The following is a 65612-nucleotide window of genomic DNA, read 5'->3' as shown; positions in this document are numbered from 1 at the left end:
GTAGAGTGCCTTTTTTCCTTTTTTTGTCTCCTTCTCTCTCTCCGCCCCCTTCTATCCTGTCTCTCTCCTCTATCTCCTCCCGTCCCTGCTAATTTGTTCTCTCTCTCCCCCCCCTATTCTGTCTCTCTCTCTTCCCCCCCTCTATCTGTCTCTCTCTCCCCCCTCTCTCTCCTCTCTCTCCCCCCTCTATCTGTCTCTTCTTCTCCCCCCTCTATCTGTCTCTCTCTCCCCCCTCTCTCTGTCTCTCTCTCTCTCTCCCCCCTCTATCTGTCTCTCTCTCTCTCCCCCCTCTATCTGTCTCTCTCTCCCCCCTCTATCTGTCTCTCTCTCTCCCCCTCTATCTGTCCTCTCTCTCTCCCCCCTCTATCTGTCTCTCTCTCTCCCCCTCTATCTCTCTCTCTCTCCCCCCCTCTATCTGTCTCTCTCTCCCCCTCTATCTCTCTCTCTCTCCCCCCCTCTATCTGTCTCTCTCTCTCTCTCCCCCCCTCTATCTGTCTCTCTCTCCCCCTCTATCTGTCTCTCTTCCCCCCTCTATCTGTCTCTCTCTCCCCCCTCTATCTTGTCTCTCTCTCTCCCCCTCTATCTCTCTCTCCCCCCTCTATCTGCTCTCTCCCCCCTCTATCTGTCTCTATCTCTCCCCCCCTATCTGTCTCTCTCTCCCCCCCTATCTGTCTCTCTCTCTCCCCTCTATCTGCCTCTCTCTCTCCCCATCTAACTCTCTCTCTCTCCCCCCTCTGTCTCCTCTCTCCCCTCTATCTGTCCCTCTCTTCCCTCCTCTCGTTCTCTCTCTCTCCTTCCCCTCTCATGCTCTCTCTCTCTCCCCCCTCTATCTGTCTCTCTCTCTCCCCCCTCTATCTGTCTCTCTCTCTCCCCCCTCTATCTGTCTCTCTCTCTCTCTACCCCCCTCTATCTGTCTCTCTCTCTCTCTCCCCCTCTATCTGTCTCTCTCTCTCTCCCCCCTCTATCTGTCTCCTCTCTCTCCCCCTCTATCTGTCTCTCTCCTCTCTCCCCCCCTCTATCTGTCTTCTCTCTCTCCCCCCCTCTACTGTGTTTCTCCCTCCTCTATCTGTCTCTCTCTCCCCCCTACTGTTTTTCCCCCTCAATCTGTCTCTCTCTCCCCCTCTATCTGTCTCTCTCTCTCCCCCTCTAGCTCCCCCCCTCTCTCTCCCCCTCTACATGTCTCTCTCCCCTCTACATGTCTCTCTCCTCTCTATTTGTTTCTCTCCCTCTATTTGTTTCGCTCCCATCTGTCTCTCTCCCCCTCTCCCATCTGTCTCTCCCCCCCTCCCATCGTCTCTCTCCCCCCATCTGTCTTTCTCCCCCCTCCCATCTGTCTCTCTCCCATCTGTCTCGCTCCCTCTCTCCCATCTGTCTCCCCCCCATCCGTCTCCCCCCATCTATCTGTGTCTCTCCCCCTCTAGCTGTCTCTCTCTCCCCCCTCTATCTGTCTCTCTCTCTCCCCCTCTATCTGTCTCTCTCTCTCCCCCTCTCTCTGTCTCTCTCTCTCTCCCCCTCTATCTGTGTCTCTCTCCCCCCTCTATCTGTCTCCCTCGCTCCCCCCTCTCTCTCCCCCCACCTGTCTCTCTCCCCCTCTCTCCCCCCACCTGTCTCTCTCCCCCTCTATTTGTCTCTCTCCCCCTCTATTTGTCTCTCTCCCCCTCTATCTGTCTCTCTCCCCTCTATTTGTTTCACTCCCATCTCTCTCTCCCATCTGTCTCTCTCCCTCTCTCCCAACTGTCTCTATCCCCCCCTCCCATCTCTCTCTCCCTCCCATTTGTCTCTCTCCCATCTGTCTCGCTCCCTCTCTCCCATCTGTCTCCCCCCCATCCGTCTCCCCCCATCTATCTGTGTCTCTCCCCCTCTAGCTGTCTCTCTCTCCCCCTCTATCTGTCTCTCTCTCTCCCCCTCTATCTGTCTCTCTCTCTCTCCCCCCTCTCTCTGTCTCTCTCTCTCTCCCCCTCTATCTGTGTCTCTCTCCCCCCTCTATCTGTCTCCCTCGCTCCCCCCCCCTCTCTCTCTCTCCCCCTCTCTCTCCCCCCACCCGTCTCTCTCCCCCTCTCTCCCCCCACCTGTCTCTCTCCCCCTCTATTTGTCTCTCTCCCCCCTCTATCTGTCTCCCTCGCTCCCCCTCTCTCTCCCCCTCTCTCTCCCCCACCTGTCTCTCTCCCCCTCTCTCCCCCCACCTGTCTCTCTCCCCCTCTATTTGTCTCTCTCCCCCTCTATTTGTCTCTCTCCCCCTCTATTTGTCTCTCTCCCCCTCTATCTGTCTCTCTCCCCTCTATTTGTTTCGCTCCCATCTGTCTCTCTCCCAACTGTCTCTCTCCCTCTCTCCCAACTGTCTCTATCCCCCCCTCCCATCTCTCTCTCCCCCTCCCATTTGTCTCTCTCCCATCTGTCTCGCTCCCTCTCTCCCATCTGTCTCCCCCCCATCCGTCTCCCCCCATCTATCTGTGTCTCTCCCCCTCTAGCTGTCTCTCTCTCCCCCTCTATCTGTCTCTCTCTCTCCCCCTCTATCTGTCTCTCTCTCTGTCTCTCTCTCTCTCCCCCTCTATCTGTGTCTCTCTCCCCCCTCTATCTGTCTCCCTCGCTCCCCCCACCTCTCTCTCTCTCCCCATCTCTCCCCCCACATGTCTCTCTCCCCCTCTCTCCCCCCACCTGTCTCTCTCCCCCCACCTGTCTCTCTCCCCCTCTATTTGTCTCTCTCCCCCTCTATCTGACTCTCTCCCCCTCTATCTGACTCTCTCCCCTCTTTGTTTCGCTCCCATCTGTCTCTCTCCCATCTGTCTCTCTCCCAACTGTCTCTATCCCCCCCTCCCATCTCTCTCTCCCTCCCATTTGTCTCTCTCCCATCTGTCTCGCTCCCTCTCTCCCATCTGTCTCCCCCCCATCCGTCTCCCCCCATCTATCTGTGTCTCTCCCCCTCTAGCTGTCTCTCTCTCTCCCCCTCTATCTGTCTCTCTCTCTCCCCCTCTATCTGTCTCTCTCTCTCCCCCTCTCTCTGTCTCTCTCTCTCCCCCTCTATCTGTGTCTCTCTCCCCCCTCTATCTGTCTCCCTCGCTCCCCCCACCTCTCTCTCTCTCCCCCTCTCTCTCCCCCCACCTGTCTCTCTCCCCCTCTCTCCCCCCACCTGTCTCTCTCCCCCCACCTGTCTCTCTCCCCCTCTACATGTCTCTCTCCCTCTCTATTTGTCTCTCTCCCCTCTATTTGTTTCGCTCCCATCTGTCTCTCTCCCATCTGTCTCTCTCCCTCTCTCCCAACTGTCTCTCTCCCTCTATCCCATCTCTCTCTCCCCCTCCCATTTGTCTCTCTCCCATCTGCCCCCCTCCCATCTGTCTCTCTCCCCCCCTTTATCAGTCTCTCTCTCCCCCCCCTTTATCAGTCTCTCTCTCCCCCTCTCTGTCTCTCTCTCTCTCCCCCTCTATCTGTCTATCTCTCTCTCCCCCTACCTGTCTCTCTCCCCCTCTATCTGTCTCTCTCCCCCTCTATCTGTCTCCCTCCCTGTCTCCCATCTCTCTCCCAGCTGTCTCTCTCCCTCTCTCCCATCTGTCTCTCTCCCCCTCCCATCTGTCTCTCTCCCCCCTCCCATCTGTCTCTCTCCCATCTGTCTGTCTCCCCCCTCCCATCTGTCTCTCTCCCTCCTCCCATCTGTCTCTCTCCCTCTCTCCCATCTGTCTCTCTCCCCCCTCCCATTTGTCTCTCTCCCATCTGTCTCTTTCCCTCTCTCCCATCTGTCTCTCTCCCCCCTCCCATCTGTCTCTCTCTCATCTGTCTCTCTCCCATCTGTCTCTCTCCCTCTCTCCCCCTCTCCCATCTGTCTCTCCCCCCTCCCATCTGTCTCTCTCCCATCTGTCTCTCTCCCTCTCTCCCATCTGTCTCTCTCCCCCCTCCCATCTGTCTCTTTCCCATCTGTCTCTTTCCCATCTGTCTCTTTCCCATCTGTCTCTCTCCCTCTCTCCCATCTGTCTCTCTCCCCCTCTCCCATCTCTCTCCCCCCTCCCATCTGTCTCTCTCCCCCTCTCCCGTCTGTCTCTCCCCCCTCCCATCTGTCTCTCTCCCATCTGTCTCTCTCCCTCTCTCCCATCTGTCTCTCTCCCTCTCTCCCATCTGTCTCTCCCCCTCTCTCCCATGTGTCTTTCCCTCTCTCCCATCTGTCTCTCCCCCCTCCCATCTGTCTCTCTCCCTCTCTCCCATGTGTCTCTCCCCCTCTCTCCCGTGTGTCTTTCCCTCTCTCCCATCTGTCTCTCTCCCCATCCATCTGTCTCTCCCCCCTCCCATCTGTCTCTCTCCCCCTCTCCCATCTGTCTCTCTCCCATCTGTCTCTCCCTCTCTCCCATCTGTCTCTCTCCCTCTCTCCCATGTGTCTCTCCCCCTCTCTCCCGTGTGTCTTTCCCTCTCTCCCATCTGTCTCTCTCCCCATCCATCTGTCTCTCCCCCCTCCCATCTGTCTCTCTCCCCCTCTCCCGTCTGTCTCTCCCCCCTCCCATCTGTCTCTCTCCCATCTGTCTCTCCCTCTCTCCCATCTGTCTCTCTCCCTCTCTCCCATGTGTCTCCCCCCCTCTCTCCCATCTCTCTCTTCTGTCTCTCCCTCTCTCCCATCTGTCTTTCCCTCTCTCCCATCTGTCTCTCTCCCCATCCATCTGTCTCTCTCCCCCCTCCCATCTGTCTCTCTCCCCCTCTCCCGTCTGTCTCTCCCCCCTCCCATCTGTCTCTCTCCCATCTGTCTCTCCCTCTCTCCCATCTGTCTCTGTCTCTCTCCCCCTCCCATCTGTCTCTCTCCCCCCTCCCATCTGTCTCTCTCCCATCTGTCTCTCTCCCATCTGTCTGTCTCCCCCCTCCCATCTGTCTCTCTCCCTCCTCCCATCTGTCTCTCTCCCTCTCTCCCATCTGTCTCTCTCCCCCCTCCCATTTGTCTCTCTCCCATCTGTCTCTTTCCCTCTCTCCCATCTGTCTCTCTCCCCCCTCCCATCTGTCTCTCTCTCATCTGTCTCTCTCCCATCTGTCTCTCTCCCTCTCTCCCCCTCTCCCATCTGTCTCTCCCCCCTCCCATCTGTCTCTCTCCCATCTGTCTCTCTCCCTCTCTCCCATCTGTCTCTCTCCCCCCTCCCATCTGTCTCTCTCCCATCTGTCTCTCCCTCTCTCCCATCTGTCTCTCTCCCTCTCTCCCATGTGTCTCTCCCCCTCTCTCCCGTGTGTCTTTCCCTCTCTCCCATCTGTCTCTCTCCCCCTCTCCCGTCTGTCTCTCCCCCTCCCATCTGTCTCTCTCCCATCTGTCTCTCCCTCTCTCCCATCTGTCTCTCTCCCTCTCTCCCATGTGTCTCTCCCCCTCTCTCCCGTGTGTCTTTCCCTCTCTCCCATCTGTCTCTCTCCCCATCCATCTGTCTCTCCCCCCTCCCATCTGTCTCTCTCCCCCTCTCCCGTCTGTCTCTCCCCCCTCCCATCTGTCTCTCTCCCATCTGTCTCTCCCTCTCTCCCATCTGTCTCTCTCCCTCTCTCCCATGTGTCTCCCCCCCTCTCTCCCATCTCTCTCTTCTGTCTCTCCCTCTCTCCCATCTGTCTTTCCCTCTCTCCCATCTGTCTCTCTCCCCATCCATCTGTCTCTCTCCCCCCTCCCATCTGTATCTCTCCCCCTCTCCCGTCTGTCTCTCCCCCCTCCCATCTGTCTCTCTCCCATCTGTCTCTCCCTCTCTCCCATCTGTCTCTGTCTCTCTCCCCCTCCCATCTGTCTCTCTCCCCCCTCCCATCTGTCTCTCTCCCATCTGTCTCTCTCCCATCTGTCTGTCTCCCCCCTCCCATCTGTCTCTCTCCCTCCTCCCATCTGTCTCTCTCCCTCTCTCCCATCTGTCTCTCTCCCCCCTCCCATTTGTCTCTCTCCCATCTGTCTCTTTCCCTCTCTCCCATCTGTCTCTCTCCCCCCTCCCATCTGTCTCTCTCCCATCTGTCTGTCTCCCCCCTCCCATCTGTCTCTCTCCCTCCTCCCATCTGTCTCTCTCCCTCTCTCCCATCTGTCTCTCTCCCCCCTCCCATTTGTCTCTCTCCCATCTGTCTCTTTCCCTCTCTCCCATCTGTCTCTCTCCCCCCTCGCATCTGTCTCTCTCCCATCTGTCTCTCTCCCTCTCTCCCCCTCTCCCATCTGTCTCTCCCCCCTCCCATCTGTCTCTCTCCCATCTGTCTCTCTCCCTCTCTCCCATCTGTCTCTCTCCCCCCTCCCATCTGTCTCTCTCCCATCTGTCTCTCCCTCTCTCCCATCTGTCTCTCTCCCTCTCTCCCATGTGTCTCTCCCCCTCTCTCCCGTGTGTCTTTCCCTCTCTCCCATCTGTCTCTCTCCCCATCCATCTGTCTCTCCCCCCTCCCATCTGTCTCTCTCCCCCTCTCCCGTCTGTCTCTCCCCCCTCCCATCTGTCTCTCTCCCATCTGTCTCTCCCTCTCTCCCATCTGTCTCTCTCCCTCTCTCCCATGTGTCTCTCTCCCTCTCTCCCATGTGTCTCTCCCCCTCTCTCCCATCTGTCTCTCTCCCCTCTATTTGTTTCGCTCCCATCTGTCTCTCTCCCAACTGTCTCTCTCCCTCTATCCCATCTCTCTCTCCCCCTCCCATTTGTCTCTCTCCCATCTGCCCCCCTCCCATCTGTCTCTCTCCCCCCCTTTATCAGTCTCTCTCTCCCCCTCTCTGTCTCTCTCTCTCTCCCCCTCTATCTGTCTCTCTCTCTCTCCCCCTACCTGTCTCTCTCCCCCTCTATCTGTCTCTCTCCCCCTCTATCTGTCTCCCTCCCTGTCTCCCATCTCTCTCCCAGCTGTCTCTCTCCCCCTCCCATCTGTCTCTCTCCCCCCTCCCATCTGTCTCTCTCCCACCTGTCTCTCTCCCATCTGTCTGTCTCCCCCCTCCCATCTGTCTCTCTCCCTCCTCCCATCTGTCTCTCTCCCATCCCCCCATCTGTCTCTCTCCCATCTGCCGCCCCATCTGTCTCTCTCCCCCCTCCCATCTGTCTCTCTCCCCCCTATCTGTCTCTCTCCCCCTCTATCTGTCTCTCTCCCCCTGTCTCTCCCCCTGTATTTTCATCTGTTTGAAGTTGGTGTACAAACCCGAAAGTAAAAGACGCAAAAATGAAACTTAAGAACTGGAAGCTTAGAAATAGCATACATAGAACATATCTACCGCTTCTTAGACTTGCTTCCAATGAGAATGACAGATCTATGTGAATTTGGTCAGGTCGCCCCAAAGAATTACATATTGTAGCTTTAAATTAATGGATTCGTACTGCATTTAACTCTAGCATCCCATATCATGCTGATTCACATACTGTTATATTCTAATGGCTTTAGTAGTGATTGTAGTGCACTTCTATACTCTACTGCGTCCTTCTGGTGACTGTGTGTATCTCCTGTCTGTCTTAACAGACCTGGAGGCCCGCACCCAGAGGCCAGGGGTCACCTGAGTGAAGCCCTGACGGAGGACACCGGGGTGGGCAACAGTGTGGCCGGCAGCCCCCTGCCTCTCACCACCGGCAACGAGAACCTGGACGTGGCCATCGTCATTCACCTGCAGTACTGCGACCATCTCATCCAGGTGAATTAACGTGTTCCAGTCATTTCAAACATTTCTAATCGATAACAATCTTAACAGACTGAAAACTAATTATGGAGCGGTTGTAGTAAAATGTAATTTGCATCTAATAGCGCGGGGTGGAAGCTCTCCTATCATTTATTGGCCACGACTACGTGCGACTGTGTCTGTGTGTAATGACAGCTCCTGTCCAGTGGGGGGAGCCCTTGGCAGCGTCGAGCCCAGCTCCAGAAGCTCTCAGCTCAGACTCAGCTGTTAGAGGAACTGGGAGAGATCAGCACAGAACGCCTGGGGAGCATCACCTCTGCTGCTGACGGTGAGTAGTCTACTCTGGAGCAGGGGACAGAGTCATGGGCGCAGGGGACAGAGTCATGGGAGCAGGGGACAGAGTCATGGGAGCAGGGGACAGAGTCATGGGAGCAGGGGACAGAGTCATGGGAGCAGGGGACAGAGTCATGGGAGCAGTGAGACTTTTTTTTTTTTTACCCCTTTTTCGTGGTATCCAATTGGTAGTTACAGTCTTGTCTCATCGCTGCAACTCCCGTATGGACTCGGGAGAGACGAAGGTCGAGAGCCATGCGTCCTCCGAAACACAACCCAACCAAGCCGCACTTGCTTCTTGACATAATGCCCACTTAACCCGAAAGCCATCCGCACCAATGTGTCAGAGGAAACACTGTGTCAGCATGCACTGCGCCCGGCCCGCCACAGAAGTCGCTAGTGTGCGATGGGACAAGGACATCCCTGCCGGCCAAACCCTCCCCTAACCCGGACGACGCTGGGCCAATTGTGCGCCTCCCCATGGGTCTCCCAGTGGCAGCCGGCTGCAACAGAGCCTGGACTCGAACCAGGATCTCTAGTGGCACAGCCTTAGACCACTGCGCCACTCGGGAGTCCCACAGGAGGAGTGGGACTTGAGGGGACTTGTGTTTTCGTCTTTCTGACTTACACATTTATCTATAACCTAATAATAGTGTCCTCTCTCTCTCAGTGCTCCCAGGGCTGGCGGAGCGGCCTGCTCGGATGGCTCTGTGGTCGGAGTGTAGTGGTTCTGGTGCACTGTTCCACGCTACGCTGGACCGGGTGCTCAAACACATGCACCACTGCTACACTGGCCCACTGCAGGAGAGACACCCACACACCGCAGCTGACACAGGTAGGCACTTTTCTTTATATGTCTTAAAATGTATAACTACTGTATTGTGTTTAACTATGTGTGTCCAACATACAGTACTATGCAAATGCAGCTTATTTCTATGTGAAAACTGAAATGGTCTATTCATTCCTTTTTCCATTTTAGTACGCCAATTGAGTATCATATTGTGATTTTTTTTTTTTTTTTTTTTTTTACAGTGCATTAGGAAAGTATTCAGACCCCTTGACTTTTTCCACATTTTGTTACGTTACAGCTTTATTCTAAAATATTGATTAGATATTTTTTCATCATCAACCCATACTCAATACCCCTGAATGAGAAAGCGAGAACAAGCTCTGTCCGGTTGGATGGGGAGAGTCGCTCTGTCCGGTTGGATGGGGAGCGTCGCTCTGTCCGGTTGGATGGGGAGAGTCGCTCTGTCCGGTTGGATGGGGAGCGTCGCTCTGTCCGGTTGGATGGGGAGCGTCGCTCTGTCCGGTTGGATGGGGAGCGTCGCTCTGTCCGGTTGGATGGGGAGCGTCGCTCTGTCCGGTTGGATGGGGAGCGTCGCTCTGTCCGGTTGGATGGGGAGCGTCGCTCTGTCCGGTTGGATGGGGAGCGTCGCTCTGTCCTGTTGGATGGGGAGCGTCGCTCTGTCCGGTTGGATGGGGAGCGTCGCTCTGTCCGGTTGGATGGGGAGCGTCGCTCTGTCAGGTTGGATGGGGAGCGTCGCTCTGTCCTGTTGGATAGCGAGCGTCGCTCTGTCAGGTTGGATGGGGAGCGTCGCTCTGTCCGGTTGGATGGGGAGCGTCGCTCTGTCCGGTTGGATGGGGAGCGTCGCTCTGTCATGTCATGTCAGAGCAAAAACCAAGCCATGAGGTCGAAGGAATTGTCCATAGCGTTCCGAGACAGGATTGTGTCAAGGCACAGATCTGGGGAAGGGTACAAAAAAAAATATCCTTGAGTGACCCAGCCAGAGTCCGGACTTAGTCAATGCTGCATATATAATTACACCATGGTGTGTAGTGCAGTAGTCACTGTATATATAATTACACCATGGTGTGTAGTGCAGTAGTCACTGCATATATAATTACACCATGGTGTGTAGTGCAGTAGTCACTGTATATATAATTACACCATGGTGTGTAGTGCAGTAGTCACTGTATATATAATTACACCATGGTGTGTAGTGCAGTAGTCACTGTATATATAATTACACCATGGTGTGTAGTGCAGTAGTCACTGTATATATAATTACACCATGGTGTGTAGTGCAGTAGTCACTGCATATATAATTACACCATGGTGTGTAGTGCAGTAGTCACTGTATATATAATTACACCATGGTGTGTAGTGCAGTAGTCACTGTATATATAATTACACCATGGTGTGTAGTGCAGTAGTCACTGTATATATAATTACACCATGGTGTGTAGTGCAGTAGTCACTGTATATATAATTACACCATGGTGTGTAGTGCAGTAGTCACTGCATATATAATTACACCATGGTGTGTAGTGCAGTAGTCACTGTATATATAATTACACCATGGTGTGTAGTGTAGTAGTCACTGTATATATAATTACACCATGGTGTGTAGTGCAGTAGTCACTGTATATATAATTACACCATGGTTTATAGTGCAGTAGTCACTGTATATATCTCACACAGTTGTCTCAGTCCCGTCACTGTATATATCTCACACAGCTGTCTCAGTCCTGTCACTGTATACATCTCACACAGCTGTCTCAGTCCCGTCACTGTATATATCTCACACTACTGTCACTGTATATATCTCACACAGCTGTCTCAGTCCCGTCACTGTATATATCTCACACAGCTGTCTCAGTCCTGTCACTGTATATATCTCACACTGCTGTCTCAGTCCTGTCACTGTATACATCTCACACAGCTGTCTCAGTCCCGTCACTGTATATATCTCACACAGCTGTCTCAGTCCTGTCACTGTATATATCTCACACAGCTGTCTCAGTCCTGTCACTGTATATATCTCACACAGCTGTCTCAATCCTGTCACTGTATATATCTCACACAGCTGTCTCAGTCCCGTCACTGTATATATCTCACACTGCTGTCTCAGTCCTGTCACTGTATATATCTCACACAGCTGTCTCAGTCCCGTCACTGTATATATCTCACACTGCTGTCTCAGTCCTGTCACTGTATATATCTCACACAGCTGTCTCAGTACTGTCACTGTATATATCTCACACTGCTTTCTCAGTCCTGTCACTGTATATATCTCACACTACTGTCACTGTATATATCTCACACTGCTGTCTCAGTCCTGTCACTGTATATATCTCACACTACTGTCACTGTATATATCTCACACAGCTGTCTCACTACTGTCACTGTATATATCTCACACTGCTTTCTCAGTCCTGTCACTGTATATATCTCACACTACTGTCACTGTATATATCTCACACTGCTGTCTCAGTCCTGTCACTGTATATATCTCACACTACTGTCACTGTATATATCTCACACAGCTGTCTCAGTCCTGTCACTGTATATATCTCACACTGCTGTCTCAGTACTGTCACTGTATATATCTCACACTGCTTTCTCAGTACTGTCACTGTATATATCTCACACTAATGTCACTGTATATCTGTATATCTCACACAGCTGTCTCAGTCCTGTCACTGTATATATCTCACACAGCTGTCTCAGTACTGTATATATCTCACACTACTGTCACTGTATATATCTCACACTGCTTTCTCAGTACTGTCACTGTATATATCTCACACTAATGTCACTGTATATCTGTATATCTCACACAGCTGTCTCAGTCCTGTCACTGTATATATCTCACACAGCTGTCTCAGTACTGTATATATCTCACACTACTGTCACTGTATATATCTCACACTGCTGTCTCAGTCCTGTCACTGTATATATCTCACACTACTGTCACTGTATATATCTCACACAGCTGTCTCAGTCCTGTCACTGTATATATCTCACACTGCTGTCTCAGTACTGTCACTGTATATATCTCACACTGCTTTCTCAGTACTGTCACTGTATATATCTCACACTAATGTCACTGTATATCTGTATATCTCACACAGCTGTCTCAGTCCTGTCACTGTATATATCTCACACAGCTGTCTCTGTACTGTATATATCTCACACTACTGTCACTGTATATATCTCACATGGCTGTCTCAGTACTGTCACTGTATATATCTCACACGGATGCCTCTCTCTTCTCTCCCCAGTGATCCGGCTGGTGGTGAGTGAGATGGTGGACAGGAGTGATCTGGCCTCCTCCCCTACCTGCCACCCCCATTCGGCCCTGTCCCAGGACGTGGTCCCCCCTTCGGCCCTGTCCCAGGACATGGTCACAGTGTTTCAGTTCCACAGCTACGTCTCAGAGCACAGCGTGGAGGACATGGAGGAACACCTATTGCAGGTAGCCAGAGAAGGTAAGACTCAGGACCAACACACATTCTGACGTACGTGTTATTCAATCATTTCATCCAAACTGCTCACGTGCGTCTGCGTAGCCAGGCGCTAAAATACAACTTGGTTCAATTTTTGACTCGTGACTCACGTCAAGTCCCGCCCATCCCATCTCCTCATTGGTTTTTAGGAGTATATACCCACGTGGTTGATTGAAAGATGAACTGAGGTCCATACTCCAGTATAGTTGGTGGTAATACACCTTCAAGTTGGTTGCCAAACTCCATATAAAGTCCACAAAAGAAGAAGACTGAAGGAGGAGAGATTATTTTATTTAACTAGGCAAGTCAGTTAACAACTAATTCTTATTTTACAATGATGGCCTACCCCGGCCAAACCCTCCCCTAACCCGGACAACGCTGGGACAATTACTAGAAACTAACTAGGTTTCCCCTTTTATCTGTGGATTAATTGTCAAGAGTAGAGAACACACGATGTTGTGTGACTCAAAATGGATCAAAATTATACAAAGATCCAGAAAAAAAGGGCAGAGTGTATTTCAGGTAAAATAACAACCCAATGTTTATATCCCAGGATAAATGGTCTAGCAGCAGCAAGCTAGCAAGCTAAATGGCCATGAATGTTTCATGTGTTTTTCGACCTGTCCCCAAATTAAAATAGTTGGTTCAGAGTTTGATATTTCTACCTCCGTGTCCTGATCACGTCTGGTGTGGATGGTCAAAATCAACATGCGCGCGATGGCGGACGCACGTTTGCCCGGCGTAGTCAGCATGTGAGGGGGTCCAAACAAGGTCCACTGAACAAAACTAGCTTGTTAAGTACCTGTGAGTTAATTATTTTGTCCTCCCCTCAGCTGTGTTTGCGGAGGGCCTGAGTGGTGGCGACTCAGAGCGTTGTCTAAAGGAACTAGAAGAGGTTTCACACACCGGCCTGTGTCCCCGGCAGCAGACCCTCAGGGCCCTGGCTTCCCTCCTCTCCCACCAAGACCCCCAGCTCAGCGAGGCTGCAGCTGCCTACATAACCTCCGCTTCCTCACACACACCCTTCAGGTCAAAGGTCAGTGTGTGTGTGTGTCAGTAGGCTTGATCCCTGACCCGCTCAGGCTAAAGTTAACCCAGCCCTAATATAAACACCATTTGTCTGTCAAGGTCACTAAGCCTGCCTAGAATACTGGACAGGTGCTATGACAGGGCAGTAACTTGAGTTTGTTCATTTGTGTTTCTGTGTGTCTTTACAGGCGGTGGATTGCTACACACAGGCCTTGTGGGAGTCTGGAGTTCAAACCCAAAGGTCTGCCTGTGCTGCTCTTAGCTGTCTACAGGTCAGTGTAGCTTTTCACTTTTAGCTATAGAACCGACATTTCCCCTTCATATTCATATGATGCATCTTATTATGACGTCTCTCTGAAGCGAGAGGATCTCCTATTACACCGGTTATCAAACCCCTCTGTTTCTTTCTCCATCTCAGGCAGTAGAGAGCCTCCGGGCGGTGGTATCACTGTGTGACTCGGCAGACGAGGAGCTTCGCCATGTTGCCATAGAAACCCTGCTCACTTTCGGTGAGTGACAGTTTGACAAAAATCTTCTGTACATTTTAGCCCAATCAACGTCTGTTTTGAGCAAGATGAATTTGATTGACTGTTATACAGGTGAGGAGGGTCGTCTGGCGTATGAGCAGCTGGACACGATGCCCAGAGAGATGGTACGACTGGGGACGCGGCGAGGGAACGCCGTCACCACCGCCTTCTGAAAGCACAGGACTAACTAACTTAACCTAGGAGCATCACATCCACAGGAGGGGGACGACCCCCCTAGAACAACCCCCCTACCCGCTGTGCCTGTGCTTTGAGCCATGCAGACTGGACATGCGTTTAAATGGACACAGCTAGGGGGAGTGGCCGCATCGACACAGAGAAGTCCAACTAAACATCGAAGGGCCACGTCTCATTCTTATCAACAGACTGGTGTAAATCCTAACTGTCCATTCTCTGACCACCACTATTAAACCATCTCTCACTGCACAGACAGAGCATCTTCACCATCATAACTTATGATTATCATGATTATTATCACGGCTGTGTTTGATTTATGATATCCTTATATAACTGCTATTCATTTGTTTTAGTAGGTGATATTCATTAGACAAAAGGTTATTTGCGCTTTTGGAATTGCACTGTGGCAGACATGTAAATGTAATAGCATTATACTCTGAACTGGATGGATTTGGTATTTTGTTCTTCTGGTATTTACTGTTGAGATTCAGGGATTTTACAGACAGTTTGAACACTTTCTGCCAGAGGGTGCCATGGAAGATCATTTAGGGGACAATGACAGTCAAATCGCTCGGAAGGAGGTAGTTAAAAGCAACGTTCGCAAGTCATCATCAGCATGCATACTATCCCTAGATAGTAGTTACCAGTAAGCAATGTTCTCACTCCAACATGCACAACATGAAGAGAGAGTCATACTTGGACTGCCTTTCAAACTATTCTAAGTTCTCCACATGCCTGGGATCTACATTCAGTTTGAACGTCTGCTTGCTGGGAACTGATGTGAGATCTGATCATGATTTATTTAATTGGAAGCAGGTACGAATGGTCTCGAGGAGTGAGTGTGAGTCAGGGATAGTTAGTATGACATGAGAATGCACTTTCTCCATAACTGTACAGTGCAGAACCAAGGGCCTGTCTAAGGGCGTGATGCTTCAGATCGGCAAGGACTGAGGCTATCGCGCTCCGCCTAGCTTTTTATGCCAGTTGTTTCTATACTACTGAGTCCGGTGCTTCTTCAACATAACAAAGTGTTTTTCTCAACTTCATTTATTTACATCACATTTGTGATTCTAATATTATTTAATTTTCATTTACTTTTGACTAAGAGGGCAGCATGCAGATACTATTTCACATGTAAAAGTTGTATATTTGGTGTTTTTTTGCTCATGTTTGATTTTTTTAAAAGTTTCATTAAAAAAAGAACTCATTAACATGGGCATGATCTTGCTTACATAAAAACGTTACTGGAAATATACATATTTTTTTCACTCTTTTAAATGTATTTGTACATTAAGATGGATGGCTGATATTATTTGGAGGATTTACGAATATAATCAGATAGCGTGCCCACCCTCCCCCCCCAAATTAATGGGACAGTAGAGAAGAAATGTTACTTCATTACGCAAGGAAAGCCTGAAAATGAAAAGTCCATGTATTCTGAAGATATCTTTAACTGGGTTTCTGTACAGCACTTTGAGATATCAGCTGATGTAAGGTCTATATAAATACATTTGATTTAACCACTACACCCAGGCTCACCTACAAACAACCATCAGAATTAGATTAGATCGGCTTCCAACCGCACTGTCCAAAATCCATAACGATACGAAAAGGTGTGTTTTAGGCGGTAATATGTGAAATAATATTCCTTCTTTTGTATATTAAAGCTGTAAAACGTGTGAAAGTTGTTACTAATGCTGAAGATGGCTTTGAGTTTGGCCTGGTGTATGTTGATCACGGTCTTTATTTTGAGTAACAATGCCTGTTTCCTCCCATGACGTGAATAGCATTACAGTATTTGGGTATGATACTCGTTACTTCAAGAACTCCTCTAATAATATAGTTTTTTTCTCCACGATGCAGCGGTCTCCATCTTTCTTTGTGCTAAAAGTAACCAGTGATGAATTAATGTTGCTTCTATTCAACTCCCAAGTCATCAGACATTGATCATATTTCATGTAAGTACACTGCATTATGTCTTCACATATGGTGAATCAGAAAGCACACAGTAAGGACATGTTACATAGCTTCAGTACTGACTGCATTCAATTCTACATCCATTTCCCCTGCTCAATGAAAGTGGCAATAAAGTTTATTTTTGCATTATTATGAAAATATGTTGGCCGATTGTTTTATTTATTGGAGAGTAATGATTTAATTAATGTTTTAGCCTAGTATCAAAACCAGTGGAGGCTGCTGAGGGGAGGACGGCTCATTAAACTCATTAAACCATGAGTTTGATACCATTCCACCCATTCCGCTCCAGTCATTAGCACAAGCCCGTCCTCCCCAATTAAGGTGCCGCCAACTTCCTGTGATCAAAACTGAATAAATGAAAAACCAAGAAGCAGATCAATATTCAGTGTGTTTTCCAAGCTATGAATGGTTTGGGTTTGCAGCCAGAAGCGGACATGGTTTTGTCATTTTGGACAAGGGAGCACAAAGACAGTCAAATAAATGACAACCTACAAACAGAATGGAAAGGTGTATCATCTTGAGACAAGAGTCATGTTTATACCTGGTCATAACGTGTCGAAAGGTGACAGTGACAAGTGACATGTTAGTCACTGCTGGATGTTAAGAGGCTGTGGGAAAGTGAACATAACCCACTCATCCTCAAGACCAGGGGTATTCACCGCTTACCCTACGAGGTCCAGAGCCTGCTGACTTTCTGTTCTACCTGAATTATATAATTACACACATTTGGTGTCCCAGGTCTAAATCAGTCCCTGATGAGATGAACAACAAATGCAGTGGAACTGGCTTTTGACGTCCAGAGCTGGAGTTTGATGGCTCTAGACTAGCCGTTAATGTTTTTCTTCTTAGAAGACTTGTGTTCAGCCAGGGATTGACGCTATATAAACCAGCAGATGGTATTTCCATAAAGGGACCAGGATCAGTGTCTAGGGACAGCTCTAAAGATTCTACTCACATTAACCCACATACTACCAACATATTCTACATACATACACTACATGGATTAAAAAGACACTATTAGAAAAATAAACAATCATAGCAAAATATCAACTCTATTCTTCTAAAAACATCCTTAGACATATAAATAATGTCATCTGGAACAGAAAATAACCAAAACAGACTTAATTCTGCAAAAAAATGTGTTCATTTGCATATTCTGTAAAACAAAAATATTTCCTATAAAATGTGCAGCTTTTTTCCCAAAGTACAATCCACTAGTACTAAAAAGCTGATTTACCATAATTTGATTTTGATTGTATATTTTAATTTAGAAATATTACATTTTGTTAAATATACTTAAATGTATTGACAAAAAGTGATTAATCCATTGATCCTGAGAGACATCAACCTACAATATGGCTTGGTTTTCTTTATTTAGCCACCATTACAATCTCTGTTAGTGAAACAATGGGTTTGGTAGGGTCTATGGCAGGATGCTTCAAAATGCCCAAATCCTCAAAGTCACTTCAAACCAAATGCTGTAGAGAGACCAAAACACCCTAACAAGGATATTAAAAGAATCCTGGTATTTATATAATTTTCCATAAAATCAAATTCTTTGAGTATAAACACTTATACAGCCCCAGCTTGTACATTGAGTGTAGATGGCTTCTGTATTACAGTTCTACTAACTAATACATAAATATATATACACACACACACGAAGTCAGAAGTATACATACACTTATGTTGGAGTCATTAAAACTCGTTTTTCAACCACTCCACAAATGTCTTGGTAACAAACTATAGTTTTGGCAAGTCAGTTAGGACATCTACTTTGTGCATGACAAGTAATTTTTCCAACAATTGTTTACAGATTATTTCACTGTATCACAATTCCAGTGGGTCAGAAGTTTACATACACTAAGTTGACTGTGCCTTTAAAAAGCTTGAAAATTTCACAAAAATTGTCATGGCTTTAGAAGCTTCTGATAGGCAAATTGACATCATTTGAGTCAATTGGAGGTGTGGATGTATTTCAAGGCCTACCTACAAACTCAGTGCCTCTTTGCTTGACATCATAGGAATTGTAGACCTCCACAAGTCTGGTTCATCCATGGGAGCAATTTTCAAATGCCTGAAGGTACCACGTTAATCTGTACAAACAATAGTACGTAAGTATAAACACCATGGGACCACGCAGCCGTCATACTGCTCAGGAAGGAGACGCGTTCTTTCTCCTAGAGATGAACGAACTTGTGCGAAAAGTGCAAATCAATCCCAGAACAGCAGCAAAGGACCTTGTGAAGATGCTGGAGGAAACTACAAAAGTATCTATATCCACAGTAGAACGAGTCCTATATCGACATAACCTGAAAGGCCGCTCAGCAAGGAAGAAGCCACTGCTCCAAAACCACCATAAAAAAGCCAGACTACGGTTTGCAACTGCAAAAAGATTGAGGACAAAAGATTGTACTTTTTGGAAAAATATCCTCTGGTCTGATGAAACCAAAATAGAACTGTTTGGCCATAATGACCATCGCTATGTTTGGAGGAAAAAGGGGGATGCTTGCAAGCCAAAGAACACCATCCCAAACGTGAAGCACGAGGGTGGAAGCATCATGTTGTGTGGGTGCTTTGCTACAGGAGGGACTGGTGCACTTCACAAAATAGATGGCATCATGAGGCTGGAAAATTGTGGATATATTGAAGCAACATCTCAAGACATCAGTCAGGAAGTTAAAGCTTGGTCGCAAATGGGTCTTACAAATGGACATTGACCCCAAGCATACTTCAAGTTTGTGGCAAAATGGCTTAAGTACAACAAAGTCAAGGTATTGGAGTGGCCATCACAAAGCCCTGACCTCAATCCCATAGAAAATTTGTGGACAGAACTGAAAAAGCGTGTGAGCAAGGAGGCCTACAAACCTGACTCAGTAACACCAGCTCTGTCAGGAGGAAATGGGCCAAAATTCACCCAACTTTTTGTGGGAAGCTTGTGGAAGTCTACCCGAAAGTTTGACCCAAGTTAAACAATTTAAAGGCAATGCTACCAAATACTAATTGAGTGTATGTAAACTTCTGACCCACTGGGAATGTGATGAAAGAAATAAAAGCTGAAATAAATATTCTCTACTATTATTTTGACATTTCACATTCTTAAAATAAAGTGGTGATCCTAACTGACCAAGACAGGGAATTTTTACTGATTAAATGTCAGGAATTGTGAAAAACTGAGTTTAAATGTATTTGGCTGAGGTGTATGTAAACTTCTGACTTCAACTGTACAAACACACAGCAATCTACACACAAAACCCCATAACAGGTTAAACATTTTTGCAAATGTATTTAAAAAAAAGAAAAACCTTTACATAAGTATTCAGACCCTTTGCTATGATACTCAAATTGAGCTCAGGTATATCCTGTTTCCATTGATGACGCTTGAGCCGTTTCTACAACTTTATAAGAGTCCACCTATGGTAAAATCAATTGATAGGATATGGAAAGCACACACACACACCTGTCTATTAAAGGTCCCACAGTTGACAGTGCATATCAGAGCAAAAACCAAGCCATAAGGTCGCAGGAATTGGCCTTAGAGCTACGAGACAGGATTCTGTCGAGGCACAGATCTGGGGAAGGGTACCGAAACATTTCTGCAGCATTGAGGGTCCCCAAGAACACAGTGGCCTCTATCATTCTTAAATGGAAGACGTTTGAAACCACCAAGACTCTTCCTAGAACTGGCCTTCCGGCCACACTGAGCAATCGGGGGAGAAGGGTCTTGGTCAGGGAGGTGACGGTCACTGATGGTCACTGACAGAGCTCTAGAGTTCCTCTGTGGAGATGGGAGAACCTTCCAGAAGGACAAACATCTCTGCAGCACTCCAAAAATCAGGCATTTATGGTCAAGTGGCGAGACAGAAGCCACTCCTCAGTACAAGTCACACGACAGCCCGCTTTGAGTTTGCCAAAAGGCACCTAAAGACTCAGACCATGAGAAAAAAGATTCTCTGGTCTGATGAAACCAAGATTGAACTCTTTGGCCTGAATGCCAAGCATCACGTCTGAAGGAAACCTGGCACCATCCCTACGGTGAAGCATGGTGGTGGCAGCATCATGGGACTGGGAAACTAGTCAGGATCGAGGCAAAGATGAACAGTGGAAAGTACAGAGAGATCCTCGATGAAAACCTGCTCCAGAGCGTTTAGGACCTCAGACTGGGGCTAAGGTTCACCTTCCAACAGGACCAAGACCCTAAGCACACAGGCAAGACAGCGCAGGAGTGGCTTCAGGACAAGTGAATGTCCTTGAGTGGCCCAGCCAGAGCCCGGACTTGAACCCGATCGAACATCTCTGGAGACCTGAAAATAGCTATGCAGCAAAGCTCCCCATCCAACCTGACCTAGCTTGAGAGGATCTGCAGAGAAGAATGGGAGAAACTCCCCAAATACAGGTGTGCGAAGCTTGTAGCTTCATACCCAGGAAGACTCAAGGCTGTAATCGCTGCCAAAGGTGCTTCAACAAAGTACTGAATAGGGTCTGAATACTTGTAAAATGTGATTTCAGTTTTAAATGTTTAATACATTTGCATACATTTCTAGAATCTGTTTTTTTTTTTTCATTAATGTGGTATTGTGTAGATTAAAGAAAAAAACGATTTAATCAATTTTAGAATAAGGCTGTAAGGCTGTAAGCATATATCTATGATGATTTTGAAACCAGTTATATCCATAGGGGAGTACACAAGGTTCTCCATTTCTGTAGGTGATCTGTCTATCAAGTCAAGATCACTGATACAGGTCCCCCTCCACCCTCTGAGGATATGGAAATAACTGGTCTCCAGAGAAACCTTGATTCAAACAAATACTTCGATTTGTCCTAGAATACTGGCGGTACTGGCGGTGCGTCACATTGGACTACACCGGTACAGTAGAATATGACACGGTGTGCTTAATGCTCCCAACCTTGATTCAACACTTCAGAATTTAAGCAATATTGGCCTAATGTAGTATATTGATTGAACTAAAAATTAGAAAACTTGCACTCACTGAATAAGTCTAGTTAATCATTACTAATCTTGACTCTAGTTTCTAGCAGCAGAGGTTACAAAGGTCACCCTGACGACAGAATAATCTGTGTTTGAATAGCACATCACAAATGGATAATCATAGTTCAGGCTCAGCATCAAACAAGACAATTGAGAGTAAATCATGTTATGCAATGTTCTTGTTTAAACATCTAATTGCTCCCAATTGTCTTGTGGTGAAGCGCAACTCTTGTGGGCTAATTATCCTATAGTGACATCCATAAACAATGGATTGGGTCTCAGTGCATGGCAGTGAATGAATGCAGACAGACAAAATGCATCAGTCTTTGGAACCACTGCACTGCTCAGAACTACAAATAAATGTAAGATTATATTCAATGTCTTTTGAAATCAAAGCACATTGCATAGCCCTTGTTTATCACAAAGTGTGTTATGTAGCAGGTAGCCTAGAGGTCAGAGGGACAGCAGGCGAGCTAAAGTGCCTTCAGAAAGTATTGTAATGACCTGACTAGATCATAAAGGAACAATTGTCCAGACAGATGATTGAGTTCACGAATTGACGGTTTATTAACCCACTTTACCCAGGCTACTGTTTGGCCAAATAAATGAAAGAACCCACAAGCCAACCGTGATCTTCTCTTGTGAAGGCCAGACGTGAGAGAGAACAAAGGCTAAACCTGGTCTTAACTTCCAATGCTCCATCCCCCTGCCCAACCCCCCTCCACGCCACTCCGCCAACCGCCAGGATGCCCGGCATCAGAACATTCCAGGCATTCCCGTGATTGGCAGATAGCAGGTTGATTGGCATGTCGGACCCCACGAACACTGGGTACTGGTAAGAAGTACAACAACCACCTCCTAGCCTAACACACAACACACAGCTGTCTGTGCGGGTCGCTACAGTATATAGCCTTTGACTTATTCCCCATTGTGTTACAGCCTAAACTCTACATTGACCTCATACATCTACACACAATAACCCATAATGACAAAGTGAAAACATGTTCTACAATTTTTGGCAAATCTATTAAAAATTCTAAACAGAAATTAATTTACATAACTATTCACACCACTGAGCCAAAATATGTTACAATCACATTTGGCAGCGATAAAAGCGGTGAGTCTTTCTGGGTAAATCTAAGAGCTTGGCACACCTGGATTGTACAATATTTGCAAAATAAAAATGTTCCAGCTCTGTCAGTTGGTTGTTGATCATTGCCATTGTCAAGTCTTACCATAGAATTTTCACGACGATTTAAGTCAAAACTGTACCGTAGCACCCCGTATTATCGGCAAATTCAGCGTTTAAGAAATATATTACTAACAGTGTTATCTTGTGATCAGGCCATCAATGATCTGTGATTATTGGTGTCGTAAAAATGTTTGCTAACGGGTTAGCAATTAGTATGTTTGACATAGTGGAAATACTACCAGCTTTTTTTATAAGCGGTTTAGCAAAAATAATACGTCCCGTATTGTCGGCATACGGTCCCCAGTTATTGGCCACCTTACCATTTTGCTCAATTACAAGATATATCCGTTAAATTTTGTTAAAAAGAAGACACCAACCTCGTATCCGAAGTGTTCACTAGTTGGCTAGCCTTCCAGTACAAAAAAAAAAAAAAAAAGACTGGCCTGTCAACTTTTCATTGCGTAGCCCGGTGTGCCCTCCCGTAGACTCTTAAATGGTTCTTCACCAACATCTTCCGTGTTTTAACCAAATGTCTCATTATTCGTTTCAGATTAATATTGTTTTGAGAAAGTAGATCCCAGTTTAATACCAACAAATTAGTATAAATAAAGTAAAAAGTTGGATATTAAATGGTGTGGTCTGTCGCGCAGTCGAATTTTACAATATACAGCGTGTGTCCCACAAAATGTGTAAATATTACTTTTTTGAAACCTCAACCTGATTTACATACGTTTCAATAAAAAAAAGGAAAAAAGAAAAAAGTCGGTGGTCAGCTAACGTAAACTCACCCTATTCCGTACAAATGTGCGTAACCGCGACATTCAAACGAGGCTAAAGAGAAAACTAACGGGACCGTAGCAACTGTGTTCACTTCAAAATCGGGGGTGTGAGCTAGGTTTCTATTCAAGCGTTGATCGACATGGTAATGATCTATAGTATTGGAGAAAAGTTGAAAAACCTGACCCTCCGTTACATCTTGACGTGTCATGTCGTAACGTACAGCACGCATAAAGCAACTATTTCTGTCTTACAATCTCTCCACCAGGTGTAGCACTTCTCTCATCTTTTAAAAACAAGAAATGGACAGTGACGGGGGTAAGAGGGGATACCTAGTCATTTTTTGTCATCATTGCATGCGATCATCATTCTCAAAGCCGCTGTTTACTTCTAAGATCACTTTAGCACCGCCCTAAAAACACGATTCAAATTCGAAAAAAACCTTCAAATAGGTATGTAATGACACATTATATAAACTCTTTAGTGTTTCATTTACATTTTAGAGGCGATAAAGTGATAAGTTGGACAGATCGAGTAAAAGCAATTTTACCACACGACATCTGTCCTTCTCACTATCACGCATTAGTTTCGCTTCCCCACCCGCCATTTTTAAAAAGACCCGACGGGGCTCATTGCCTCCTTGAATTATGCAGAAACGGGCAGTGTTTAGGTCATGTAATTGATTTTGTTGGAAAGGGGAGAAATTATGCTTTACAACGGTATTGACATTACAGCTGATCTGGAAGTATTACGTTTTTTGGGGCGCTAAAATAAGGGCAATTGTACATCGCCTTGGTCCGTACGAGTTTACGTGAGTTCACTTTAGCTAGAAATGTGTCTTTAGACGCAAAGCATACCGTTACTTTCAAGGCCATTTAAATGTTTACCTCAAGGTGGAGGAAAATTAGCTAACTGGTAAGCAACTCGTGTAGTTCTGGCCTTGTGTTTTAGGTCATTGTCCTGCTGAAAAGGTGAATTTGTCTCCCAGTGTCTGTTGGAAAGCAGACTGAACCAGGTGTACCTCTAGCCTGTGCCTAGCTCTATTCCATTTTGTTTCCTTCTTTTCACTGTATTTTTAGTATTGTGTAGAAATTACAATGTTGATCCAGCCTTAGTTCTATCACAGCCATTAAACTGTTTTAAAGTCACCATTGGCCTCATGGTGAAATCCCTGAGCGGTGTCCTTCCTCTCAGGCAACAGAGTTAGGAAGGACGTTTATGTTTGTAGTTACTGGGTGTATTGATACACCAGCCAAAGTGTAATTAATAACTTCACAATGCTGCAAAGCGGAGTGCCTGGATACAGACCTTGGCCGTGGTATATTGGCCATATACCACAAACCCAAGGTGATTTATTGCTATTATAAACTGATTACCAACGTAATTAGAAAAGTAAAAATAAATGCCAAATCAAATTGTATTGGTCACACAGTTAGCAGGTGTTAATGTGAGTGTAGCGAAATGCTTATGCGTCTAGAGCCAACAGTATCTAACAATTCCACAACAAAACCTAATACAATCTAGTAAAGGAATGAGAATATACATATATACACACATTAGAGGTCGACCGATTAAATCGGGGCCGATTTCAAGTTTTCATAACAATCGGAAATCGGTATTTTTGGGCGCCGATTTGCCGTTTTTTTTTTACACCTTTATTTAACTAGGCAAGTCAGTTAAGAACACGTTCTTATTTTCAATGACGGCCTAGGAACGTTCTGCCTCGTTCAGGGGCAGAACGACAGATTTTTAACCTTGTCAGCTCAGGGGATCCAATCTTGCAACCTTACAGTTAACTAGTCCAATGCTCTAACACCTGATTACAGTGCACTCCACGAGGAGACTGGCTAGCTAGCATTAAACGTATCTTATAAAAAACAATCAATCAATGACTGTCATTGCGCCAATGTGTACTTAACCATAAACATCAATGCCTTTCTTAAAATCAATACACAAGTATATATTTTTAAACCTGCATAATTAGCTAATAGAAATCCAGGTTAGCAGGCAATATTAACCAGGTGAAATTGTGTCATTTCTCTTGCGTTCATTGCATGCAGAGTCAGGGTATAGGCAACAGTTTGGGCCGCCTGGCTCTTTGCGAACTAATTTGCCAGAATTTTATGTAATTATGACAACATTGAAGGTTGTGCAATGTAACAGGAATATTTAGACTCATGGATGCCACCCGTTAGATAAAATACGGAACGGAATAAACGTTTTGTTTTCGAGGTGATAGTTTCCGGATTAGTCAAAGGTATATGGTTTAGAGAGAAATAGGCGACGGTTTATAATTCCTGTAATAACTTGCGGCTGAACTTGACAGGGGTTCCTTCGTTATTTTACCGTTCATGTCTTCCATAGAGAATGTCTTGATCTACTTCAAATAAGGTCTGTGATTCGTGCAGGCTTAAACCGCCTCGACGTTTTGATACCCGTGTAAATCTCACTAGGATAAGGTAACGTTTGTCAACATATTTTCATAAACCCACTCTACAATTTTTTGTTACCTTGTTACCTTGTTCTATGGATATCCACACAGCTATAAAATTGGCACGGTGATGTAAGCCTACACGAAACACAGACCTTATTTTAAGTGAATCTAAAAATATCCTATGCAATAAATGAAGGAACCGCTTTTCAGATTTTGCTAAAAGGTGTCATGGGAATTATGACTCGCACTTTGGTCGTCAATTCTTACCATGCCCATTATTAAAATAGGATTTCCTGCATATAGAAATTAAAGTTGTTTTCAACATTCATCACAGGTAAATTAAACTCTATTTTTATTCAAACAGTTGAGTATTTGTCTCCTAAGCAGACTCTTCAGTATCATTGTCACTTCAGAGCTGTGTGCGTATTTATGTATTATATTACGTTAAAATAAAAGTGTTCATTCAGTATTGTCATTACAAAAGTGTGTGTATGATATATTATTTAAAAAAATATACATATATTTTTTAATAAATCGGCATCGGCTTTTTTGTCCTCCAATAATCGGTATCGAAAAATCATAATCGGTCGACCTCTAATATATATATAAGTACAAAATATGGATGAGCAGTGAGAGCAGCTAAGATGCAATAGATCATAAAGAATACAGTATATACATATGAGATGAGTAATGTGAGATGTGGCATTATTTAAGTGACTAGTGTCCCACTTAAAGTGGCCAATGATACCAAGTCTGTAGGTAGGCAAACGCCTCTGTGCTAGTGATGGCTGTTTAACAATCTGGTTTTCCCCCAGTGATGTGTTGTGCAGACCTCGCGACCCTCTGGAGAGCCCTGATGTGTTGTGGGCGGTGCAGTTGCCATACCAGGACATGATACAGCCTGACAGGATGCTCCCAATTGCACACCTGTAAAAGTTGGTGCGAGTTTTCGGTGACAATAAATTTTATCAGCCTCCTGGAGGTTGAAGAGGCACTGTTGCACTTTGCCACACTGTACATGGACCATTTCAGTTTGTCAGTGCTATGTGTTGAATGCTGAGCTGTAGTCAATGAACAGCATTCCTCTGGTCCAGATGGGATAGGGCGGTGACTGGTATACCACGGCTGCTCGAACCACCCAGTATATAATAGGATGCAAGGCACCACAGGGAGTTACAACACCCGGTGCAGGTTGCGGAGACACACTATGGCTCTTCAAACGTAATTCAGATGCCTTTTAGGGTTACATCGAATAGGCTAACTGACATCACACTGGTTTGAGGAATTAAAATGTAAGTGATCAATAAAAAAATAAAGGTGTTTATGTCATAGGACAGTCCTGAAGCATATGTACAGAGTGCATTAAAACTGCACTATAACAAAATCCTATAACAAATGCCATTTAAAAAGTCAAAAGCAAAGAAAAATATAAACTAGGGAACTGCCTCTTTTCATAGCCACGTTGTAAAAAGGGTATGGTGAAAGTAAAAATCTTGCACAAGTACCTCAGATGTTAAGCAAAGAAAAAATATAAAGTAACAGGCATCAATGCCAGACTGTTAAGTGAGAAGCACAGGCGTCGCCTGAAGGATTTCACCAGTACATTCAGTCAATCATCCTCCCCCGAGGGTTAATCTTCCTTTTGTTCTGTGACCTCATCTTCTGTGACATCCTCCTCAAAGACAGACCTGGGTGTGAAATCACTGCTGGTACTGGGGCCATTTTCATCAGATTCTTGTCGTCCCTCAAAATCGTCCTCGGCACAAAGCGCAATCTCTCGCAGGTCCTCTGGACTTTCCGGACTCTTTCCAGTTAACCGCTGAGAGTAGATGACAGAATATTAGCTTTGAACATCGCACACTAACTTACATTTAAAAGCATCCATCATAGACCTTAGAGATGGAAAATAAAAGGAGCCTGTGGCCATCAATGTCCCAGCTCTTACCTCTATCATGTCAGCCATGTGCTGTACATGTTGGACCAGTTCCTGAAGCTCATCATTCTCCGTCTTCAGCTGGGCTATCTGCTCATCCTTGGCCTCGATGCCTTTGTGCAACTGCTCAAACAAGGTATAGTCACTCAGAATGTGGCAGATAAACTTTACGGTAGCTTCACAGACTACAATCCACTAAAATGTTAACGTTATCAGTTTAAGGTCAATAGCTAAAATAATACCACTATGCACAAAAGCACCAAAAGACAACATGGGGCAGAATTCCACGAGATTAATGGTTTCAAAGATATGGAGAGTACACAGACCAACACCCATTGTTCCAGCTGGAGTGTTGCCAGAGACTATGTGATTGACTCATTTTGAACCGTGGGAACAGGACAAGTTGATTAAACATTAGTCAGCAGCCTTCAGTGATTAACTGACCTTCTCATTCTCCTGGAGCACATTGTAGAGCGCTTTACGTCTCTCCTCGGCTACCTCTTTCCAGTAGGAAGAGGGAGGGGTTTCTGAAACAGAGGGGGATAGGCCATTTAAATTCAACTACAGGACAAACATCGTAGATCAATTAAAAAATAAAGACATTCAATTCTATGGGATTATGATAATGGGCATTGTACATGTAGACAAAATGTGAGCCAAGTCCATGTTGATGAAACATTGTTGGGATAAATGGGGTAAAGATAATGACCAGCCATAACCACTATTTGTCCTTGTAACACATTGAATACCAACATACCTTTGACCATCAGCTCGTAGGTCTCCTTGGTAATGCCGTCGGGTCGATTGTCATTCTCTGCTTTTGGTGATGTGACAGCAACTTCAGCCTTCACCCTCTTTGAGCCCTTCACTTGTTCTGCGTTCCACAATTTCCTTCTGGAAACCTTTCCTGTCTGAACACATGAAAACCTATAATTACTTGAACTGCACGTCAGTGCTAGGTTGGTAGACATTTGACCAAAACACTTTTTAGTTACCCAAATACAGCAATGTCAGTGACAAATTCCAATTGCATACCGGTATTACTTTGCCTAGGTTGTTATTGACTGCAGAAGGCTGGAGGACTTGCAGGGTTTTCCTTGTGGGTCCCATGGTCTTGAATGGATCCACCCAAAAAAAGCTGTAAGATAAAATGCATATAAAGTCAGCTCCACATTCAACTGAAAAGTTACATGTGAAAAGTTGCAGTTTGACATTTACATTTAAAAGTAATTAACAAAACTGTACAAGTCAGCATGTGATTACACACAAAACAGAATCAGTGAGGCATTAGTTACACCCTCCCCTGAGAAAGCATTAAGGTGCAACATCGGTGGGAAACAACCCAATCTGCACTCCCTGACCCAAGTGTTGTGAGCATTCACCTGGGCATAGTGCCATTCAACTGCTCTTACTCCGGTTACACTCGTGATTGTCATCGTGGGATGGCAAAATAAGTGAAGTGACTGAATGGCTCTACGCATCTGACTGAAGTGAAGGTTCAAATGTTACTCAAAATCATTTCCAGTACTACAGCTTTGCTTGATTGAACTCCGGTTGCAACAGAACCAATGGAAAGTCCAAACCCCATCTACCTGGCAATCCAGACAGGCTAAAGCAAACTCAGTACTGGAAAGATTAAGTAGTATTTGAACCCATGTCTGGTATCCAACTGACTGGCAGGCAAGGGAAAGGGGCAGGCCCATCCTGCTCTGAGCACCATTGATGGGGCGATTGCCTTAAATTCCCACGGGCTGCAATTGGCCTTCAGTCATCATCTTACTCCCTGACATTCTTGAACAAATAATTACCGTGGGAACAGTTCTCAAAAAGCTCATTATGGACTACTACAAGTTACTGTGCAAATTAACCAAAGCAGTTAAATGGAGGTAGATGTCGAATTTGAAAAAGTTGAGTTAATTCCAAGGTGTGCGTGAGTGGACAATAATTAGTTTGAAGGATGCGAGGTCACTGTTCAAGGCCCTTTAACCACTTGTAAGGTCTCGTCATACATAATGTTTGTGTGCCTTGCACATAATATTTTGTTAACTTGGCATTACTAGAGCAAGCATGCAGCAGACTGTCAGGTATTATTGGCTGACAAGCAGACTGTTGCTATAAGGTTGAAAGCGCAGAATCTACTAGAATTTCATTGTATGCTGTAGCGTTGACTTCACTGGAACTAATTGGCCTAGATCAAACCATGTAAAACAGCCAAGACCTTTATTCCTCCATTATATTTTACAGTTGGCACAACGCAGTCGGCCAAGTAGGGTTCTCCTGGCATCCGCCAAACCCAGAGTCGTCTGTTCGACTGCCAGATGGTGAAGCGTGATTCATCACTCCAGAGAACGCATTTCCATTGCGCCAGAGGCCAATGGCAACAAGCTTTACACCTCTCCAGCCGACGCTTGGCATTGCACATGGTGATCTTAGGCTTTGGGAAACCCATTTTATGAAGCTCCCGATAAACAGTTCTTATGCCAAAGTTGCTTCCAGAGGCAGTTTGGAACTCAGTAGTGAGTGTTGCAGAGGACAGATGATTTTTTACACGCTTCAGCACTCTGCGGTCCTGTTCTGAGAGCTTGTGGCCTACCACTTCAGTTGTTATGCATCTGCTCCATGTTATGCATCTGTAAACAACAGGTGTGGCTAAAATAGCCCAATCCACTAATTTGAACATATACAAAAGTATCACCCAAAATCCACATGTTAAATTTTACAATGGGCTAATTTCCCCAATGTGGACAGTTTGTTACTACCTAACACAAGCTTGTATTTACACATCACAGTTGAGTGAAATGAATCTATTTTTTACGTCAGATTGGTGATGTAAATATAGAAGTCATTGCTTTAAACAGATTATCGCATCTTTGGTTTAATCATACTCGCCTGTCCTCACACCGACAGTCATTGCATCAATAAAAACAAAAAAAATCCTACAGTTAAGTTCATTATGTAATTTAGTGGTTGTGCAACACCAAGATTTATTATAATATTTGTCAAGTCCACAAATAAAATTTGATGCATAAGTTGATTTCCAACAGATGCGCCACAGAACACACTGCAACACCATGGTGCAAAGCAAACGCAGCGTTCCATTGGAAGTGAATGTACTTCTGGTGTACCAAAAAAAGCAAGGACACCGTCTGTCTGATCAAGGCATTAGAAGGCAGTTATGAAATTCAAACTGCAGGGGGGGGTGGGGAAATAGGGGTGCTCTTTATAAAAGCCGCTGGCCACAAACAAATTGATATTTGGCAGTCAAGAAAACACTGAAATAAGAGCCAAATCATTTAACCGTCTAGGCCTAACTGTGGAGATATTTCGTTAAAATGACTGCCAAAAGTGTTGCTTACCTTTTCGTATTGGCCCACAAGGAGCTGAGTTGCTATATGGCTACTACAGGTTATTTTATTCGACAGGTATATGTAGTATACCCAAGCTCATTGTGATTTGTCTTTGTAGAGTGCAAATGGAACATGTAGTAGCAATGAATTGGCCTATTACCATACAATTTAAATTTGAGTGATTCATCTGCGAGCCTATTGATCACAGTAAAACAAGCTCATCGATTACAATCTGGAGTGATCGATTGGTAAATGTTGACGAGTGAGCAGTTTAAGGTACTAACAGGGAGTAATTTTTATGCATAGTCTTCAACATATGGATTACGGACATTTTATACCAGTGTTTTGACGCTCTGCCATTTCAAAGATACATAACAGGAAGCAGCAACAATAACATTTTCCACTCAAGGAATATTTAAAATAAAAATATGTAAGAGCGATTTAAAGAACCCAAAAACGTGCTGTGATTTATTGAATTGGTCCTGGATAGTAGTGATTTATTGAATTGGTCCTGGATTGGTCCTGGTAATGTTTACCTCTAAAGTCCAGTATGACCAAAAAACGATCAATAAATTGATTCCCCTTTGAACCAAAATACATACAAAACACTGATGACCCGGATTGGCTGGCCTAATGCTGACGTTAGATTTTTTTTTTTTTTTATATACATATATTTAACTAAGCAAGTTAGTTAAGAACAAATTCTGATATTCAATAACGGCCTAGGAACAGTGGATTAACTGCCAGGGGCAGAAAGACAGATGCTCTTGTCGGCTCGGGGATTCGATCTTGCAACCTTTCGGTTTCGCTCTAACCACTAGGCTACCTGCCGTTTACTCAGGATTTATACCCAGGATTAAATGTCCCTAATGGACACATTTAAAACACTGGTGAGAAACGTAAATTGTAGGTCCTAAAAAGGCAAGTTACTACGCTTGAAACAGTGACTTGAGAAGGACAAAATAACATCGTTGCAATGCAGACGAGAATGTCTTAATACTGGAAGAGTGTGCTATAAATTATTAGTTAACATTGTAACAATAGAAAAAAGCCGCCAAAAATGCATTGAGGTTGCTGGCATGGTATGACCAGACAAAAGGGGAAAGTTACCTGAATCTTTGGTATGACCAGGTTTCGGGTAATGGCAACTGGCTAAATAGTTAACATGATCTATATCTTGCTCAAAAAGAACGTGGACCAAATTAGTTAGTAAAGAAAAAATTCAGTAGGGCAAAATCTAGTACAGTCACGTTAACTGTTAGCAGTACACTACAGCCAAGCTAACATTCAAATTGTTAAAAAAATAACGCGCTATCCTTTGTGTGAAACACTCATTGACTTAAGTATATTTCACCTTTGAGTGAAATTAAACATTTTAGAAAAGCATATAATAATGTAACTTACTGTTTTGGCAGCTTCCGTGAGTGTTATAGCGAAGATGTCCTTGCTTCTTTAATTCTCGGAGTCACGTTTCTTTCTCGCCAACTCGCGCCAGGAGCTTAAATATCCTGTTAAATCACGTGACACATGTGATGCTTCTTCCGGATTTTGGAAATTCTTCAAAATAAAAGTTTTGGCATGACCTCTGTTGTCCAGCACATAAGAACCAAACATACCCGAGATCGTTCAACTTTATGATACAAGTACCAAACTTGGTACACTAATTAGTGATCGGGTGATTCTGCAACTTCGGGCACTGCAAACTTTCAGAAATTAAAACTTATTCAAACACCATTTTACCAGTATTGTACTTGTTTTGATTTGTCTAGAAACTATATCTGATAATGGCTGTGATCGTACTATTCAGGAATGTATATATTTTGTCATTTTTCCCAGACAGCCATAGACAAATGTCATTTCCATCACATCATTAAACATCCATTTTAGTTGAAAATGAATATATCATTCAATTGATTTATAATGGATTTCTTATACATTTGTACATGAACTTCTATTGAATATTATTTTAAGTGATTAATGTTTTCCAAATATGAATAATTCAACACGATGCCTGAATGTATAAACTTGCCTTGGTGACAGCTGAAAACATTTATTTATCATGAAAAATAAGATATTTCCACCCAACCTTTTTGTAAGATATTGATAACAACCATATGATTTTCATATGTAAAACAAATAAAGGTATGTAAATTATACATAATACAGTATACTGATTTACCTCAAATATATGGGTTCTGATGGAAATGACAAGGTGTGGTGGAAATGACATCTATGTAAAAAAAAAAAAAAATATGAAAACAATATTTTATTGCAAACATTTTGAACAACAAGCATTGTTAAACATGTCATTAATATAAGACAAAGATTCCAAAACACTGGAACTAGCACCTTTTAAACATGAGAACAATGTGTTGTCCTTGACTACACTTAGATGCTACAAATATAAATTCTAGCACATATATAGAGGGAAGAGTCACTGGATGGTGCTCAGGGACATGTCCAAGCACATGCTGTGGTCTGTACCATATGATGTCGTCTCTCATTGGCCATTTACACAGGTAGTTCTCTGCAAAGTCAATATGCACAACGATCTCCTCTTTCCCCAGATTGTCTTTTAATTCTCTCAGTTTGGAGTATTGGTGTCGAATGTTGTACACGTGTTTCCCCAACTTCTCTTTCAATCCTTTTGGAGAAGTCCTCCAGTAGAATCAGCAGTGCCACACACCTTGTATTTTACTGTCAAATGTACAGTGAACTTTTCCATGTTTCCCTCTTTGTTTTTCTTCTCTCTCTCTTCAGCTTTGTTTTTCCACTCAAACCACCATGTCTGCTCACCAGCAGCAAAGTCAGATGTTTTAAGCTCTTTTGCTTGAGAAAGGGAGCCCTCTGTGTACATGTGCTCTTTCTTCAGGTTCTCACAGCACAAAGACTCAATAAGGTTCTCAATGTTGCTGCAGCTGATCACTTTGTGATGCTGTAGTTTGTCCGCCATGAACTGGAGGTTGGCGTGGGTTTTTTAGAGACATGTGTCCCTATCCTGGACTGCTGGCTTGACAACCCAAAAAATACGTCTTTTGCAGAATTCACAGTAGGAAATATGAATTTCTGAATATTCCCTCTTAAACTTCTGATAAAGGTTCTGAATTGTGCCATTCAAGAAGCTCTTCTGCTTTTTCTTCTTGTTCCTCGTTAGTGTGTCCTTTTTCCCTGTTGTTGCTCTGCTGTTGTCATCACGTTCATAGAATCTAGTGATTTTCTCTCCTGTGGCAGTGCTAATTCTGTTAACACAGATTTTCCTGGAGTATTGAAGACTTGATGGCCTGTTTTCATTTGCCCTCATTGCTTTTGCTGAAAATCCAAATTCTCTATTAGTGACTTTGACAAGGCCATAATTTCTCAGGATGTTGCCTCTGAGAAGACCGGACGTGAACGGATGTGTACGTACATGTACCCATGATAATATTAGTATCTCTTTTGTTTCCTACAGCTTACATGGACACATGAATAAGGGCAACATTTCACTTGTGTACTCCTGGGGGTCAGTCTAGGACAGGTCTCCACATGTCTGGACATGTACGGACGTCTAGTTCACTTGTGTACTCCTGGGGGTCAGTCTAGGACAGGTCATGGCATTTTCAAGTTGAATAATATCCCGGAGGGGATTGGGTTCACTAATCCACATGTCTGGACATGTACGGACGTGTACGGACGTGTACCCATGACAATATTGGTACCTTTTGTTTCCTACAACTTACATGGGTACATGAATAAAGGCGCCAGTTCACTTGTGTACTACTGGAGTCAGTCTAGGACAGGTCAACGAACTGTCAGGTTGAATACTATCCTGGAGGGGATTGGTTTCACTGCTGTTACAGAAACTCTCACTGCTTCCTTCACACAAATGATCCCAACAAAACAAATTATAAAATACATGTTGGTTCAACACAGGGGTGGGGGTCACAATGACCCGAGGACAGCGGGAGGGTTGATCACAAGGGCGGGTATTTGTGACCAAAGGACAACGGGAGGGTTAAAGTTCTACCACAAATTAAAGAAATTATAGCCTGTTTGGAAATGACTTAATGGACTGTTTTCATTTGCCCTCATTGCTTTTGCTGAAAATCCAAATTCTCTATTAGTGACTTTGACAAGGCCACTAATACACAAGCAATATTTACCTCGATTTCTCTTCAACTTCTGGACATCACATCTGGAACAACTTTTTCTTTTTCTTTTCTTTTTTAGCGTAACTATAATTTTTTTTTTTAAATTAACAACAAATCAATACAGGAAGCACATGTGGGAACACACGTATATATGAATAATATACAAAGGACAATTGGGCTAGGGGGTACAATATCACATTACATTATTATTAAGGACCTTAATTATAATAATTATATTTATTATAATTATAACTTATAATTATAACAGCTTTTTTGTTAGTAGAGTATTTAATTGTCTTAAAATACAGTTCAATTTCTTTTGGTAAGGTAAGAAAATGTGTTTTTTTTGTTTGTAAATTCACATTTGTGAATATGAAATTTGGCCAAAAGAATAATGAAATGAATTACATAAAAATGTTTCAGCTTATTTCTATCGTAGGTAAAGAATCCAAGCTGTATATCTCTCCACAATAGTGAAATATCTTCATAAATGTGTTCAATTATAAATCTACTGATGTCTTGCCACAGTTTTCTTACATGAATACAATGCCAAAAAAGATGCAACACTGTGTCTGGGTGGTCATTACAAAAGGAGCAATTTGAGTTGATGTTTTCCTTAAACTTCTTCATATAGTGGTTCGCAGGATAATATTTATTAATAATTTTAAAGGAAACTTCCTTAATTTTGTTAACAAGTAGGTATGTGTGTGGCAACATCCAAACTTTTTTCCAACAGATATTATCCATAAATCCATTCCAATAAGGCATGACATAAAGTATAGATACAACATCCTGCTGAAACAAGGTTCGTATCGCTCTGTTGTTGAATGGACCAAAAGAGAAACAAATCTTTGGCATGGCATCTAAAACAATTGCAAAATCTTTAGGTGTTACAGGGACCTTGTAAAGTGATAATAATTCCTTTTAACTGAGTAAAAGACCCTCTGCATTAACCAGTTGGCTCACCAATAGGATATTATTTCGGAACCAATATCCCAAAAACAAAGAAGTATTTTTATACAATATATCCCGATTATTCCATATAGAATCTCTGTGTGGAGAAAAATTATGCTTATAAATTAAGGACCATGACAAGAAAACCTGCCGATGAAAAGTAGAAAGTGTCACTGGAATTTGTCAATATTATAATTGCAAACCAACATGTAGTTAAGGCCACCGAAAGTAGAGAAGACATGATGAGGAATAAAATTCCACATAGAAGTGGGTCTTCTTAGGAATTGTTTTATCCAATTGATCTTAGTATTAAAGTATTATTTAAGGTATTAAAGTCCAGATAATTCAGCACACCATTCTCATAAGTGTTCATTACAACAGTTTTCCTAATGTAATGGGTACACCATCAATGTTTAACTTATGGATAGTGTTATTTTTAGAGTGAAATTTCTCAAGTCTAAAGAAATAGGATGAATTCTGTTCTCCCTCAATCAATTTTTTCCTAGATCTAATAAAGGCTCCTTCTGCTTTTAATCTATATATATTATCAAATGTATTTTGTAACTCAATTAGTTCCATCTTCTCCTCCCCCGAGAGGCCGGCTGGGGACCTCTGAGAAAGGGAAGTTATCGTAATGATTACCTTTTCCTCCTCAGCTCTTCTGGTCTTAGCAAGATTACTACCATATTTTCTAAGGTATTTGGACACAAATTTAAAGAGCTCCCAGTTCTTGCAATACGATTTTTCTTCACAAGCCCCTTCCCAAAAGGGTGAAAGCAGATCTTTAACCTCAAACTTAACTATATCATTATTTAATAGTGAGCTATTTAGCTTCCTGTAGGATGCTCTATCAAGGTTAGTATCAGGGGTAAATATTTTGATATCAATGTAAATGGCCCTATGGTCTGTGAGGGGAGTAGTACAAATATTTGTAGTAACACACTCACTATCAATACATTTGGATATAAGCCAAAAATCTATTCTGGATTGTCTGGAACCTGTTTTGTTACTCCAAGTGAATGATCTGTCGGCCGGAAACCTCTCTCTCCATATATCAGTAAGATCAAACTTTTCAAACTCAAATTCTGATTGGTTGGCCTTCCTGGGGGCCATCTATCAGTTGAATTATCTATAGTAATGTTAAAGTCCCCTCCTATCAATAATAACGAATTCAGAAATTTAGATAACCAATGAAGTATGTTTCTCATGTTTGGTGTTGTACCCGTAGAAGTTTACAGTAATGAGTGTAATGTCATTGTAACTGATCACAAGACAAATAAAGGGACCAAAGGGGTCACTGTCCGAGTGTAGAATATTACCACCAAAGGTATTTTTCATTATAGTGACACCAGCGGAGCGTTCAGATCCATGGGAAAGACAAATATCGTCGCCCCACTGTGACCTCCAGAAGTTGGCATCAGCCGAAATTGAGTGAGACTCTTGAAAAAAGCTGAAATCTGTTCTAAATTGTTTAGCAAATAAAAATAAGGCCTTGCGCTTCACATTGTTTCGTAACCCCCTAGCATTAAGATAAACTATAGACAAAGACAAAACAACAAAGATTATATAAAAGTATAAACTGTAGTAGGATGAGTCAAAAACGTAGGAGCAGTGAACGTAAGCAATAAAGAACCGAGATCTGCACCATTTAAGTCAACTTAAAGTGAAAATAGCTTATTCCATAAACTCTGAGCTAGATGTTATCCGACTTTTGAAATTCAACTCAACTGAAAATTATGTTCAAGACCAAACCAAGAGTTCTTGTAGTAAGAGAGACTAAAATCCCTCTTTAGTGTAATTCGGAACTATTCTGATACATAAAATACAAAATAATAATTTAAATAAAAGGGTACCTACTATTTTAAGTGCATATGAAAACTGATCATAAAAAATTGTAATCTTAAAATGTTGTCTGGAAAACACAATAAATGCCCCCCCAAATGCCATATATACCAGTGGAGGCTCCTCAGATGAAGAAGGGGAGGACCATCCTCCTCAATGAATTTAATAAAAATAAAAATTGTGAAACATTGAAAAAGTTATTTTTAGTTGAAACTATACTCAATATATTCACGTCACCAAATAATTGATTAAAACACACTGTTTACATCGCAGTGCTAGCTGTGCCACCAGAGACTCTGGGTTCGAGCCTAGGCTCTGTCGCAGCCGGCCGTGACCGGGAGGTCCATGGGGCGACGCACAACTGGCCTAGCGTCGTCCAGGTTAGGGAGGGTTTGGCCGGTAGGGATATCCTTGTCTCATCGCGCACTAGCGACTCCTGTGGCGGGCCGGGCGCAGTGCACGCTAAACAGGTGCACGGTGTTTCCTCCGACACATTGGTGCAGCTGGCTTCCGGGTTGGATGCGCGCTGTGTTAAGAAGCATTGCGGCTTGGTTGGGTTGTGTTTCGGAGGACGCATGGCTTCGACCTTCGTCTCTCCCGAGCCCGTACGGGAGTTGTAGCGATGAGACAAGATAGTAACTACTAACAATTGGATACTACGAAATTGGGGAGAAAAGGGGGTAAAATTCAACAAATAAACACACAAAAAAAACACACTGTTTAGCAATGCAGGTCTACAGTAACCTCAACAGCAATCTGTAGGGTAGAACCGTGGTGTAGCCATAGGACAGATAGTTTCTGTCCTCCTCTGGGTACACTGACCTCAATACAAAACCTAGGAGGCTCATGGTTCTCTCCCCCTTCCATAGACTTACACAGTAATTATGACAACTTCCGGAAGACGTCCTCCAACCTAACAGAGCTGTTGCAGCATGAAATGACATGTTGTCCACCCAATCAAAGGATCAGAGAATGAATCTAGTACTGAAAGCATAAGCTACAACTAGCTAGCACTGCAATGAATAAAATGTAATGAGTAGTTCACTCAAAGAGAGAGAAAGACAATAGTTGAACAGTTAACAAATTAATTTATTTTAAAATGGAGAAGCAAGAGAGCTAGCTATATTTTGTATTTTTATCTTTCACTTAGCTAGCAAATGCAGCTAGCTAAACTCAGCAAAAAAAAACACGTCCTCTCACTGTCAACTGTGTTTACGTTCAGCAAACTTAACATGTGTAAATATTTATATGAACATAACAAGATTCAACAACTGAGACAAACTGAACAAGTTCCACAGACATATGACTAACAGACATGGAATAATGTGTCCCTGAACAAAGGGGGGGGGGGGTCAAAATCAAAAGTAACAGTCAGTGTCTGGTGTGGCCACCAGCTGCATTAAGTACTGCAGTGCATCTCCTCCTCATGGACTGCACCAGATCTGCCAGTTCTTGCTGTGAGATGTTACCCCACTCGTCCACCAAGGCAAATGCAAGTTACTGGACATTTCTTGGGGGAATGGCCCTAGCCCTCACCCTCCGATCCAACAGGTCCCAGACGTGCTCAATGGGATTGAGATCCGGGCTCTTCATAGCCATGGCAATCACTGACATTCCTGTCTTGCATTGCGTTGAGATTGCCTGCAATGACAACAAGCTCAGTCCGATGATGACCGCCCCAGACCATGACGGACCCTCCACCTCCAAATCGATCCCGCTCCAGAGTACAGGCCTCGGTGTAATGCTCATTCCTTCAAAAATAAACGCGAATCCGACCATCACCTCTGGTGAGACAAAACCGCGACTCGTCAGTGAAGAGCACTTTTTGCCTGTCCTGTCTGGTCCAGCAACGGTGGGTTTGTGCCCACTGTTGCCGGTGATGTCTGGTGAGGACCTGCCTTACAACAGGCCTACAAGCCCTCAGTCCAGCCTCTCTCAGCCTATTGCGGACAGTCTGAGCACTGATGGAGGGATTGTGCGTTCCTGGTGTAACTCGGGCAGTTGTTGTTGCCATCCTGTACCTATCCCGCAGGTGTGATGTTCGGATGTACCGATCCTGTGCAGGTGTTGTTACACGTGGTCTGCCACTGCAAGGACGATCAGCTGTCCGTCTTGTCTCCCTGTAGCGCTGTCTTAGGCTTCTCACAGTACGGACATTGCAATGTATTGCCCTGGCCACATCTGCAGTCCTCATGCCTCCTTGCAGCATGCCTAAGGCACGTTCACGCAGATGAGCAGGGACCCTGGGCATCTTTCTTTTGGTATTTTTCAGTCAGTAGAAAGGCCTCTTTGGTGTCCTAAGTTTTCATAACTGTGACCTTATTTGGCTACCGTCTGTAAGCTGTTAGTTTCTTAACGACCGTTCCACAGGTGCATGTTCATTAATTGTTTATGGTTCATTGAACAAGCATGGGAAACAGTGTTTTAACTCTTTACAATGAAGATCTGTCAAGTCATTTGGATTTTTACGAATTATCTTTGAAAGACAGGGTCCTGAAAAATAGGATGTTTCTTTTTTTGCTGAGTTTAGCTTAGCCAACTCAAACACCTGGCTCAAACAGAGAGGGATGCTATGTTAGCTAGCTGGCTATGGCTATCCAACACGGGAACTCTTACAAGTCAAGGTGAGCTTTTGGTTTCGCTAAACTGCTTGCTGACTGTACACTGTATTGCATGATTGTAGCAGGTTTACTAACACATTAATTCTAGTAGCTATGTTGACTATGACGTTAGCTAGCTAATATGGTGATAACGATGTAGGCTGTGTGTAGCGGTTATGATATGAAGGTTTGACTTGGAAAGTTTTTTTTCCTCGCCTGGTCATAGACAGCTGATGTGTTGTGCAATGAAGTCCTCAAGCAAAGGTAATAGGTGAGAATTTCTTCCGCTAACATCCTTTCTGAATTTAAAAGTAATCCTCAAAGTAATCATCTAGTTTTTCAAAAGTATCTGTAATCTGATTACAATATTTTTGCTGCTAACGCAACGGATTACAGTCACCATCTTTTGCAATCCGTTACTCCCCAACCCTGCACGTGTGCAAGCGAAGTCATGCATCTCGCTCATTGCAATATCTGTGGTGAGGCTCGTGGAACCAGCATCACTACTCTGGACGGCTCTGACTTAGAATATGTGGACAACTACAAATACCTAGGTCTCTGGTTAGACTGGAAACTCTCCTTCCAGACTCACATTAAGCATCTCCAATCCAAAATTAAATCTAGAAGAATCGGCTTCCTATATCGCAACAAAGAATCCTTCACTCATGCTGCCAAACATACCCTCGTACAACTGACCATCCTACCGATCCTCGACTTCGGTGATGTCATCTATAAAATAGCCTCCAACACTCTACTCAACAAACTGGATGCAGTCTATCACAGTGCCATCCATTTTGTCACCAAAGCCCCATACACTACTCACCATTGCGACCTGTACGCTCTCGTTGGTTGGCCCTCGCTTCATACTCGTCGCCAAACCCACTGGCTACAGGTTATCTACAAGTCTCTGCTAGGTAAAGCCCCGCCTTATCTCAGCTCACTGGTCACCATAGCAGCACCCACTCGTAGCACGCGCTCCAGCAGGTATATATCACTGGTCACCCCCAAAGCCAATTCCTCCTTTGGTCGTCTTTCCTTCCAGTTCTCTGCTGCCAATGACTGGAACGAACTGCAAAAATCTCTGAAGCTGGAAACACTTATCTCCCTCACTAGCTTTAAGCACCAGCTGTCAGAGCAGCTCACAGATTACTGCACCTGTACATAGCCCATCTATAATTTAGCACAAACAACTACCTCTTCCCCTACTGTATTTATTTATTTATTTTGCTCCTTTGCACCTCATTATTTCTATTTCTACTTTGCACATTCTTCCACTGCAAATCTACCATTCCAGTGTTTTACTTGCTATATTGTATTTACTTCGCCACCATGGCCTTTTTTTGCCTTTACCTCCCTTATCTCACCTCATTTGCTCACATTGTATATAAACTTATTTTTCTACTGTATTATTGACTGTATGTTTTGTTTATTCCATGTGTAACTCTGTGTTGTTGTATGTGTCGAATTGCTATGCTTTATCTTGGCCAGGTCGCAGTTGCAAATGAGAACTTGTTCTCAACTAGCCTACCTGGTTAAATAAAGGTGAAATAATAATTATTATAAATTTTTTTTTTTAAACGTCATTTAGCTGAGTCTACCGTTAAAGGTTTTTGTGTGTACTCCTAATGGACTGTAAAAAATAATCATACATTTTATCTCAATAAAAGGAAGGTTCATTCTACTCTGTAGCACCCACATAATATCCTTAACAAAATAGTTTATACCCCCCCTGAACCCCTTTTTAAAAAACGATTTAGAGACAATGTACAGGGACAGTTTTGTAATTTACAATGTGTTATCATCCTTCTCAGAGTGAAAATAGAGTGGTCACATGGGAATTTATAAAGAAGGCCTTTATTTAATAGTAAAAAGCAGATCTGCATTCATAACATAACATTTACATCCGCTCAAATGTAAATGTAATAACTCTGGAAGAAGACATAGCCTGACAGAGGAGAGAATGAGAGCAGATACTATATTGTTTTATCGATTCTACTGTACGTTCTAAAGCACCACCAACCAAAAGACATGTCTATTTTTGTTGTCATTTTTTCATTTGGGGGAGGGGGGGGGATTACAGGTACAATATTTAAATAATTATCTATTCATTATTTCACACATATTCTTGTTTTACCTGTGGGCTGCAACATTTTTTTTAAAATAATAATAAACTACAAAAAAGGTACATAACAACAAAGTATATTTCAGAGTTTAAGTAATAATCAATTCAGTATGTACAGGAAAAGAAAAGAAACTTGTGCCCCCCGACCCACCCTGAAACCAGGCGTTCTGTACGTTTTCCCATTCAACTGGAAGGAAACGGTGCTGTACTGAACAACCAGTTGAAAAACTGGGAGGAGTTGGGTTGTGTGTTGGGGAACGCTGTCAGCATGGCCGCTGCCCTTTAAATATGTCACTCATTGCTTCAAGCCACACCCACAAAACGGGATCAAATGTACCTCAGTCTTTTCAGTACGAACCGTTTCACAACGTAGCAAACGTTCAAGCGAACTGAACGCACCTCATGTTATCCACCTCCCCGGTGACCAGAGAAAACCCTCACCATACAACCCCTTCCCCGTGGGCCTGAAAGAAAAGTAAAGGGCTTATAGTTTGTATGTATGTATGTATTGGGGCTTATAGTTTGTATGTATGTATGTATGTATTGGGGCTTATAGTTTGTATGTATGCATGTATTGGGGCTTATAGTTTGTATGTACGCATGTATGTATGTATGTATGTATTGGGGCTTATAGTTTGTATGTATGTATGTATTGGGGCTTATAGTTTGTATGTATGTATGTATTGGGGCTTATAGTTTGTATGTATGTATGTATTGGGGCTTATAGTTTGTATGTATGTATGTATTGGGGCTTATAGTTTGTATGTATGTATGTATTGGGGATTATAGTTTGTATGTATGTATGTATTGGGGATTATAGTTTGTATGTATGTATGTATTGGGGATTATAGTTTGTATGTATGTATGTATGTATGTATTGGGGCATATAGTTTGTATGTATGTATGTATGTATTGGGGATTATAGTTTGTATGTATGTATGTATTGGGCCTTATAGTTTGTATGCATGTATGTATTGGGCCTTATAGTTTGTATGCATGTCTGTATGAATGTGTTGGGCTTTAGCTGAGATTATTCTTTACAGAGTCAAGTATATTTGTCCAGGTCTCAGTTGTTCCTTGACTAGCACCATTCATTCTCGCTGTCGATAATTCTGAAGTTAAAACTTCTAATAGTATCTGTATCTACTGGTTAAATGGGAGACAGTGAGGTGACATTCATGTAAGAGCCAACATCAATTTTGTAACTTTGTCCTAGAAGCATTTAACTACAGGGCACTCCCACATCATATGAAGGAACGTAAGTCATCTTCTGCCAATATGGCACTGTCATAACATTTGTGACGATTCCTCAGGTGACTTTTAAGTAGTGGATTGTTTCTAAAGCATCTGCTGCACAGTTTGCAGTGATATGGTTTCTCTCCAGAGTGAGTGGTCAGGTGTTGTGTCAGGTTGCCTGGGGTGGCAAAGCAATGTCCACACACAGTGCACTTGAAAGGTCTCTCTCCTGTGTGAACCGCTGTGTGTCTGGTCAGTTCTTCCTTGCGCTTGAAGCTTTTCGGACACTGTTTGCAACCATGTGGTTTCTGACCTTGGTGAGTCCACATGTGCGTTTCCAGTTGTTCCTTCTGGTCGAAGTCTTGCCCACAGTCCTTACAGCGATATGATTTCTCCCCTGTGTGGAACTTCATATGTGCTCTCAAGTATCCATTACAAGTGAAACTTTCTCCACATTCTTTGCACTGAAATGGTTTCTCCCCCGTGTGAAGTCTCATATGCAATTTCATATATGCCTTAGTTTTGAAACTTTTCCCACATTCCTTACATTGATACTGTTTCTCTCCTGTGTGAGACACCATGTGTGTTCTCAGATTAGCATCACTAGGGAAGCATTTGCCACAAACATTACAAGTGCGTGTTGCTTTAATGTGGGATTGGAGGTGCTCTGTCAGACTTGCTATGGACTCAAATACCTCCTCGCACACACCACACATTTTCGTATGCTTTGTGTGCACATTTTTCACATGGTTAACTAAAGGACCAATGTACACAAATGTACTTCCACACAGCTTGCAACAATAAGGAGAAGCATTTGTGGTCACCTTGCCTCTAGCACGGTTATGGGTGCTTGCCCATTTTCTGGGTGCTTTTAGTGTCTTTGATCCTGACGGTAGTCCCCCGCTCTCCACTTCATTGCCACTTCCACTGTTTTCACTGTGAGCTGCAGAACAGCCTGGATATCCTTCTGAGAGGGCATGTGAGGCACTGGTTGCTTCTGATACCGTGTAGAGCTCTCCATCAGGCTCGGTTTTGATCTCTTGAGGAATGCGGACGCATAACACATCCCCCTCTCTGCTCTCGGAAGTTTGGCTCAAGAAATCCATTGGATCACAGTCACTTTCCTCACAGACGGTGAATATGGAGTCTTTGGTATCAGACTCCAGCCCTTCAAGCTGCTCTTCCTCCTGATTGGTCCCAAGTTCCTGTTGTTTATCTTTAATCAGTGTGGGCTGTGGTTCCTCACTTGTGTGGAACTTCATATGTGTTTTCAAGTATCCCTTACAAGTGAAACTTTCTCCACAATCTTTGCACCAAAATGGTGTCTCCCCTGTGTGACGCCTCATATGCAAGTGCATATAGCCCTTATTTTTGAAACATTTTCCACATTCTTTGCATTGATACTGTTTCTCTCCTGTGTGAGTTACCATGTGTGTTCTCATACTAGAATCACTAGGGAAGCATTTGCCACAAACATTACACGTGCGTGTTGCTTTAATGTGGGTTTGCAGGTGCTCTGTCAGACTTGATATGGACTCAAAGACTTCTTCACATACACCACAACGGTATTCTGCAGTAAGCTTTGTGTGCACATTTTTCACATGATTAACTAAAGGACCAATGTACACAAATGTACTTCCACACAACTTGCAACAATAAGGAGGAGCAGCATTTGTGGTCGCCCCGCTCCCAGCAGAGGTATGGGAGCTTAGTCTTTTCTTTGCTTGTTTTCTGGGTGATTTCAGTGCCTTTGATCCTGACGGTAGTCCCCCGCTCTCCACTTCATTGTCACTTCCACTGTTTTCACTGTGAGCTGCAGAACAGCCTGCATATCCTTCTGAGAGGGAGTGTGAGGCACTGGTTGCTTCTGATACCGTGTAGAGCTCTCCATCAGGCTCGGTTTTGATCTCTTGGGGAATGCGGACGCATAACACATCCCCCTCTCTGCTCTCGGAAGTTTGGCTCAAGAAATCCATTGGATCACAGTCACTTTCCTCACAGACGGTGAATATGGAGTCTTTGGTATCAGACTCCAGCCCTTCAAGCTGCTCTTCCTCCTGATTGGTCCTGATTTCCTCTTGTTCATCTTTAATCTGTGTGGGCTCTGGGTCCTTCACCAGACAGGGGCTCCACTTCTGCTCACAGTGCTGCCGCTCAGGGGGAACCTCCTCTTCAGAGACTGGGAGAGTAAGCTGCTGGGGGTCTAGAAAAAAGGGGGGAAAGGGATAATTAAGTGATCAATACATAATTGAACTTTTTTTTAATGTAAATAACATATGTCTATCCAGTGTTGTAGTCTTTCCTCGGACTCAAGACTTGACCTCGACAGGTAACTTTGATGTCAGAATGTCTCTCTCTCTCTTGCATTATTCAACATGATAGCTACAACAGTAAATATCAGATACTTTATTTGCTGCTAGCCTTACCAATGTGCAAGACACTAAGTTATCCAGCTTTCTAAGTTACAAAATGTAGCTTTGAGCACTAACACCCCAGTAAGCATGGACCGATAGCAACGTCTTTCTTTGGTGCGGTCCGGATTGGCCTTGATTCCAAAATCCACGGACGTCCGAATCAATCATAGACATCTATGTTTCACAAGTTTGGACAGCACAGTAAAATACAGTAAAGAAAAGTATAGTACAGCACAGTAAAGTACAGTATAATGTAATGTACTCTACTGAATTACTCGGCTGTACTGTGCTGTTCAAATTTGTGAAACATAGCCTAGATGTCTATGATTCGCTCCGATTTGGTCTCGTCCGACCAAATTTGTACTTGTTTGGGGGCAGAGCTCATTAGAATAATACCCAGCATGCTTTGCAAGTGTTTGTTTTTACATTCAAATTTGTGTCATTCAGCAGACGCTCTTATGCCGAGTGATTTACGGTCAGTGCATTCAACCATGGTAGATAAACAACAACATATGGGTCATTTCATGGCATCGGAATTACGCTTTGAGTTTGTTCACCTTAAACATTTATGCCAAAGAAAAACTATTGATTTAAAAGTTCATTACGGTAACACAATTACATCATGGGTCCCTGGTCTGTACTACACATTAATGCATAATTATGGATATGAATGTCATTCTCATGTTTCACAAGTTTGGACACCCCAGCACAGTGCAGTAGAGCAGAGTAAGGTAGAGTAAGGTTCAAAAGGTCACACACAACAGGTCACTTAGAAATGTCCTTGTTTTTGAAAGAAAAGCACATTTGTCCATTAAAATAACATCAAATTGATCAGAAATACAGTGTAGACATTGTTAATGTTGTAAATGACTATTGTAGCTGTAAATGGCAGATTTGTTTTTGGGAATATCTACATAGGCGTACAGAGGCCCATTATCAGCAACCATCACTCCTGTGGTCCAATGGTATGTTGCGTTAGCTAATCCAAGTTTATCATTTTAAAAAGGCTAATTGATCATTAGAAAACCTTTTCGCAATTATGTTAGCACAGCTGAAAACTGTTGTTCTGATTAGAAGCAATAAAACTGGCCTTGTTAAGACTGGAGCATCAGCATTTGTGGGTTTGATTACAGGCTCAGAATGGCCAGAAACAAAGAACTTTCTTCTGAAACTCGTCAGTCTATTCTTGTTCTGAGAACTGAAGGCTATTCCATGTGAGAAATTGCCAAGAAACTGAAGATCTCGTACAACGCTGTGTCCTACTCCCTTCACAGAACAGCGTAAACTGGCTCTAACTTTAATAGAAAGAGGAGTGGGAGGCCAAGTACATTAGTGTGTCTAGTTTGAGAAACAGATGCCTCACAAGTCCTCAACTGGCAGCTTCATTAAGTAGTACCCGCAAAACACCAGTCTCAACGTCAACAGTGAAGAGGCGACTCCAGGTTGCTGGTCTTCTAACCAGAGTTCCTCTAGCCAGTGTCTGTGTTCTTTTGCCCATCTTAATCTTTTCTTTTTATTGGCCTGTCTGAGATATGGCTTTTTCTTTGCAACTCTACCAAGAAGGCCAGCATCCCGGAGTCACCTCTTCACCATTTCAAATGTTTCTACATCAACGGGCTCGATTGGTCCTGTCACATATGTCTGTTACATAGACAAGGCAGTAGCGGTGCGAAGCCCCCCCCGCACCTTGAAGCCATATTACAACATATGTGTTGTGATAATTGCGTTGTTTGTTTGCTCTATTTATTTAACTTCCACTACATCTAGCTACATACATATCCTCTCAGGCCAGGGGCACAACAATGTATGAATTAATGGTTGGATAAGGATCGCCGTTATAATCATTGCCCAGTACGGAGAATTAAGTAAAACCACAAGTCCAAATCCCTATTTCCATCCATGGCTAATTTAGGAAAGGGCTAATGTTAGCTGGCCACCAGAAGACAACACAACGAGATGCAACAATTCAAGTTGTTTCCGTCAATGACATATGTTCAAAGCGATTTGATAGGAGTGATGCCAAAATCCAAGCTGGCTTCCCTTTAAGATACATTTTTTTTGGTGTGCCAGGACCATTCACAGTTGAGCTCAACACTGATTAGGTAATTTTTTATACTTTATTATTATTTTTTTAATCAAGGGAGGTCAAATGCTCACAGGCTTCCCTTGCATTCAATGCTACTGACTGCAACAATGTCATACTCGTTTGGACCAGACAGCATCAGATAGATGGCCAACACATAGCATTCGAGCGAGCGAAACAGCGACCTCTTTCTCCTGTGAGATACATTCAGCCTCTTAGAATGATATATTAAAACACAGAGAGACGAAAGATGTGTTATGTTTATTTTTGGGGAAGCCTGGCTTCCCTTGGCATCCATGAAAACTCGCTACTGAGACAAGAAGACATTTTATTTTCATTACACAGAAGGTCAATAAAGTCTTTTTTTTTTTTTTTTACATCCATTGCAAATGACCACAGTTTCTCTCTCAATTTGAAAACTCTTTCCAACACTACCCCTCGATAACCACCAAGCCTCGCTGTGAAATAGAACATTGTCATGCTCTGATCCAGTATCTCCACATAGTTTTGCAAACAGGTGTGCGCAGTATAGTTTACGATCAAAGTTACCTGCTGCATATCTTAAAAGGTCCTCAATGTCACCATTGCCCTTGATTCTAAGCAATGTTGTGCTGCTATTTTTATTGACTTGGCCAAAGCTTTTGATACGGTAGACCATTCCATTCTTGTGCTCGAACCTTGGCCCAAAGCTCTTCTCAATTTACATAAACAACATAGCTCAGGTAGTAGGAAGCTCTCTCATCCATTTATATGCAGATACAGGATTATTCTCAGCTGGCCCCTCAGATTTTGTGTTACACGCTCTATAACAAAGCGTTCTTAGTGTCCAACAAGCTGTCTCTGCCCTTAACCTTGTTCTGAACACCTCCAAAACAAACGTCATGTGGTTTGGTAAGAAGAATGCCTCTCTCCCCATAGGTGTGACTACTACCTCTGAGGGTTTAGAGCTTGAGGTAGTCACCTCATACAAGTACTTGGGAGAATGGCTAGACGGTACACTGTCCTTCTCTCAGCACATATCAAAGCTGCAGGCTAAAGTTAAATCTAGACTTGGTTTCCTATATCGTAATCGCTCCTCTTTCACCCCAGCTGCCAAACTAACCCTGATTCAGATGACCATCCTACCCATGCTAGATTACGGAGATGTAATTTATAGATCGGCAGGTAAGGGTGCTCTCGAGTGGCTAGATGTTCTTTACTATTCGGCCATCAGATTTGCCACCAATGCTCCTTATAGGACACATCACTGCACTCTATACTCCTCATCTCTGTATACCTGTCGCAAGACCCACTGTTTGATGCTTATTTATAAAACCCTCTTAGGGGGGAGTGAGGCCTATCTGAGATATCTACTGCAGCCCTCATCCTCCACATACAACACCCATTTTGCCAGTCACATTCTGTTAAAGGTCCACAAAGCACACACATCCCTGGGCCGCTCCTCTTTTCAGTTCGCTGCAGCTAGCGACTGGAACGAGCTGCAACAAACACTCAAACAGTTTTATCTCAATCTCTTCATTCAAAGACTCAATCATGGACACTCTTACTGACAGTTGTGGCTGCTTCGCGTGATGTATTGTTGTCTCTGCCTTCTTGCCCTTTGTGCTGTTGTCTGTGCCCAATAATGTTTATACCCCGTTTTGTGCTGCTACCATTTATGCTACCGCCATGTTGTGTTGCTACCATGTTGTTGTCATGTTTCTACCATGCTATGTTGTCTTAGGTCTCTCTTTATGTAGTGTTGTCTCTCTTGACGTGATGTGTGTTTTGTCCTATATTTTAATTTATTTTAATCCCTGCAGGAGGCCTTTGGGTAGGCCGTCATTGTAAATAAGAATTTGTTCTTAACTGACTTGCCTAGTTAAATAAAATAAATATCTCTGAGTTCTTTTGCCACCAGTTGCTCTCAGTGTATCCATTATAGCTCAGTGGGTGTATCATACAATGTGTCCATATGGCAGAGGGAGACACCATCATAGAGGCCTGAGATAGATGGAGCCCCATCTGTGCAAAAACCTCCTATTCGATGCCATGGAATGTGTTTTTCCTCAATATAGCCATGCAAAAGTGACTATGCATAGATAATAAACAGCGAGTAGCAGCAGTGTACAAAAGGGATGGGGGGTCAATGTAAATTGTCCAGTGGCGATTTTATTAGTTGTTCAGCAGTCTTATGGCTTGGGGGTAGAAGCTGTTGAGGAGCCTTTTGGTCCTAGATTTGGCGCTCCGGTACTGCTTGCCGTGCAGTAGCAGAGAAAAAAAAGTCAACTTGGGTTACTGGAGTTTGACAATTTTATGGGCTTTTCTTTGACATCGCCTATTGTATAGGTCCTGGATGGCAGGAAGCTTGGCCCCAGTGATGTACTGAGCCGTTCACACTACCCTCTGTAGCGCCTTACGGTCAGATGCCATACCAGGCGGGGATGCAACCGGTCAGGATGCTCTCGATGGGGCAGCTGTAGAACTTTTTGAGGATCTGGGGACCCATGCCAAATCTTTTCAGTCTCCTGAGGGGGAAAGGGTTTTGTCGTACCCTCTTTACTTCTTCGTCTTGGTATGTTTGGACCATGATAGTTTGTTGGTGTTGTAGACACCAAGGAACTTGAAGCTCTCAACCTGCTCCACTACAGCCCCTGTGCCGTTTCATGCTCGGGAATCGTGATACAGAAGAATATGTCCTCTTGAATAGCATCCCCGACATGAAGCGAACCAAAGACAATGCATCTCGGCCCTCACAGCTTACATCAATTTGGAGAGCATTTGAGTCACTCAGTCAGAGTTTCCTCTTGCCTGTTAGCTATAGCTTCAATTAGCTACCTATAGCTACCTCCCGGGTGGCGCAGTGGTCTAGGGCACTGCATCGCAGTGCTAGCTGCGCCACCAGAGTCTCTGGGTTCGCGCCCAGGCTGGGCTGGGTTCGCGCCCAGGCTCTGTCGCAGCCGGCCGCAACCGGGAGGTCCGTGGGGCGACGCACAATTGGCATAGCGTCGTCCGGGTTAGGGAGGGTTTGGCCGGTAGGGATATCCTTGTCTCAGTATGTAAAATGTAATAAAATGTATGCACTCTACTGTAAGTCGCTCTGGATAAGAGCGTCTGCTAAATGACTAAAATGTAAATGTAAAATGTAAATTCTTAGTTTCATAGTGTTATCTGACAAAGGTATTGTGCGTTTCTGTGCCTCTGCCTCCCCACACATTGTTTTCACCATATCAATTGCGGCCGGTAATATCAAAGTCTCTGCAATAGTGTGTGGTTTCATAGCGTAGCGGGCTTAGCCATTCACCATGGAAATTATTCAAGTGCAACGGTCAAGTACAGCCTTTTCCCACGATCTAAGGGCGCTCTCTAGTTGAATTTGGATAGATTTGAATAATTCTCATTTAGATTTAAGGTTAGCCACATTACAATGATTGAGTGACAAAGATGATCTTACAATATACAGTATATCACAAAAGTGAGTACACCCCTCACATTTTTGTAAATATTTGAGTATATCTTTTCATGTGACAACACTGAAGAAATGACACTTTGCTACAATGTAAAGTAGTGAGTGTACAGCTTGTATAACAGTGTAAATTTGCTGTCCCCTCAAAATAACTCACACAGCCATTAATGTCTAAACCGCTGGCAACAAAAGTGAGTACACCCCTAAGTGAAAATGTCCCAATTAATGGCTGTGTGTTGAGTTATTTTGAGGGGACAGCAAATTTACACTGTTATACAAGCTGTACACTCACTACTTTACATTGTAGCAAAGTGTCATTTCTTCAGTGTTGTCACATGAAAAGATATACTCAAATATTTACAAAAATGTGAGGGGTGTACTCACTTTTGTGATATACTGTGTATATATATAGAAACGTCCTCTCACTGTCAACTGCGTTTACTTTCAGCAAACTTAACATATGTAAATATTTGTATGAACATAACAAGATTCAACAACTGAGACATAAACTGAACAAGTTCCACAGACAGGTGACTAACAGAAATGGAATAGTGTCCCTTAACAAAGGGAGGGGGGGTCAAGATCAAAAGTAACAGTCAGTATCTGGTGTGGCCACCAGCTGCATTAAGTACTGCAGTGCATCTCCTCCTCATGGACTGCACCAGATTTGCCAGTTCTTGCTGTGAGATGTTACCCCACTCTTCCACCAAGGCACCTGCCAGTTCCCAGACATTTCTGGGGGGAATGGCCCTAGCCCTCACCCTCCGATCCAACAGGTCCCAGATGTGATCTGGGCTCGTTGCTGGCCATGGCAGAACACTGACATTCCTGTCTTGCAGGAAATCACACACAGAACAAGCAGTATGGCTGGTGGCATTGTCATGCTGGAGGGTCATGTCAGGATGAGCCTGCAGGAAGGGTACCACATGAGGGAGGATGTCTTCCCTGTAACGCACAGCGTTGAGATTGCCTGCAATGACAACAAGCTCAGTCCCATGATGCTGTGACACACCGCCCCAGACCATGACGGACCCTCCACCTCCAAACTGATCCCGCTCCGGAGTACAGGCCTCGGTGTAATGCTCATTCCTTCAACGATAAACGCGAATCCGACCATCACCCCTGGTGAGACAAAACCGCGACTCGTCAGTGAAGAGAACTTTTTGCCTGTCCTGTCTGGTCCAGCAACGGTGGGTTTGTGCCCATAGGTGACGCTGTTGCCGGTGATGTCTGGTGAGGACCTGTCTTACAACAGGCCTACAAGCCCTCAGGCCAGCCTCAGCTTATTGTGGACAGTCTGAGCACTGATGGAGGGATTGTGCATTCCTGGTGTAACTCGGGCAGTTGTTGTTGCCATCCTGTACCTGTCCCGCAGGTGTGATGTACCGATCCTGTGCAGGTTTTGTTACACGTGGTCTGCCACTGTGAGGACGATCAGCTGTCCGTCCTGTCTCCCTGTAGCGCTGTCTTAGGCGTCTCACAGTACGGACATTGAAATTTTTGCCCTGGCCACATCTGCAGTCCTCATGCCTCCTTGCAGCATGCCTAAGGCACGTTCACACAGATGAGCAGGGACCCTGGGCATCTTTCTTTTGGTGTTTTTCAGTCAGTAGAAAGGCCTCTGTTGTGTCCGAAGTTTGTAAACTGTTATTATCTTAACGACCGTTCCACAGGTGCATGTTCATTATTTGTTTATGGTTCATTGAACAAGCATGGGAAACAGTGTTTAAACCCTTTACAATGAAGATATGTGAAGTTATTTGGATTTTTACGAATTATCTTTGGAAGACAGGGTCTTGAAAAAAGGGACATCGGTTTTTTTGATGAGTTATATATATATTTTACCAGGATTTTGAAACTAAACATGGGGTCGCGACCCCTAGTTTGGGACCCGCTGTGCTAGGGACTACACATTGTCCTATGAAACTCATGCAATAACATTAGCTAATGTTTTGTTTACAAGATGTTTAGCTAGCTAGTTAGTTACTGTTTGATAAATAAATCCCAAAATACTGCTGATTCAAATTGAACAGAGCAAGTAGTGGGTATTTACATCATTACCTATCTGTACTTGATTCGATCACTTGTACGGTTAAGTCAACACAAACCTGTTCTGTGCGGTTTGAAATCCAGCAGACGTCGAAGACGTTCGTTCTCCTCCTTTGAACGAGAGATTTCCTCCTGGTACTCAGTTACTGTTCTCTCTACTACTCCAGCTATCTCTACAGCCACCGCTGTTAGCCGTTCAGTAATATACACATTGAACAACGCCAGTTTAGACATTTTGAGAGGTATGAAAGTCGAGGTTTCTTTGTGTTTTTGTCAGCTATATTTTTTTCGCCAGAGGGAGAAAATGTATTCCAGATGATGGTGCTACTATTTCCCACAATCCTCCGCTGATTCCGGTTCCTGTTTTTCAGGAAGTTGGGTGTTTGACAGCTGAGACAGAAAATAGATCACAGGGACCGCTCTCAAAGAAACTAATAAATAAAGGATAACTACTCAATCATCTGTACAAGCCTGTAACCCAATACACTATGTCAAGGCAATCCAACCGAACCACAGACGGCAAGAAGATGGTAAGGAGTCGCGTTCTGCTAATGCTACTTAGCATACTCAATTAATGTAAAGTTAGCTAGTTACAGTATTAAGTTAAACTAACGGTAGCTAATTTAGACGACAAACTGCCTTTTATTAACCTCCAAAAACAGCTTAATATGTTGATATAATAATGCGTGTTTTGATGAAGTATTAACGACACATCAGCTTAACAGTAGTGCAAATTTGATATTCAGTGATCATTTAATGAATGACAAATACAGGAAGCTAGTCTGGCTAGTTATTGTAGCTAGCATTTCATTCGCTAGCTAGCACCATGGCACACTCACTAAGTCACTGCAACTTGTTTGCAGCTAGCTAGTTACTAAAATGGCAGTAAGTGTTTCGATTTTTTTTATTCGGGCATAGTTACCTTTCGCATTTGTTAAACATGAGCTGATAGCCTGGCATGGATGGCAATTGGCATATCAAAATTTGCCCCGATGATATTGGTACTTCATCGTAGCTGACCCATGTACCTGACCTAAGTCTACGCTACGTTTAGTAAGGCCGAATTAATTTGTGAAAATGACTTATCTGCAATACAATAAATCATTCACTGTCTTTGAATCAATTAAAGATGTCTGTAGTTTTGACGTTTTTACACCAGGGGGTGCTGGCAACTAAGTTTTCTCCTCTCTCAATTCAATTTCATTATAAGGGGCTTTATTGGCATGGGAAACACATATTTACATTGCCAAGCAAGTGATAATAGATAATAAACAAAAGTGAAATTAACAATAAAACATGAACAGTAAACATTACACTCAGTTCCAAAATAACATGTAAAATGTCTATATACAGTGTTGTAACTACTGTACCAGTCAAGTTAGGACACACCTACTCATTCCATGGTTTTTTCTTTGCTTTTACTGTTTTCTACATTGTAGAATAATAGTGAAGACATCAACTATGAAATAACACATATGGAATAATGTACTAACCAAAAAAGTGTGAAACAAATCTAAATATACATATATTATGTTTATAAGTAGACACCCTTTGCCTTGATGATAACTTTGCACACTCTTGCATTCTCTCAACCAGCTTCATGAGGTAGTCACCTGGAATGCATTTATATTAACAAGTGTGCCTTGTTAAAAGTTAATTTGTGGAATTTCTTTCCTTCTTAATGCGTTTGAGCCAATCAGTTGGGTTGTGACAAGGTAGGGGTGGTATATAGAAGATTACCCTATTTGGTAAAGACCAAGTCCATATTATGGCAAAACAGCTCAAATAAGCAAAGCGAAACGACAGTCCATCATTACTTTCAGACATGAAGGTCAGTCAATACTGAACATTTCAATAACTTTTTCTTCAAGTGCAGTCGCAAAAACCATCAAGCGCTATGATTAAACTGGCTCTCATGAAGACCACCACAAGAAAGGAAGACCCAGAGTTACTGCTGCAGAGGATAAGTTCATTGGAGTTACCAGCCTTTGAAGTTTCAGCCCAAATAAATGCTTCACAGAGTTCAAGTAACAGACACATCTCAACATCAACTGTTCAGAGGAGACTACGTGAATCAGGCTTTCATGGTCGAATGGCGTCAAAGAAACCACTACTAAAGGACACCAATATGAAGAAGAGACTTGCTTGGGCCAAGAAACACGAGCAATGGACATTAGACTGGTGGAAATTTGGCCTTTGGTCTGATGAGTCCAGATGTGAGATTTTTGGTTCCAACCACCGTGTCTTTGTGAGACGCGGAGTAGGTGAACGGATGATCTCCCGCATGTGTAATTCCCACCGTGAAGTATGGAGGTGGAGGTGTGATGGTGCTTTTTTTGGTGACACTGTCAGTGATTTATTTAGAATTCAAGGCACACTTAACCAGCATGGCTACCACAGCATTCTGCAGCGATACGCCATCCCATCTTGTTTGCGCATAGAAGGACAATCATTTGTTTTTCAACAGGACAACGACCCAACACACCTCCAGGCTGTGTAAGGGCTATTTTAACAAGAAGAAGAGTGATGGAGTGCTGCATCAGATGACCTGGCCTCCACAATCACCTGACCTCAACCCAATTGAGATTGTTTGGGATGAGTTGGACCGCAGTGAAGGAAAAGCAGCCAACAAGTGCTCAGCATATGTGGGAACTCCTTCAAGACTGTTGGAAAAGCATTCCCGTTGACTACTTCCTGAAGCTGGTTTCTGATAATGCAAAGGGTGGCTACTTTGAAGAATCTCAAATATTGTTAAACACTTTTTTGGTTACTACATACTACTAGCCTAATGGTTAGGGCATTGGACTAGTAACCAAAAGGGTTGCAAGATCGAATCCCCGAGCTGACAAGGTAAAAATATGTCGTTCTGCCTCTGAACAAGGCAGTTAACCCACTGTTCCTAGGCCGTCATTGAAAATAAGAATTTGTTCTGATCTGACTTACTTGCCTCGTTAAATAAAGGTCAAATAAATAAATATGTTATTTCATAGTTTTGATGTTTTCACTATTATTCTACAATGTAGAAAATGGTAAAAAGAAAACTAACTTGAATGTTAGGTGTGTCCTAACTTTTCAAATATGGGTTGTATTTACAATGGTGTATGTTTTTCACTGGTTGCCCTTTTCTTGTGGCATCAGGTCACAAATCTTGCTGCTGTGATTGCACACTGTGGAATTTCACCCAATAGATCTCTGTTTCTCTGTGTAGAACTCAGAGCTGTTCACTCTGACGTACGGAGCCCTGGTAACCCAGCTATGTAAGGACTATGAGAACGACGAGGAGGTCAACAAACAGCTGGATAAGATGTGAGTTTCTTATCTTCTTCTCAACAAACTCTGCTTAGCCCTTTCACTTATAATCGATCAAGGAAAGGAGACGAGGAGAGTAATTGAGTCACGTGTGTGTGTGAAGTGTGCTGCTTGTTGTGAACGTGTCAAATGTGCCACTCCTCAACGTTTCATTTTCAGTTTATCCTTTACTCGGCAAATGGACAAAGTGGAGCTACTGCTCTCGGCCTCTGAAGTGTCCCCTTAACCTGCAGCACACTGACACGTTCTCCATCCCTCTTGAACTTAACCCTAGAAACCAATAGACCAATGATGTCGTGTGTGAGTTGGTCTGAAAGGGTCTGTAAAGGTTTTCTGCTCTGCCTAACTGATACACCTACTGTAGCACGTCCCAAATATGGTTCAATCAGGTGACGATCTCATCTTACTCCTTAATAGGGTCCAGATGTTTGTCTATCGCTCTCTATATCTCTCTCCCTCTTTCTTTCAGCTTTGCTCAATTCAGCATTGAGGTCTGACTAAGCCAGTGTTCATGTCTGAAATATTTAAGTCTCTGCTCTAAAGTGGTAGAGTAAGACATATTTAAGGGAGGTGTGAATCTCTGCTCTATAGTGGTAGAGTAAGACATATTTAAGGGAGGTGTGAATCTCTGCTCTAAAGTGGTAGAGTAAGATATATTTAAGGGAGGTGTGAATCTCTGCTCTATAGTGGTAGAGTAAGACATCTTTACATTTACATTTACATTTAAGTCATTTAGCAGACGCTCTTATCCAGAGCGACTTACAAATTGGTGCATTCACCTTATGACATCCAGTGGAACAGCCACTTTACAATAGTGCATCTAAATCTTTTAAGGGGGGGGGGGGGGGGTCAGAAGGATTACTTTATCCTATCCTAGGTATTCCTTAAAGAGGTGGGGTTTCAGGTGTCTCCGGAAGGTGGTGATTGACTCCGCTGTCCTGGCGTCGTGAGGGAGTTTGTTCCACCATTGGGGTGCCAGAGCGGCGAACAGTTTTGACTGGGCTGAGCGGGAACTGTACTTCCTCAGTGGTAGGGAGGCGAGCAGGCCAGAGGTGGATGAACGCAGTGCCCTTGTTTGGGTGTAGGGCCTGATCAGAGCCTGAAGGTACTGAGGTGCCGTTCCCCTCACAGCTCCGTAGGCAAGCACCATGGTCTTGTAGCGGATGCGAGCTTCAATTGGAAGCCAGTGGAGAGAGCGGAGGAGCGGGGTGACGTGAGAGAACTTGGGAAGGTTGAACACCAGACGGGCTGCGGCGTTCTGGATGAGTTGTAGGGGTTTAATGGCACAGGCAGGGAGCGCAGCCAACAGCGAGTTGCAGTAATCCAGACGGGAGATGACAAGTGCCTGGATTAGGACCTGCGCCGCTTCCTGTGTGAGGCAGGGTCGTACTCTGCGGATGTTGTAGAGCATGAACCTACAGGAACGGGCCACCGCCTTGATGTTATTTGAGAACGACAGGGTGTTGTCCAGGATCACGCCAAGGTTCTTAGCGCTCTGGGAGGAGGACACAATGGAGTTGTCAACCGTGATGGCGAGATCATGGAACGGGCAGTCCTTCCCCGGGAGGAAGAGCAGCTCCGTCTTGCCGAGGTTCAGCTTGAGGTGGTGATCCGTCATCCACACTGATATGTCTGCCAGACATGCAGAGATGCGATTCGCCACCTGGTCATCAGAAGGGGGAAAGGAGAAGATTAATTGTGTGTCGTCTGCATAGCAATGATAGGAGAGACCATGTGAGGTTATGACAGAGCCAAGTGACTTGGTGTATAGCGAGAATAGGAGAGGGCCTAGAACAGAGCCCTGGGGGACACCAGTGGTGAGAGCACGTGGTGAGGAGACAGATTCTCGCCACGCCACCTGGTAGGAGCGACCTGTCAGGTAGGACGCAATCCAGGCGTGGGCCGCGCCGGAGATGCCCAACTCGGAGAGGGTGGAGAGGAGGATCTGATGGTTCACAGTATCGAAGGCAGCCGATAGGTCTAGAAGGATGAGAGCAGAGGAGAGAGAGTTAGCTTTAGCAGTGCGGAGCGCCTCCGTGATACAGAGAAGAGCAGTCTCAGTTGAATGACTAGTCTTGAAACCTGACTGATTTGGATCAAGAAGGTCATTCTGAGAGAGATAGCAGGAGAGCTGGCCAAGGACGGCACGTTCAAGAGTTTTGGAGAGAAAAGAAAGAAGGGATACTGGTCTGTAGTTGTTGACATCGGAGGGATCGAGTGTAGGTTTTTTCAGAAGGGGTGCAACTCTCGCTCTCTTGAAGACGGAAGGGACGTAGCCAGCGGTCAGGGATGAGTTGATGAGCGAGGTGAGGTAAGGGAGAAGGTCTCCGGAAATGGTCTGGAGAAGAGAGGAGGGGATAGGGTCAAGCGGGCAGGTTGTTGGGCGGCCGGCCGTCACAAGACGCGAGATTTCATCTGGAGAGAGAGGGGAGAAAGAGGTCAGAGCACAGGGTAGGGCAGTGTGAGCAGAACCAGCGGTGTCGTTTGACTTAGCAAACGAGGATCGGATGTCGTCGACCTTCTTTTCAAAATGGTTGACGAAGTCATCTGCAGAGAGGGAGGAGGGGGGGGGGGGGGAGGAGGATTCAGGAGGGAGGAGAAGGTGGCAAAGAGCTTCCTAGGGTTAGAGGCAGATGCTTGGAATTTAGAGTGGTAGAAAGTGGCTTTAGCAGCAGAGACAGAAGAGGAAAATGTAGAGAGGAGGGAGTGAAAGGATGCCAGGTCCGCAGGGAGGCGAGTTTTCCTCCATTTCCGCTCGTCTGCCCGGAGCCCTGTTCTGTGAACTCGCAATGAGTCGTCGAGCCACGGAGCAGGAGGGGAGGACCGAGCCGGCCTGGAGGATAGGGGACATAGAGAGTCAAAGGATGCAGAAAGGGAGGAGAGGAGGGTTGAGGAGGCAGAGTCAGGAGATAGGTTAGAGAAGGTTTGAGCAGAGGGAAGAGATGATAGGATGGAAGAGGAGAGAGTAGCGGGGGAGAGAGAGCGAAGGTTGGGACGGCGCGATACCATCCGAGTAGGGGCAGTGTGGGAAGTGTTGGATGAGAGCGAGAGGGAAAAGGATACAAGGTAGTGGTCGGAGACTTGGAGGGGAGTTGCGATGAGGTTAGTGGAAGAACAGCATCTAGTAAAGATGAGGTCAAGCGTATTGCCTGCCTTGTGAGTAGGGGGGGAAGGTGAGAGGGTGAGGTCAAAAGAGGAGAGGAGTGGAAAGAAGGAGGCAGAAAGGAATGAGTCAAAGGTAGACGTGGGGAGGTTAAAGTCACCCAGAACTGTGAGAGGTGAGCCGTCCTCAGGAAAGGAGCTTATCAAGGCATCAAGCTCATTGATGAACTCTCCGAGGGAACCTGGAGGGCGATAAATGATAAGGATGTTAAGCTTGAAAGGGCTGGTAACTGTGACAGCATGGAATTCAAAGGAGGCGATAGACAGATGGGTAAGGGGAGAAAGAGAGAATGACCACTTGGGAGAGATGAGGATCCCGGTGCCACCACCCCGCTGACCAGAAGCTCTCGGGGTGTGCGAGAACACGTGGGCAGACGAGGAGAGAGCAGTAGGAGTGGCAGTGTTATCTGTGGTGATCCATGTTTCCGTCAGTGCCAAGAAGTCGAGGGACTGGAGGGAAGCATAGGCTGAGATGAACTCTGCCTTGTTGGCCGCAGATTGGCAGTTCCAGAGGCTGCCGGAGACCTGGAACTCCACGTGGGTCGTGCGCGCTGGGACCACCAGGTTAGGGTGGCCGCGGCCACGCGGTGTGAAGCGTTTGTATGGTCTGTGCAGAGAGGAGAGAACAGGGATAGACAGACACATAGTTGACAGGCTACAGAAGAGGCTACGCTAATGCAAAGGAGATTGGAATGACAAGTGGACTACACGTCTCGAATGTTCAGAAAGTTAAGCTTACGTTGCAAAAATCTTATTGACTAAAGTGATTAAAATGATACAGTACTGCTGAAGTAGGCTAGCTAGCAGTGGCTGCGTTGTTGACTTTGTTAGAAAGTGTAGCTGGCTAGGTAACCTCGATAGCTAGCTAGGTAACCTCGGTAACTGGCTAGATAATTAGTCTAAACTACACAATTGTCTTAGATACAAGGACAGCAAAGACAACTATGTAGCTAGCTAACACTACACTAATCAAATCGTTCCGTTGTAATGTAATAGTTTCTACAGTGCTGCTATTCGGTAGAAGTTGGCTAGCTAGCAGTGTGACTAGGTAGGAGAACGGCAGCGCGGCGGACGAAAATAGCTGGCTAGCTAACCGATAATTACTCTAGACTACGAATGTAATAGTTTCTACAGTGCTGCTAACACTACACTAATCAAGTCGTTCCGTTGTTCCGTTGAATGTAATAGTTTCTACAGTGCTGCTATTCGGTGGCTAGCTGGCTAGCTAGCTAGCAGTGTTGACTACGTTACGTTACGTTAAAAGAACGAAAATAGCTGGCTAGCTAACCGAAACTGGCTAGCTAACGCAACTATCTTAGATACAAAGACAGCAAAGACAACTATGTAGCTAGCTAACACTACACTAATCAAGTCGTTCCGTTGTTCCGTTGAATGTAATAGTTTCTACAGTGCTGCTATTCGGTGGCTAGCTGGCTAGCTAGCAGTGTTGACTACGTTACGTTACGTTAAAAGGACGAAAATAGCTGGCTAGCTAACCGATAGTCTAAACTACCCAATTATCTTAGATACAAAGACAGCAAAGACAACTATGTAGCTAGCTAACACTACACTAATCAAGTCGTTCCGTTGTTCCGTTGAATGTAATAGTTTCTACAGTGCTGCTATTCGGTGGCTAGCTGGCTAGCTAGCTAGCTAGCAGTGTTGACTACGTTACGTTACGTTAAAAGAACGAAAATAGCTGGCTAGCTAACCGAAATTAGTCTAAACTACACAATTATCTTTGATACAAAGACGGCTATGTAGCTAGCTAAGATCAAGCAAATCAAACCGTTGTACTGTAATGAAATGAAATGAAATGTGATACTACCTGTGGAGCGAAGCGGAATGCGACCGGACAGCAAGGGGGACAGGGGGAAGTCGGGGGAAGTCTTTAAGGGAGGTGTGAATCTCTGCTCTAAAGTGGTAGAGTAAGACATCTTTAAGGGAGGTGTGAATCTCTGCTCTATAGTGGTAGAGTAAGACATCTTTAAGGGAGGTGTGAATCTCTGCTCTATAGTGGTAGAGTAAGACATCTTTAAGGGAGGTGTGAATCTCTGCTCTATAGTGGTAGAGTAAGACATCTTTAAGGGAGGTGTGAATCTCTGCTCTAAAGTGGTAGAGTAAGACATCTTTAAGGGAGGTGTGAATCTCTGCTCTAAAGTGGTAGAGTAAGATATATTTAAGGGAGGTGTGAATCTCTGCTCTATAGTGGTAGAGTAAGACATCTTTAAGGGAGGTGTGAATCTCTGCTCTAAAGTGGTAGAGTAAGACATCTTTAAGGGAGGTGTGAATCTCTGCTCTATAGTGGTAGAGTAAGACATCTTTAAGGGAGGTGTGAATCTCTGCTCTATAGTGGTAGAGTAAGACATCTTTAAGGGAGGTGTGAATCTCTGCTCTATAGTGGTAGAGTAAGACATATTTAAGGGAGGTGTGAATCTCTGCTCTAAAGTGGTAGAGTAAGACATCTTTAAGGGAGGTGTGAATCTCTGCTCTATAGTGGTAGAGTAAGACATCTTTAAGGGAGGTGTGAATCTCTGCTCTATAGTGGTAGAGTAAGACATCTTTAAGGGAGGTGTGAATCTCTGCTCTATAGTGGTAGAGTAAGACATCTTTAAGGGAGGTGTGAATCTCTGCTCTATAGTGGTAGAGTAAGACATATTTAAGGGAGGTGTGAATCTCTGCTCTAAAGTGGTAGAGTAAGACATCTTTAAGGGAGGTGTGAATCTCTGCTCTATAGTGGTAGAGTAAGACATCTTTAAGGGAGGTGTGAATCTCTGCTCTATAGTGGTAGAGTAAGACATCTTTAAGGGAGGTGTGAATCTCTGCTCTATAGTGGTAGAGTAAGACATCTTTAAGGGAGGTGTGAATCTCTGCTCTATAGTGGTAGAGTAAGACATCTTTCTTTACTCACTCTTTTTTCCCCTCTTGTTTTTTTCCAGGGGATATAATATCGGAGTGCGTCTCATCGAAGACTTCTTGGCGCGCTCCAGCATTGGGAGGTGTCAGGATTTCAGAGAAACGGCCGATGTCATCGCTAAGGTAACGGGAACGTCCCTGAGCCAATCAGAGCATGACCATGGAACCCTCCCAGAAAAGAGAGGCAAGGGGGAAGAAAGGGGGGGAAGAAAAGATGAAGAAAGAAACAGACAGGGAAAGAGAAAAGGACAGGGGGAGAGAGAAAGAGAAGAGGGGGAGGGAGGGGGAGAAAGAGAGCTGGGAAAAAGACTGAGGGAAGGAGGTTGACTATGAATGAGTGAGTTAGAGAGCCAGGGAGTCAGCGACTGGAATTTGAACTCCAACCTGCAGTAGTCTGCGTAGTTTCTGAGCTTTCATAGCTCTTCTCTACTGCTTTTCATTTTTCTGCACTCACTCAGCTAGGGAAGCATCTCAACTATGTCACTGCAAAGCCAACTGGCCCCTTTCCCGTGTGTGTGTGTGGGTGTGTGTGTGTGGGGGTAGGGGCTCTTGTTCTTCACTGCTTGTTGTCTTTGTTATACAATAGTCCGGGCAGCATTGTCAACCAACACCCAGGGTGAAGCAACCCCTCGCCTAAGTACATTTAGTTCACACTGAAGGAATGACCAACTCGTGCTTGTGTCTATGTGGTCAGACAGTAGTCTGCTGTACTCCTGAGCATCAGGCCCAGTACTAAATCGCTGTAGACTTGACAAGCTCAAACACTACTTGTCTCACCTGGTGGTTGACATCCAGGCTCCCTCAGCACTCTGATCTAACAGTGCTACTAAGTCCTTTCACAGGTCTAACCTCTCAGCACTCTGTTCTAACAGTGCTACTAAGTCCTTTCACAGGTCTAACCTCTCAGCACTCTGTTCTAACAGTGCTACTAAGTCCTTTCACAGGTCTAACCTCTCAGCACTCTGTTCTAACAGTGCTACTAAGTCCTTTCACAGGTCTAACCTCTCAGCACTCTGTTCTAACAGTGCTACTAAGTCCTTTCACAGGTCTAACCTCTCAGCGCTCTGTTCTAACAGTGCTACTAAGTCCTTTCACAGGTCTAACCTCTCAGCACTCTGTTCTAACAGTGCTACTAAGTCCTTTCACAGGTCTAACCTCTCAGCACTCTGATCTAACAGTGCTACTAAGTCCTTTCACAGGTCTAACCTCTCAGCACTCTGTTCTAACAGTGCTACTAAGTCCTTTCACAGGTCTAACCTCTCAGCACTCTGTTCTAACAGTGCTACTAAGTCCTTTCACAGGTCTAACCTCTCAGCACTCTGTTCTAACAGTGCTACTAAGTCCTTTCACAGGTCTAACCTCTCAGCACTCTGTTCTAACAGTGCTACTAAGTCCTTTCACAGGTCTAACCTCTCAGCGCTCTGTTCTAACAGTGCTACTAAGTCCTTTCACAGGTCTAACCTCTCAGCACTCTGTTCTAACAGTGCTACTAAGTCCTTTCACAGGTCTAACCTCTCAGCACTCTGTTCTAACAGTGCTACTAAGTCCTTTCACAGGTCTAACCTCTCAGCACTCTGTTCTAACAGTGCTACTAAGTCCTTTCACAGGTCTAACCTCTCAGCACTCTGTTCTAACTGTGCTACTAAGTCCTTTCACAGGTCTAACCTCTCAGCGCTCTGTTCTAACAGTGCTACTAAGTCCTTTCACAGGTCTAACCTCTCAGCGCTCTGTTCTAACAGTGCTACTAAGTCCTTTCACAGGTCTAACCTGTTACTGTAGGTTCAGGTATAGGGAAGGCAGTAGTATGGAATGTTGTGCTGGATATTGAACTGGTAGCCTCAACTGCCGTTTAGACTGAGATAACCAGCCACCTTGCTACCAGCGACCAGTCATTTTCAAGGAGGAGACACATGGCTACTTAGCGCTCTGCGACGAGAGTGTTAGAGACCAGTGTTGAATATGTCCCCAGTTTATGCACATTTCAGCAACTCGACCGCAAGACGGGGCAGCTCTTGCTGGCAAGCTTTGACATTGGCTAACAACCGAACTACCACCATACAGTTTTTAAAAGAGACATTCACTAGGGCAGATCTCAACGACTTGATCACTTATCTCGGCAAGTGTGAGACCCTGGTAAAGAAAGATTTTACACTCCCTGGCCTAGTCCTCTCTCTTCAACCCTCTCTCAGTACAACACATGTGACAATGTCAGTGTCGGCATTCAGTGATGAATCTTATGAGAGCAATAGTCTCTGTTCCATTTATAAATGCAGTACTAACACCATTGTAACACTAACAGCATTGTATGATTGCATGTGTTGTCCACTAGGTGGCGTTTAAGATGTACCTGGGCATCACCCCCAGTGTGACCAACTGGAGCCCAGCAGGGGATGAGTTGTCCCTCATCCTGGAGAGTAACCCCCTTGTGGACTTTGTAGAGCTGCCTGACAACCACAGCTCCCTGGTCTACTCCAACCTGCTGTGTGGGGTACTCCGAGGAGCTCTGGAGATGGTAAGGAGGGAGGGTGTGTGTGTACTCCAACCTGCTGTGTGGGGTACTCCGAGGAGCTCTGGAGATGGTAAGGAGGGAGGGTGTGTGTGTACTCCAACCTGCTGTGTGGGGTACTCCGAGGAGCTCTGGAGATGGTAAGGAGGGAGGGTGTGTGTGTACTCCAACCTGCTGTGTGGGGTACTCCGAGGAGCTCTGGAGATGGTAAGGAGGGAGGGTGTGTGTGTACTCCAACCTGCTGTGTGGGGTACTCCGAGGAGCTCTGGAGATG

General features: G+C 44.3%; 4 protein-coding genes across 5 annotated transcripts in view; 2 read left to right on the top strand and 2 right to left on the bottom strand.

The window, feature by feature from the left end:
• Window positions 1–7546: 7546 nt before the first annotated feature.
• LOC120027090 (rho family-interacting cell polarization regulator 2-like) lies at window positions 7547–13901 on the top strand. The gene is made up of 7 exons (XM_038971929.1): window positions 7547–7874; window positions 8550–8714; window positions 11948–12154; window positions 13006–13208; window positions 13390–13473; window positions 13620–13710; window positions 13801–13901. Exons 2-7 carry the CDS (start codon window positions 8582–8584, stop codon window positions 13899–13901), a joined length of 819 nt encoding a protein of 272 aa, XP_038827857.1. The 5' UTR covers window positions 7547–7874; window positions 8550–8581.
• A 12692-nt stretch (window positions 13902–26593) lies between these two features.
• On the bottom strand, window positions 26594–32053 carry LOC120026972 (geminin-like). Of its 2 annotated transcripts, none has more exons than XM_038971791.1 (6): window positions 31978–32053; window positions 28262–28364; window positions 27984–28137; window positions 27671–27753; window positions 27239–27349; window positions 26594–27112 (listed from the first exon to the last, which is right to left on the bottom strand). In XM_038971791.1, the coding sequence occupies exons 2-6, from the start codon at window positions 28334–28336 to the stop codon at window positions 26924–26926; spliced, it is 612 nt and encodes a 203-aa protein (XP_038827719.1). In that variant the 5' UTR covers window positions 28337–28364; window positions 31978–32053; the 3' UTR covers window positions 26594–26923. The 2 variants fall into 2 exon arrangements, with proteins under 2 accessions (XP_038827719.1, XP_038827718.1); XM_038971790.1 differs by lacking the exon at window positions 31978–32053 and adding an exon at window positions 28609–28824.
• An 11038-nt stretch (window positions 32054–43091) lies between these two features.
• LOC120027018 (zinc finger protein 345-like) lies at window positions 43092–53777 on the bottom strand. The gene is made up of 2 exons (XM_038971859.1): window positions 53505–53777; window positions 43092–45657 (listed from the first exon to the last, which is right to left on the bottom strand). Exons 1-2 carry the CDS (start codon window positions 53677–53679, stop codon window positions 43463–43465), a joined length of 2370 nt encoding a protein of 789 aa, XP_038827787.1. The 5' UTR covers window positions 53680–53777; the 3' UTR covers window positions 43092–43462.
• A 16-nt stretch (window positions 53778–53793) lies between these two features.
• Window positions 53794–65612, top strand: part of LOC120027019 (trafficking protein particle complex subunit 3-like) — a 14905-nt gene continuing 3086 nt past the window's right edge. Inside the window, exons 1-4 of the mRNA XM_038971860.1 lie at window positions 53794–53975; window positions 56654–56751; window positions 62856–62955; window positions 65162–65344. Coding sequence (XP_038827788.1) covers window positions 53934–53975; window positions 56654–56751; window positions 62856–62955; window positions 65162–65344 — 423 coding nt within the window. The 5' untranslated portion in view covers window positions 53794–53933. The remainder of the gene's footprint in view (window positions 53976–56653; window positions 56752–62855; window positions 62956–65161; window positions 65345–65612) is intronic.

This window comes from Salvelinus namaycush, chromosome 32 (assembly GCF_016432855.1).
Source record: "Salvelinus namaycush isolate Seneca chromosome 32, SaNama_1.0, whole genome shotgun sequence".
Lineage (NCBI taxonomy): Eukaryota > Metazoa > Chordata > Actinopteri > Salmoniformes > Salmonidae > Salvelinus > Salvelinus namaycush.
The sequence above is the reverse complement of the archived record's forward strand: the minus strand, read 5'-3'. Positions and strand labels throughout refer to the sequence as shown.

Excerpts from the sequence above, each read along its gene's own strand:
- LOC120026972 (XM_038971790.1), bottom strand. Across the intron at positions 27,350-27,670 it reads TGCTCCAGGAGAATGAGAAG|TTGCACAAAGGCATCGAGGC; the intron begins GTCAGTTAATCA and ends TTGTTTGAGCAG. Across the intron at positions 27,113-27,238 it reads ACATGGCTGACATGATAGAG|CGGTTAACTGGAAAGAGTCC; the intron begins GTAAGAGCTGGG and ends ATCTACTCTCAG.
- LOC120027018 (XM_038971859.1), bottom strand. The coding sequence starts at position 53,679 with ATGTCTAAACTGGCGTTGTTCAATGTGTATATTACTGAACGGCTAACA. Across the intron at positions 45,658-53,504 it reads TTTCAAACCGCACAGAACAG|ACCCCCAGCAGCTTACTCTC; the intron begins GTTTGTGTTGAC and ends CCTTTTTTCTAG.
- LOC120027090 (XM_038971929.1), top strand. The coding sequence starts at position 8,582 with ATGGCTCTGTGGTCGGAGTGTAGTGGTTCTGGTGCACTGTTCCACGCT. Across the intron at positions 12,155-13,005 it reads ATTGCAGGTAGCCAGAGAAG|CTGTGTTTGCGGAGGGCCTG; the intron begins GTAAGACTCAGG and ends TCCTCCCCTCAG. Across the intron at positions 13,711-13,800 it reads AGAAACCCTGCTCACTTTCG|GTGAGGAGGGTCGTCTGGCG; the intron begins GTGAGTGACAGT and ends ACTGTTATACAG.